Source organism: Cottoperca gobio, chromosome 6 (assembly GCF_900634415.1).
Source record: "Cottoperca gobio chromosome 6, fCotGob3.1, whole genome shotgun sequence".
Lineage (NCBI taxonomy): Eukaryota > Metazoa > Chordata > Actinopteri > Perciformes > Bovichtidae > Cottoperca > Cottoperca gobio.
In genome coordinates, this window is record NC_041360.1 from 688,042 (window position 1) to 749,872 (window position 61,831).

The window sequence follows — 61,831 nt, forward strand, 5'->3', positions numbered from 1 at the left end:
TGAATATTCTGTATAGTTTCAGTCACCAATATCTACTACACCCTGTAGGTGAATGTACAGTCTTCCTTGCTTTAAATCCTTCCCTTTAATGGATGGGCGCAACACTGAACATTAACACTAAGTTTATTTTAGAAAGTATTATAATAAGTCCTACATTGACTCATGCATGTTCTCTATTTCTCAATCTGTTGTGCTGAGTATGTGAAAGAACAGTGACTCTCCAGAAATGATTTTTTCTCTCCTGCCTCTTCATAACCTACACAGTGAACAACTCGAGCATGAACTGTATTTACAGCTCCTGTTATTTATTACTTTTTCATTGTTGAAAAGAATGACATAAAGCTTAATATGTGAAGGTGATATGACAAATTAATATTCTCAATCACATTGAATAATAAAGATATAACTGTGAAGCACGATTTATGTTTGTCACTGATATTTTATTGGTGTTAAATGGGGTCTTTGAGTGACTTAATATTGCACTTCCATAAAGTTGGGAGACACACAAGAGAGTTAAAAAACGTATGCTTACAATGGATGCAAAGATATCCTGACCTTTAGTCCCTAGTAAGGTTTAAACTCCAAACACTCTGAGTTTTACATTCCAACCAAGTATCCAAGAATATTTTTCAAACTCTACACCTCAAGTTTGTAACACAGTCATTCTGTTTTGATGTATAGTGCTGTGCAGACTACCTTGATGCCATCACTGTGACATCATCAGTTTTCAGTTCTCCTCTAGAAGCACAGAACACAGAACGTCATACAACTATTTTTACAGGCAGAGTAGTACCAACCATGACAAGTTATCTGACCTCTATATGTAAAATCATTGCAGTGTCCCTTTTAGTCAAACACATGAAAGGTGTCTGTTGGGACAACTACAACACAGCTTTTATTGTGAATAGTAGTTTTCCCATGTCTCTACGATACTGCATGGATGCTTTCTGGCTATCATTGTATTTTTGTTAATAACTAACAAGTGGGTTTAGTTGGTTGATAGACTGAGGAGAATCTTTTACCTCTACCAGATAATGATAAGAAGTCCAATCAGGCTGAATGATGAACATTTTCCATAGTATGTCTCAGAGTGCACAATGTTTTTTTATTATATAGTCTGTCAATATAAATATGAAAATATGCACTTCAACATGTTAATATGTATTATATGTGTTTATAGTTTATTGTTGAAATGTTATAATTTATGTTATTTTTTAAAACTCTTTTTTAACTTTATTCTAATTGTCTCTAGACACTATCCTCCATCACACCCTAGACTATGCCACCCACGCATTTCACTGCAACACATTGAAAATATGAGTGAGCAATAACTCAAGTTTAGCCTTCCAATATATTCTTAGATGCCAGGTCTGAAAGCTCAAATCCAGTTAAAAATCATAAATGAAAATGTGGTTAACATACGTATATTCTATAAAAACAAGGTCCTTTGGTTCCTACTAAAGAAACTGTATTCTAAGTGCAGTTGTTAATGTGATTTATTGACAAGAATAACCACCATCATTATTACCAGTCATCTGTGCATCTTCTGTGTCTCTTCATTTTACAACATCGATATCATGCGGTGTTACACCCAGGTTTTGGTCAAACCAACAGCATACAATGATAACTCCTATACAAACATACATACATACATATCTATACAGGATATATCTATATTGATGAGTCATGTACAGTAGATCGCCATGGTGATAGAATCACAACAGTGGAATACATAGAAAGGACACTTTCTGGTGGATCAGAACAACTTCCTACGGTGCACCTTGGATGGCTGGCATGGAAATGAATATGTCGTGGTTCGTATACTACATGAGGACTTTGAAATGGATGTTTCCTTTCTTCCAGGTTGCCATTGATTTTCATTCACTTTAGTTTGCTCCTGTATGAAAATCAAACAACTGGGACTTGAAAATGTTTGTTATCAATCATAGTGAACTTCTCGTCTACTTGTATTTTGACAACGTACATTTATTGCTGCATAATTGAAATATTTTCATGCAGTTCTGAAATAAGTTGTAATTAGGACAATGGCTGTCAGAAAGGCAAGCAATGACACAGGTTTTTTTTTTTTTTTAAACCAATACCAATATATTCAGACATAAGCTGCCTTCCTTGAACTGGCCAGTTCTACAGAAAATATGTAATCAATCAGACAGCATTGAACCACAGTGACAGATGACTGAAGGACAACAAGAGCTCCATGTACAGTTCAACCCTTGTTTGTCTAATATCAGCTCTCTTGAGTCCCAGTAACATTATTTAATGTTCCATGGCAGCCATCTTAGGTGTACCAAGTCACATCCAGCTACAAGACTACACTCATCTCAATGAGACTGTTTGTTGTATACATTTAGATTCTGTGATTGGAGATATCTGAAGTCAACAGTTAATACAGAGGACAGTCATTATCACTACACCAGAACAAAATAGGCACTGTTTTTCAAACATAAAACATTTCAGGCTACATTTCCATTGACTTTAAGTGCTCAAATCTGTATCTACCATATAGTTCAATGGATGTATGTGTATCGGATTGACTGGTCCAAATGTTCACATCCTGGATCTTAAAGCTGCATTCATTTATTTTTAGGTCACTAGGGGGCAGCAGGACAAGCTGAAAACACAACTTTGCTATAAAAGCTGTCATGGCAAGCAAATGTTAACATTATTTTGAGTCATGTTCAGATGGCCTGATAAATGTAAATCCAATATTCACTTTTTTCTATTTTGGACTCCACCAACTCTTGAGAAGCTGTTTAGCTGCTGAATGCTGTCCTATGTTCACCTGCTAGTTATCAACTTTGTCTGCCTGTTGTTCGGTACTCGGCCAGTAGTGTACAGCGAGTTATCAAAGCCTTCTAGCTGAAAATAGCTACCTGCTGCTTCTAGAAACAAAGTTGATGGGAGCATAGTTTGCCTGCTAGAAAAGCAAAACAAAGAGGCTAAAAATCCTCATAGAGCTGAGAGTAACTACATTGTTATAATAATTGTCAGTGGGTTCATCACTTTTAATGACCCTTTTACATTGCACATTGTCATTTGATCCAATGCTGTAAAAACAAATGTTGATTGGTGCAGCTTTAAGCCTAGAGCTACTATTCTATTGGCTGCAAAAACAAGGAGGCACAGCTTGGAAATGAATCCTCCTGTTTTAGATAACTAAGTCAGATTGTGAGTCAGTAAGGTAAATGTTCAAAAGCCAAGTTTAGTATTTCCTTTTAAATAGATTTGAGCAAGCAATGCAAAAGAAGTCTGAGCTGAAAGTAATGTGGAAAGACATGGACATGACTGCACAGTGATCCACCGTCCCACCAGTCTGTTCTTTGCACACATACTAAATTGCACAGCGTCATTTGGGGCCTTGTTATTACACAGAGTTAAAGGAAAAATATGTCATCGGTCAACCAGAGAAACCCTGCAAAGAGGGTTTGTGGTTGGAACCACATTTGGAAGAAAAGGAACATCAAGCAGCAAAGAGAGAAATGAGGCACCTAAACAGCATCTCCTAAGGTTTTCTGCAGTAGATTGTCAAGTCGGGGGGGGGGGGGTGGTTATAAAATACAGAATTATACTTATATATTTTTTAGAAACATCAGTCTGTCCTCATCTGTGCAAAGAAACAAGCAGGTCCCTGTGTCTATTGTATGTTCCTCCAAAGCACTGCCTTTTAAACTGTTGGGGAGAAGTGTTGCTAATAAGAAGCACTTCTTTACTCTAGAGTCAGAATGAAGCTAATTTAACGACAGAAGACCCTCTTTCATAAACATGCAGTCTTGCTTTCTTCTAAGATTCTCAAATATTAAGTGATTGTTTGTGGTTAGCATAGCTGACTTCAGGCAGTTGACCTGGGTTTGATTCCAGGCCAATGTATGCAGCATCATCTGTTAAATTGAAATGCTTGTCTCACCTGAAACTGGTTTGACATAAATTGACACTGAAGTTCAAACTCAAGCTCACATGAATTCATATGAAAATATCTGTAACTGGAATTCTAGGTTGTTGACTCCAACACTCAGCTACTTTTGTACCCAAGTACTCAACATAGAATTTCATTTTAGCCAACAAACTTGTTTAACATTTAACATAGAAATGTAGAAGTTTTCAAACTGGAATGAAAGAATGAAAGATTTAGAGTGCATTTAGTCTTAACGTTTAACCACATGTGACCATTAATATGAGTACAAACCAGTCGCTAGAAGTAAAAATAGGCTATGATGATGTTTGTCGTATATATACAAACTACAACTCAAACTACAGATACAGATACTTTTCATTCATCATGCTGTGCCATAAAATGTAAGAACACATTAAGTAAGTATTGTTGTAACCTTTTTTGAATTGATTTGGGTTTTTCATTTTACTTAATAATCAGTTAGTTTATGAAAAGCCTAAAATAATGACAAAGGCTAATAATAAATTCCGAGAGCCCGAGATGATGTCTTCAAAAAAAGATTCTTGTCCGACTAACAGTCCAAAAATGCAAACATATATTTATGTTAATTTCCAATTACATGAAAGAGGAAAACACAAAATCCTCTCACTTTAGAAGCTGCAACCATCAAATGTCAGTTCCAACATTTTTTTTCCAGACTAAAATATCTTGACAAATATTGGATAGACTGTCGTGAAAACAGACATTCAGGTTCCCCACAAGATAAACTGCAGCAGCTTTGGTGATCCCCTCATTCCTGTGGCTTTCATTAAAGTTTGGTTTATGGCCAAATACCTGCAGAACTAATGACATCCCCATCAGCCTTAGCTGTACTTTGTGTTTGGTGCTCATTTACAAATGTTAGATGCTGACATGGTAAACATTACCTGCTAAACATTGTCATTGTGCACATGTTAGCATGCAGAAATGAGCATTTATAGGAGCTGCTGTGTATAAATACAGCCGCACAGCGCTGCTAACATGACTGATAACTGATACATGACTCAAAGGGTTAATCAAAATGACCAAAACCGTCACTTATAAATGATTATTCAATTTAGCAAGTTCACAAATTGATATAAACATTCTGTCATTAAATTAACTCCAAAGTCCTGAAGGCTCTCTGTATAGTTTTACATCCAATATCTACCTGTAGTTACACATAAGTCATTTTAACCCATAAAATATATCAATTTGAGATATTTGTATTCGAATTTGGGTAGGTTTTTGGATACATTTGTTCTCAGAGTATGGAACATCTCATGTGATCCTATCAATCCATAGAGGTATTTATATTGTGACACGGCTAAAGAACGGAAAAGCTTGTTGTATCACAGGATGCAGGTATGAAAAGAAATCCACCATGCAAGTACTCTGATGAAGATAAATCAGTGGTCCAGTTTGCTGTGTAAGACCAGGCTTACATGCACATAGTAAGTATTCAGTACTTAGTGTGGATGGAGGAGAGGTGTTATTCAATGAAGATGTCTTCAGTGGGACAGGAGTAGCCAATGTGCTCCCTGTAATACTGCTGGAATGCCCTCCTGTGGGACACCAGAGTAGATATTCAGAAAATGAAATGACAATACAGTTATAACCAAGCAGAACAGATCATAGCACACATTCATTTGTTCATTTATTATAATCTACCGCTCTCTGGTTTGGATAGAGCCCACCTCTGTGTATCCACAAGAGACATGGCCAAAGGACTGAAGTGTGTCAAAGTGTGTCACTTTGGTACAGAGCAAGATATCTTGACAACCGGCCAGACAGACATGAAATTAGTTGGAGAGCTTTTTGTTTTGTTGACATAAGCAGCATCTTAATGATGCACCTAGTCAAGGTTGATTGAACTCCTTTCTGGAAAATAGAGATACCCAAATAAAGGGTGTCAAAAGTATAAATTGTACTTAAGGTACCCTTAGCAGTACTTGAGTAATTGTAATTAGTTACTTTCCACCACAGATATCCAATAGTAAAAGTCAGAACATATGTATGAAATATACAACAGAATAGAATACAATACATATGTCTTACCCTACAGACTCGGCCAGAGGATGTAATGTTGTCTCTGACACCATCACATGACAGGCAAAGCGCTGTTGGTCAGGGTGTTTGGTGATTAGACCAAAATACCTGCAGTGCAAGAGGTTTAGAGCTTTATTTACACAGATCTGTTGAGGCTAACCTGCTGTAGTAGACAAAGCACTAAGCTTACACTGCACTTGAGCTTTACATTGTGGTCATCTAAATGTAATGGCACTCAACAGACTGTGAGATTAGGTACACTTAATATAGTTGAATACATTTCTCATGCAAGTGTGGGAATTGGTTAGATTAAATAATCCCTTAAATAGTCAGACTCACTTGCTGTGTTTTGGATGACAGCCACAGAATGAGATGTTCTTCAACTGGAAGAAATTGAAACACTGGTCTCCCTGACAGGGATGGACATACACAGAGAAAGGTTTCAATGATATAAGTCTAAATTGTCATCATCACCATCACCTTCTTTGAGTAGCTTGTAGTGACTGCTGATTGTCACTACAGAGCGCTATACACCTAACTACAGCAAGAGATCATTCCAACATCATTATTACCTGCTGCAGGTTTTACATGATCTGGATTTAAAAAGGTTAGGGTAGGTAGACATGTAGATAGAGTAGTGGACGTACCCTATGAGCAGAGTGACACTGGTCTTGGACACTGATCTTCACACCCGTCACACTGACCTCCAGCACACAGGCTGAAGGAGGCTGCCCTGCTAACCGCCTGCTACACGCCACCTGTTAACACAAATAACCGGTCAATAAGCACACCTGGGAGCTTTGAGTGTCACCAGGGATGGTTTTTTGGATTGTCAGTTAGGTAAGAAGGATTTAACACTATTATTCCCTCTAAACTCGTCACTAAACTCACTTATCTTGGATTGGAGGCCTCCATCTGCAGCTGGATATTCAACTTCCTGATGGGTAGGCACTTGGTGGTGAGAGTCGGCAGCCACACCTCAACCTCACTGACCCTGAACACGGGTGCACCACAAGGATGTGTGCTCAGCCTCCTCCTGTACTCCCTGTTCACCTACGACTGTGCTGCTAAGCACAGTTCAAACATCATCTTTAAGTTTGCTGACGATACGACCATCATGGGCCTCATCACGAACAATGATGAGACGGCCTACAGAGAGGAGGTGAAGATACTGTACAGCTGGTGTCAGGAAAATAACCTCTCTCTTAACGTCAGCAAGACTAAATAAATTATCGTGCACTACAGGAGACAGAAGGGGGGTGATGCTGAGGTTGAAAGGGTCAGCAGCTTTAAGTTCCTCGGTGTGCACATCACTGTGGACCTCTCCTGGTCACTTCACACAAACACAGTGACCAAGAAAGCTTGTCAGCGACTCTATTTCCTGAGAAGACTGAGGAAGTTTGGCATGAACACCAGCATCCTCACAAACTTCTACAGAGGAACCATCCAGAGCTTCAGAGAGTGGTGGAGGCGGCACAGCACATCATTGGCAACAGTCTTCCGGCCATTCAGGACATTTTCCAACAGCGGTGCCTAAGGACCACAGCCACCCAGCAGACTGTTTTCCCTGTTACCATCAGGTAGACGATACAGGAGCCTAGCTGCACGCACTACCAGACTCAGGGACAGTTTTTACCATCAAGCCATCAGGCTTCTCAACCACAGACACACTCACTCACTTGCTGTCTGCACTAAATAAATATATATATATTTAAATTAGGGCTGTCGAATTAACGCGTTAATTTTGATTAATTAATCACAGAAAAAAGAATGCGTAAAAAATATTAAAGGAGATTAATCGCGCTCCTAGAAGCCCCTGACTTTTGCTCTGACAGCACAGAGCTCTGAATAATCGAAGTAGATAATGGAACAACATGAGTGGTGTTCCTGTAGATATCATGGTTGCCTGTTTGATCCACGTACATAACACACTGGATTCTAGTCAGTTAAAGGGTCAGTTCAAACAAACAAATATATATATATATATACACACAGTGGATATAAAAAGTCTACACACCTTTATGAAATTGTAGGTTTTTGAAACGTAAAGACAGAAATAACAACAACGTAAATTTCAGACTTGTTCCATCTTTAATGTGATCTTCCAACAAACATAAATCCAGAAAAAAAAAAAAAAAATGAGGACATTTTTAAATAAACAAAACCCACAACATCCTGATTGCATAAGTCTGCACACCCCACCCAACTAATACTTTGTGGAAGCATCTTTTGCATTTATTATTGCAAGTCTTTGTGAATAAGTCTCTATTAACTTTGCACATGGAGACTTTGGAATTTTATCCCACTCTTCTTTGCAGAAAAGTTCAAGTTCCTTCAAATTGTGAGGGGACCTCCTGTGTACAGCTCTCTTTAGGTCAGGGGTCAGCAACCCTTTTGATACGGAGAGCTACTTCAAGGGTATTGAGTAATACGAAGGGCTACTTGTTTGACACAAACTTCCTGAATAATATTAGTTGCACGGTTCACCTTTAATGATAATATTATCATTAATAATAATCATAATACATATTCATATATGTGAAGAGACTGTCTGATGACATTTTAATGTTAATTATTCCTTACAATGATTATTAACAATGATTTACCATGGTAGGAAACAGATATATTTAAACATGCAATATTATTTATTTATGTTCTCAATCTATTTCAACATTTGAAAGTCAGAGTTATCACATCTCTGATATTTTTGTAAATATCTTTGACAGTTTTGTATGAATGAGAATATTTGTAGCATTTTGTAGCAAAATCACACCAGTTATAATTTAGTACAAAGTATCACTTCTGTAAAAACATTTAGGAAATCATTAACTGTCACATCTTCACATCATATCCTGTTTGTACAAACCACTAACTTTGTATCATCGGAGAGAGGAGATCACATCGGAGCCTTTCTTCTCGTTTTTGAACAGTGTTTTCAATAACATCATTGCACCTTTCAAGACCTGTCCGTCCGAAAAGGCTTTCTTCTACTTTATTTAAAATGTGCAGCTCTAAATGAAGCTTCCGTTGCTTTCTGTGACTTGTTCACCGGCCTCGTGAAAAGAGATGCTGCTGCTCAAAGCTGCCTTTAACTCTCGGCTTGTTCTGCCCGCAGTGTTGCAGGTGGGGAGTTAGTTAGTTAGTTAGTTAGTTAGTTAGTTAGTTAGTTAGTTAGTTAGTTAGTTAGTTAGTTAGTTAGTTAGTTAGTTAGTTAGTTAGTTAGTTAGTTAGTTTGTTAGTTAGCTAGCCTGGTAGCTTTGTGACACGTACCGAAGTGTCTCTACAATGTGTCGCTTTGCCGTCGCCACGCAAATGAGACATACACACCTTTCTTTCACTGTCCAAATCATTTTGAAAATAGTTAGTTTTCTTTGGCTTTTCTTCCATGTTTAGCGTAAAAAACGCACCTAGCGCCCCATCGTAGCTGCTTCCGCTAGCTTGTCTCAGCGAAAAGGGAAATGGAGATTTAGCTTACAAGGTCAGAGTTCATATAGCCTATACATAAAACATTTTTGTTTTTTAAATTCTATATTCAATATTGTCATTTTAAAATAAAGAATAATTCAAGTGTTATTGATAAAATAAAATAAAACAGTAAAACAATTAAATACAAATTTTAGCTTCATGGTGTCTAGTGCTATTTTTAGAACATGCTCTGTGGACGACCAGTCGCCCGCAGGCACCACGTTGGCTACCCCTGCTTTAGGTCATTCCACATGTTTTCGATGGGATTGAGGTCCGGGCTCTGACTGGGCCATTCCAAGACTTTGACTTTCCTCTTCTGAAGCCATCTTGGTCGACTTGGACGTGTTGGAACGTGAAATTCCTCTTCATCTTCAGCTTACTGACGGAAGCCAGCAGGTTTTGTGGCAGAATATCTTGATATTTGGAGCTATTCATTATCCCGTCTATCTTGACAAGAGCCCCTGACGCTGTTGTTATTTCTGTCTTTACGTTTCAAAAACCTGCAATTTCATAATTTCATATATAGATATATATATATCTATATATATATAGATATATATAGATATATACACATATATCTATAGATATATATAGATATATACATATATAGATATAGATATATATAGATATATCTATATATGTTTACACATTGAGCTGAGACTCAAGCTGAGCTGAGATTTTCTATTAATTTGGCATTCCCTGTTCTTATGTTCATTCTATGTCTATCTTGACTTATTTTAAAGCACTTTGTGCTGCATTTCTTTTATGAAAGGTGCTATACAAATATGGTTTGTTATTATTGTTTTTTGTTTCATTATTAATAAAAAAAAACTTAAATAATTACCAATATTATACTTACAAAATATTAAAATGTAAAAGGACAGAATCAAAAGCATTAATACTTTCCCGAAATTAGCTTCATTTGGTTGTTATGCCATGTGATGATCACCAGCTGGAGGTCGTTTGCTTTATTTACCACTACATCAGTGGAAATGCTTTCATGGTGTGGTTCTGTTACACTGTCTGTACGCACCTTCTGCATGGCAGCACAAAGCATGTCGTTGCCTTTGTGAATGGGGACCTGAACTGAACCCAGGAATCGCACCAGGAACTTCTCTATCCAGCCATCTTTGGCGACTCCGAGAACAAAGGAGAGCAAAAAAACATCTTACATTATGACATGTGGTTGATGATGGTTTACGGAAGTATTGAGAGGAAAGCGAGAAAAACAAATCCTTGGGATATATTTTTCAAGGCTGATTGAAATAGTTTTCTCCCCTGTGTTTATGACTTAAGAACAGGTGAAAAAAAAAGTATGCCAGGATCATTTTAGTCCCTTTTCATTTGTGAAAACAGGTGAATTGATTGAATTGAAAAAAAGTGTTTGTTGTACTAATTTCTGCCACAAGAGGCTGAAGTGCACCACTGGTCTAAATAGGACTAAACGCGTTCATGTTGTCTTCCTGGTGAGTTTTTACATTCCAGTTTTTTGCAATGTACCTTGGTTAATATCTGTGGCCAGCCTGACAGCATAGAAGGCAGGGAAGATGCCGGTAGCTCCAGTCCTCATGTTGTAACCCTGACACCACAGGTCCTCAGACTGGTTCAGCATCAACACTGGATCATCTGTCTCTAGGTACAACTCATCTGCATGACGAGGGACAAACCTAAAAACAGGCGTTACAAATGTACAGAGTTCAGACTGTGTTGATTTGGACATGTCACAATTAGTTTGTGCATGTTCATATGTTTTAACCTGTAAGCAGCTCTGTGGCTCTGCTGTCTCTCCACTCCATCCAAAACACAGGAGAAGACGCCAAATGACCCAGCACCTGAACGACACAGCATTGATGTTATACTCATAATCTACAGCTTTTTGAAACTTATACTTACTGAGGAATGAAGAGCCCAAATGGCCACCACCATGAAAAGGTTAGAGTGTAGGATTTAGAAGCTGTTGACTTTGGTGAATCCTGGTAGCAGTATAAAAAAAGATATTGATGCTGACATATGGTTGGTTATGATTGTGATTGTGAATGTGACAAATAAATGTAATTTGATTTAATTTTAATTTGTGAAAAACAGCAAAATACAAATTGAAAAGCATGAATGAGATGGCTGTACAGCAGGGGTGCCCAAAAGGTCGATCGTGTAGTGCGAGTAGATCGCGCACCGTTAAAAGAAATATACATATATATTCCCCCAACGGAACCCCGCACCTCAGAAATTCAAGTTTTTTGTTTTTGTCTGGCCTTGAGCATACATTCACCACTGTTTCGCTCCCGCACACACACCTAAAGTGTCAGAGACAGAGCGGAGGAAAGGAGTGGGGTGAACTACGCACCAGCAACCCCCCCCCGTCGCACAAACCGCCGACAGCACCCGTCCAAGATCACTTGGACCTGGTCATTTCAAAAGTAGCTCATAAGCCCAAAAAGTGTGGGTACCCCTGCTGTACAGGTTGTTTTAGTCTACTTACAGAAACAAGTACACTTAAATCAACATATTTATTTGATCAATGTGGAGAATGTCTCTCTGGGAACCATCACCTTATCGTGGTGGAGAGGTTTGTGTGTCCCTATGAACCTGAGAGCTGTGTTGTCTGGAGCCTAGTGCTCCTGGTAGGGTCTCCCAAGGCAAATTGGTCTCAGGCGAGGGGCCAGACTAAGAATGGTTCAAAAACGACTTCATGAAAAAAAGGGAAAGGAAAGGAGAGACCCTGCCCGGAGGAAGCCCGGGGAGGTGTGAGGCGTCGGGCCGGGGTGGGGATACTCACTAGCCCCCGGCTGAGCGCCGCTACGTTGAAGTTTACCCCGGTGGACGAGAGGGTCGCCTCCCTACGCCTTCGGGTTATGGGGGGGGGAACTCTGACTGTTGTTTGTGCCTATGCCCCAAACCGCAGTTCTGTATTCAGTATTCGGCCTTCTTGGAGACCCTGGAGCCCTGCAGGGTGCTCCAGTAGGGGACTCCGTAGTCTTGCTGGGAGACTTCAAACGAACGCATGGGGAAACGATGGAGACAGGGAAGGGCCTCCCTGATCTAAACCCGAACGGTCGTTTGTTGTTGGACTTCTGTGCTAGTCATGGAATGGCCATAACAAACACCATGTTCGAACATAAGGATGCTCATAAGTGCACGTGGTACCAGAGCACCCGAGGCCAAAGGTCAATGATCGATTTTGTAATAGTATCATCTGATCTGAGGCCGCATGTTTTGGACACTCGGGTGAAGAGAGGGGCGGAGCTGTCGACTGATCACCATCTGATGGTGAGTTGGATCAAGGGGTGGGGGAAGACTCTGGACAGACCTGGTAAACCCAAACGGGTAGTGCGGGTGAACTGGGAACGTCTGGAGGAAGCCCCTGTCCTGGGGATCTTTAACTCACACCTCCGACAGAGCTTTTCAGACATCCCTGTGGAGGTTGGGGGCATTGAACCTGAGTGGGCGATGTTCAAAACCTCTATTGCTGAAGCTGCGGTGATGAGCTGTGATCTCAAGGTCTTAGGTGCCTCAAGGGGCGGTAACCCTCGAACACCGCTTCTGCCGTGTCAGAGGCAAAGCAGCAGGTGTGGGAGAAGTTCGGAGAAGCTATGGAGAAGGACTTTCGGTCGGCACCAAGGTGCTTCTGGAAAACCATCCGGCACCTCAGGAGGGGGAAGCGAGGAACCATCCTTGCTTGAAGCGAGAGGAACCATCCTTGCTGTGTACAGCAAGGGTGGGACCCTGCTGACTTCGATTGAGAAGGTTATCGGCCGGTGGAAGGAGTGCTTTGAGGAATTCCTGAATCCGACTAACACGCCCTCTATGGTAGAGGCAGAGCTGGAAGCTGATGGGGGATCATCGTCAATTTCCCTGATGGAAGTCACTGAGGTAGTCAAACAACTCCACAGTGGCAAAGCCGCAGGGGTTTATGAGATCCGTCCAGAAATGTTGAAGGCTTTGGGTGTTGAGGGGCTGTCTTGGTTGACATGCCTCGTCAACATTGCGTAGAAGTCTGGGATAGTGCCTAGGGGTTGGCAGACCGGGGTGGTGGTTCCCCTATTTAAAAAGGGGGACCAGAGAGTTTGTGCCAACTACAGGGGTATCACATTTCTCAGCCTCCCTGGTAAAGTCTACTCCAAGGTACTGGAAAGGAGGGTTCGGCCGGTAGTCGAACCTCTGATTGAAGAGAAACAATGCGGATTCCGTCCTGGTCGTGGAACAACGGACCAACTCTTTACTCTCGCAAGGATCCTGGAGGGGGCCTGGGAGTACGCCCATCCAGTCTACATGTGTTTTGTGGATCTGGAAAAGGCGTATGACCGGGTCCCCCCGGTGATACTGTGGGAGGTGCTGCGGGAGTATGGGGTGAGGGGGTCACTTTTGAGGGCCATCCAATCCCTGTACGCCCAAAGCGAGAGTTGTGTCCGGATACTCGGCAGTAAGTCGGACTCGTTTCCAGTGAATGTTGGCCTCCGCCAGGGCTAAGCTTTATCACCAATCCTGTTCGTGATTTTCATGGATAGGATATCGAGGCGTAGTCGTGGAGGAGAGGGGTTGCAGTTCGGTGACCTGAGGATCTCATCGCTGCTCTTTGCAGATGATGTGGTCCTTATGGCATCATCGGTCTGTGACCTTCAACAGTCACTGGATCGGTTCGCAGCCGAGTGTGAAGCGGTTGGGATGAGGATCAGCACCTCAAAATCTGAGGCCATGGCTCTCAGCAGGAAACCGGTGGATTGCCTACTCCGGGTAGGGAATGAGCCATTACCCCAAGTGAAGGAGTTCAAGTACCTTGGGGTCTTGTTCGCGAGTGAGGGGACGATGGAGCGAGAGATTGGCCGGAGAATCGGAGCAGCGGGGGTGGTATTACAGTCACTTTACCGCACCATTGTGACGAAAAGAGAGCTGAGCCAGAAGGCAAAGCTCTCAATATACCGGTCGATCTTCGTTCCTACCCTCACCTATGGTCATGAAGGCTGGGTCATGACCGAAAGAACGAGATCACGGGTACAAGCGGCTGAAATGGGTTTTCTCAGACAGGTGGCTGGCTTCTCCCTTAGAGATAGGTGAGAAGCTCAGCCATCCGTGAGAGACTCGGAGTAGAGCTGCTGCTCCTTTACGTTGAAAGGAGCCAGTTGAGGTGGTTCGGGCATCTAGTAAGGATGCCACCTGGGCACCTCCCTAGGGAGGTGTTCCAGGCACGTCCAGCTGGGAGGAGACCCCGGGGAAGACCCAGGACTCGGTGGAGAGATTATATCTCCTCACTGGCCTGGGAACGCCTCAGGATCCCCCAGTCGGAGCTGGAGGATGTGGCCCGGAGAAGGGAAGATTGGGGTTCCTTACTGGAGCTGCTGCCCCCGCGACCTGATCCCAGATAAGCGGTAGACGATGGATGGATGGATGGATGGAGAATGTGAACTGTTTCCATCAACTGCTTCTGCAGCTTCCATATCAACTGAAAATGACGTAGCTGGGATGGATATATTACATCACTTGTTAAGAATGGGTTAGGGCAAAGCAAACATGAAGACCAGTTAATGAACTGTCAATGCCTCTAAACGCAGATCTTTTTCCCACACTTTATTTTCAGGTCACAAACATCTCTTCCAATGTGTTTTCTATAGGTATTTAAAAACATTTGAAACAATAAATCGAATCAATTTGAAAATTCTGCTTAATTGAAATATATTTAAGACTAACTAGTGCTACATTTCTTTGCATTTAAGCTTCAACATAATCAATTAGCAAAGATACACAGAGGGGATGAAGAAAGTGAAGTGACACATCAACCCAGTCAAGACTACTGTAAATCATGTGTTTCTTGAACCGCCTCTGTACATCAATGCATGTATTGATAACCAAGATACTAATACCTCTCTACCGTTTGTACAACATAAATGGTAGAGGAGAAGTGTGATGCTGAAAGACAGACAGGAAGCGGCTTTTAGCTTCACTGTTCACAGAAGCCTGAATATACATTTCAAAATCATTTCTTATTCAAACTAAATACTTGGACAGTATACATACCAGTGGCGCTGTAATGACTGTTGTTGTTGGAAAACAGGTTGAGGAACTTCTTACTTCTGGAAGCGCCGGCCCTTCCTCCGTTACACTCCTCTTCCTCTGAAGTTGTGGTTGACGTTACCTTGGACTGCTTGCAGGTCCGTGCCACAACTTCCCTCCTCCTCTTCACCTCATCCTCCCTCCTTCTCTTCACATCCTCTTCCCTCCTTTTCTTCGTGTCATCCTCCTCCTTTCTTCTCTTTTCCTCCTCTTTCCTCCTCTCTTGGAGCAGAAAACAAGGGAAAGTAAACTACTAGCATGAAGAAACAAGAACCAAGGAGCCGTGCAAACAGATGGTGTAGGTTTGATTTCAATTTCAGACATTCTGTCCTCAAGTTAAACCTTGTCAGTCCGGCCTCGCTGCTTGTGTTTATATAATTATTAGAATGGTGATTAATACATTACATAATGATTATAGTGATAATATTATTATTTTATTATATTATTATTATATTGAGACTGCTGTTACATCATATATTAATTCACTCACTACACCATTAAATCTCTCTTTGCACCTTTATCCACCTACTCACACACATCATCATCGTAACTGCTCCATGTAATGTTATTGTCTGTATGTGAACTGAAGTGAGCTCAACCATGTTAAAAATGAATCTGTATCATTACCTTGCTTCGTTGCTTCCTCTCTCCTCTTTCTCTCATCCTCATACTCTGGGTCTTCCTCCTCATTGGCTGATTGATAGACCGTCTCTGTATCACTGTCTTCATTGTGCTCATTATAACTGTGCAAGCAGTCCTTGAGGCTGACCAGCTGCAATTTAGCGTGCTCATCGACGACCAGAGTGTATTTAACAGAGTCATAATCTAACCCTGCTGCAGATTCACTCTTTGGTACAGTCTGAGTGACAGAGTTGATGCCTTCCACCTCAATGTTATTGTCACCTTTTCTTCCCCGTGAGTCCACCTCCGACTTGGTAAAGTCCATCTCTGATTTTTCATTACATTGGGTTGGACCATTCTGGACGTTCACGCAGGGAGTTGGATCTCCCTCTCCCTCTTCTTCACTGATGACAGGGTTGGTTCGGTGGGATAGAGAGGGATGCAGGGGCCCTGGTGGGGGGCCCTCTGTGTCTGAGCTGAGGGACATTCTGTTTGAACCCCCCTCACTGCTGGACCTGGAGAGGACAGGCGGGTTGTCTTGGGTCCTGTCATGGTTTTGGCCTAAAAACACAAAATAAGGACAGTAGTTAGATTATTTATGAACCACTTCACATATGTTACAAAACTTAAAGGAATACTTCACCGACAAAATGACCATTTGTATATCGACGACTCACCGTGTTACCTTGAATTCTTGAAGAACACAAGAAAACTATATCAAAACATCTTTTTACAAACTCTCACACAACTCGTGCAGTATAATCCAAGTGTCATTTATCCAGTTGTATGCTCACTAGTTCACAAACACAGGCATTTCCACTAAAACCTCATGGTTTAAAACCCTTCCGCATAAGCAGTACTCGCACGGACGAGTTTGTGTTTTAAATAGTGAGGTTTTATTTGTTAGTAATGAGCATACGACTGGAGAATGAGACTTGGATTATACTGAGTGAGCTTTGTGAGAGTTTGTAAATGGATACTTGGATATAGTTTTGCTGTTATTAAACACGGCCCCCATTTATTTCATTTCATCAAGAATATTCTTGATGAATATATTCAATATTCAATGTGGAGGCATGTGAGAAAAAGGTTTTCTTCAAGAATTAAAGGTAACAGAGGATATTTCTTTTGTTAAAGTATTCATTTAAATGTCTTAACATAATTAAATTAGATGTACCTTGGAAAAGTCATGTTGGAGATATTCAAAAGAGCTATTTAATAGAATACAACCAGAGACTCCACATCCCTTCTCAGGGTCTTCATTTGGCACTTAAGAGAGGCACTGACCCTCAGGTGCAAGTGCAGGTGCAGGTGCAGAATGTAATCACAGTATGTGCCAATATTTTTGTAAATAGTCCTTCCAATGAGGAAATTCATTTTAATGAGCCCATTATCAGGCACAACTTTCAAATTTCAGATGACTGAATTTCCTGACCCACAAGTCATATACATTTGTATTTACTGCGCACATGCATAGTCCAGGAAGACGACCAGTGAGTTTGGTGCCCCCTGACCCTTTCATCAACACCACAGTTTGGGAATCCTTACATAACTATTCTGTCTATTTTGTGCTTCTATTCCATATCCCCACAGTTGCCCTTTATCAAAACTATTCAATGCTATAATCAGAATGTTGTCCTTGTGAAGGTGTAAATGTCTCTAAAGAGGAAGAGCGAAGTTGTGGCACGGACCTGCAAGCAGTCCAAGGTAACGTCAACCACAACTTCAGAGGAAGGGCCATGTTTTAGAACATACAAACACTATATCATGAACATTACGTTTTGTTTTCTTAATTTTACGGGTTGCATGGTTTCTTTTACTCATATGTAACTATAATTTCAGAAGGCTCCTGCAAAGGACTGTGAAACTTGGTGTTTCCGTGTAGCTAGCATATAATTCAACAAATAAGAATAAAGTTTCCAATTCTAATTTCATATTAACTTGGGTTTACAGGGAACACTGCTAATTGTTCCTGTTATTATGTATTATGTATTATGTTATTATGCAATTGTTACTTAGGGACTGTGGCAAAAGTGATTGAGGGGGATGGGGACTCAAACTCATGATTCATTTGACACATTTTGCTTTACTGTACTTCTCATGATGCAGAATAAAGGTGCAAGTGCATGGCAGAAAATATAAAGTGATCTTTGTTGAAGATAATGTTAAAACACCAATAAGATTATACATTTACCTGAAACTTGACATATTGGCTACATGTTTGATTGTTATGGGGAAATAAAGCCCTAAAACAAAGAGGACTGCTGTCATCTGCATTTAGCAAAACACACCTTTATAACACATGGTGCACGTGAATGCTATCTTTTGATTGAACTTTTTTGACCCCTCCTTTTCAAATAATAAATCTCACAATGGAAAATAAGCATAGGGTGAGAGGAAATAAATGCAAGACTTACCCCTACTCTAAGTCAGACTACCGTCCCTTTGGCAAAAATGTAAGTTACAGCTCAGTACCTTGGTCTTGGGTCTTGTCCTGGTTTCTTGGTGCTACAGGCGTGCGTGGGACCACCATGGCTGTCAGATAAACTTCCTGGTTAGACAGTATGTCATTTGGCTTGACTCCTCCTCTGTTGACCCCTTTAGCACCTACTTTTCCTTTCCCATCAGCCCCCCGGCTTTTCAGTCCATTTGGCCTCTGATGGCCATTTCTCTCTTTCTCCTTCCCCTTGGACTCCTCACACAGTCTTCCTCCTCTTCTTTCTTCCTTCCCTGCTGTCACTCCATCCTTTCCTCTGATGTCCCCCAGGCTCCTCTCTCTCATCACTGTTGCTCCTCTTCCTCCTCTCCTCTGACTCCTCTGTGTGCTGGAGGACTGCATGTGTGTGGCCACTGATGCCTGTCTCTCGCGCAGTCGAGCGCGTGTGTCTACGGTGGGGGCAGCAGCCTTAGTGTTGGCTCTGCTGTTCGCTCCATTGGCTGTGGGGGGTTTTGGGGCTGGGCGGCGCGTGCTGTTCCGAACTTTGTCCTCCGCTTTTGGTTGGATATCCGGGGGTGTTAGATCCCCTTAACAAACACAAGAACAAACATAAGCATCAGATTATTTATTAGGCAACCAGATGTATACGGACTGGAGGGATTATGAAAGTGGCCTACAGTAAGTACTTTATCCTGGAGAAATAAGAGTTACAGGGAGTGAAGAAAAATCACACGAGTCATTTTAAATATTTGAAGAACATTTTCACTTTATTTGAGGATCTGTTCTCACTCTTATACTGTCATGCATGGACATCACTTCAAATATTTTGTGGAGTAGAAGTAGAAAAGTGCAAGTACTTCAAAATGTAACTTAAGTAAAGTACTTAAGTTAATGTCCACCACTGAGCAATTCAAACCCCCGTTTCCTCAAAAGCATTAACGAAACATTTCCCATTTTTGTTTTTCAGGCTAATTTATTCCATACCTGTAATATGTGGGGAGGAGGAGCGGGAGTTCTTCCAGCTGTCCTTTTTGCCCAAAGAGTTGTTGTTGATGGAGTCCTTGATAGAGTTAATGAAACATAGCAGCTGTGTAAGAGCAGAGACCAGAAACCAACACACACACGCACACTCACACACTCACACACACACACACACACACACACACACACGCAAGCGGAGGTTTTGTTCACAGTTAAGCCTGAGGTGTTAAACCTGTAATCTAGCTGAAAGTATTATAGATAATACATCTGATACACATGGAGGAGCAGGGATCTGCTTTTAATCGTTCCTGCAGCGTAACAAAGAGGGTATTAATATAAATCTGTCCGTCTGTCTGTCTATTATCTATCTATTTAACACTCTCTCGCTCTCTTTCTCTTTGCAAGGAAGAGGAATGAGGATCGACCAGGATTTACTGTAAGTGACGGTTCAGTCATGACGTCACAGGAACCATACAGAACGCTGACTCACTTACTGACATGCGCAACCCATTCAGAGAGACAGAGAGAGAGAGAGATATTTTTTGGGGGGATTTTTCAAAAACACTTAATTTACATATTTTTCATTTCTACAATTACTTTAATAAAATGCTTTAAAAAAAGAAAGAAATCTATATAATAATAATATTTAACCCTTGATCATCACAAATTCCTATATTAAATTTTGCTTTCCTACTTTTTGAATAAAAATCATTTTTGTATCACTACCACTCTAAAAAGCACAAACATGGGTAAAAAATGACCCGCATCGACCCACAATGCCACCCCACGCACGGCTGAGTGCCTCACCGCCACACCCCTGGATATCAACCCATTCAATCATTCAATACTTCAATCATTCATCAAATATCCCGCTCTCGATCACCACCCCCTTTCCCCCCTTCTCAAACCACAAACCAAAACAGTTCCTGCACCACCACATTAGGTCCACACACATGGGCTAAAAACGACCCATGTATGCTAGTGTGACAAAAATGAAAAAAAAGACACACCACAACAACAACAACACCGTCAAAAACGATCATCCCAGCAGCGATCCAGACCAAACAATACATCCAACATCTGAAATGTCCACTCGCCACTCCACCATACCCACACACATCACACACCACACAACCGACAACACCGCAAGACACCGAACCGCAAGCATCTGCAGTGCAACTGTACCGAACTGCAGCGTCACAGCTCAAGACAGCCACACCACAGATACCCACAGCTCAACATCCCAAAGTGCCATCAGCCGTATGATGCATGCCATGTGTGAAGTGTGGCAAACAAAGACCCCAAACATCAAATGCACCATTTGGTCTAAATTACTGCCAAAGTAACCATCCCCAACAATATCATCACCATAGCATGTCCTCTCATCACCTCCACACACGATCCACCCCCGACCCATGCGTGCAAACCTGATGCAGCAACACAAAACCCATTCCAGTTCACAAGTCAAGAAAGGGAGAAATAAAACAATGACCTGCGGCAACCCAAAACGAATGACGAATGAACAACCGGAACACCAAATGACCGAACAAATCCATTCCCAAAAACATAGCAAGGAAACACCCAGCCATGCACGAAACAACACCATAGGGTCACCCTCGACTCATGCCCCAGAAGGGGTTTGCATAGCTTGTGTATCAAAGGGTTAAAAGAAATTATTAAAAACTATCCAATAAAAACTTGTGCAAAGTGTAATTCATCATCACTGATAATATTTTCAAAACACCAACGTTGTTTAAAAGTGTCTAATAGGGAGTCCTGGGTTTGGTTTGCTAATTTTTGCCAAAATCGGAATAATTTTTTACTGACAGTGAAAAATCCCCAGGACTCAACTTATTGGGTAGGCGTAGATAGGGAAGGAAAAGATCCACTAACCCGAATACAAGTAAAAATACTAAACCCACTTCCTGCCAACAAACCCTCCTCCAGACCAACCCCACAGGACAGCCAAAATCCAGCCCAACAAACGGTGCAGTTTAAGACATTACAATTTGATGATTTTTCTGACCAGGGACTGTATTAACCTCTAACCGCTGGCTGCAGTTGGCAAAATTTACCGCTAAACAACATTCTAAGGAAGACTGTTATATCTGCGCCACAGGTAGACCGAATCTAATAACCATGCCATTTTCACTCAATTCCACCAATTCTGTTAATGCTACTAAATGCATGTTGAAATTACGAGTATTTTTTATTTAATCGTACCGGCCCAAAAATAGTCCCTAAAGGACACTTTCCTTATTATACCGTAACATGGTATGACTGCACGTGTCCCAGAAGACACTTCCCATGTCACCTATATTCCCTTCACTACATCCTTTGCACCCTCTGCCAGATCAGTGGGCTTCGTAGACAATTGGCGGACTTTCTGGGGAAAACCTGGTCTGATTAGGAGTGACGGCATCCATCCTAATTTGGCTGGAGCAGATCTCATATCCAATAATATTACAAAGTTTATTAGTGGACCTACTCAAATCCCTGCCCCACGACCACTGAAATTAATCAAATCTGTGGTTAACAGAAGAGGAGTTATACATGAAAACCTAATTAAAATAAACACCACCGCTGCAAAAGTACAACTAAATCGAAAAATTAAATGTGGGCTCTTAAACATCAGATCTTTATCAACGAAAGCTGGATTGGTAAATGATTTAATATCAGATAATAAGATTGATTTATTTTGTCTCACTGAAACCTGGCTGAGACATTTAGAATATGTCAGTCTAAATGAATCTACTCCACCTGGTCATATTAATACTCACATTCCTCGAGGTACTGGCCGAGGAGGTGGAGGCCATATTTGACTCAAACCTCTTGATCAATCCTAAGCCTAAACTAAACTATAACTCTTTTGAAAGCCTTGTTCTTACGCTCTCAAACCCAACATGGAAAACAATAAAGCCAGTTTTATTTGTTACTGTGTACCGCCCTCCTGGTCCGTATTCTGAATTTCTATCTGAATTCTCAGAATTTTTATCAAGTTTAGTCCTTAAAACAGATAATAATTAGTGCAGGTGACTTTAATATTCATGTGGATGTTGATAGTGACAGCCTTAATAATGCATTTATCTCAATATTAGATTCAATTGGGTTCAGTCAAAATGTACATGAACCAACTCACTGTTTAAACCACACTCTGGACCTTGTTCTGGGATATGGTGTTGAAATTGAAAGTTTATCATTGTGTCCACATAATCCTCTTTTATCAGACCATTTTTTAATAACTTTTGAAGTCCTGTTACTGGACTACAAGCCATTAAGCAAAATATCCTACGCTCGATGTTTATCTAAAAGTGCTGTGACTAAATTTAAGAAAGTGATTCCATCAGCACTTAATTCAATACCAGGACTCAATATCAATATAATGGAGGACTCCAATGCTAACTTTAGTCCCTCCCAAATTAATCATCTTGTTGATAGCACTGCAGCCTCACTGCCTCTGTCGCTCCTCTAAAGAAGAGGATCATAAAACAGAAAAAGAAAGCTCCATGGCTTAATTCACAAATCCGCAAACTAAAACAAAAGTCGAGAAATCTTGAAAGTAAATGGCATTCCACTAAATTGGAAGAATCTCGTTTAGTCAGGTTAGATCATCTTAAAATGTATAAGAAGGCTCTCCGTAATGCCAGAGCAGCTTATTACTCTTCCTTAATAGAAGAAAATAAGAACAACCCCAGGTTTCTTTTCAGCACTGTAGCCAGGCTGACAGAGAGTCACAGCTCTACAGAGCCTTCTATTCCTATATCTCTCAGTAGTGACAACTACATGAGCTTCTTTAACGATAAAATTATAATTATTAGAGACAAAATTAATCTCCTCCTGACCTCAATTGGTAATGACTTAACTTCAAACTCCGGAATTTCAAAAACATCTGTAACTCCTGAAATATATCTAGACTGTTTTACTCCAATCAACCTTAACCAACTAACTTCAACAATCTCATCGTCTAAGCATCAACCTGTCTTTTAGACCCGATTCCAACTAAACTGTTTAAATAGGTTTTACCCTTAATTAACACCTCGTTATTAAATATGATCAACCTGTCTCTATTATCTGGCTACGTACCACAATCCTTTAAAGTAGCTGCAATAAAACCACTTCTTAAAAAGCCCAGTCTTGATCCAGAGGTTTTAGCCAACTATAGGCCGATATCTAACCTACCCTTTCTCGCTAAAATCCTTGAGAAAGCAGTTGCAAAACAGTTATGTGATTTTTTACATAATAATAGTTTATTTGAGGTTTTTCAATCTGGATTTAGAGTTAATCATAGCACAGAGACGGCACTGGTGAAAGTTACCAATGATCTTCTAATGGCATCAGACAAAGGACTTGTCTCTGTTCTTGTCTTGTTAGACCTCAGTGCTGCTTTCGACACTGTTGATCATGACATTCTACTACAGAAACTGGAACATTGTGTTGGCATAAAAGGAACCGCATTAAGCTGGTTCAAGTCCTATTTATCTGAGCGATCTCAATTTGTACTTGTTAACGATAAATCCTCCATGACAGCCAAAGTCAGTCTTGGAGTTCCGCAGGGTTCTGTACTTAGACCGATTCTATTCACCTTATATATGCTTCCTTTGGGCAATATTATAAGGAACCACTCTATAAACTTTCATTGCTATGCGGATGATACCCAATTATATCTATCAATTAAACCAGATGAAACCAATCAATTGGCTAAACTTCAAGCATGCCTTAAGAATATAAAAACTTGGATGTCTAGCAACTTTTTGATGTTAAACACAGACAAAACTGAAGTTATTATACTTGGCCCTAAACGCCTCCGAAACGCATTTTCTAATGACATAGAAGCTCTGGATGGCATTAATTTGGCCACCAGCACCACTGTAAGGAATCTTGGCGTCATCTTTGATCAAGATCTGTCGTTTAACTCCCACATAAAACAAATCTGAAGGACGGCCTTCTTTCATCTACGTAACATTGCAAAAATAAGACACATCCTGTCTCAAAATGATGCAGAAAAACTAGTCCATGCATTTGTTACTTCAAGATTGGATTACTGCAACTCATTGTTATCAGGTTGTCCCAAAAAGTCGCTTAAGACTCTTCAGTTGATCCAAAATGCAGTGGCACGTGTATTGACAAGAACAAGGAAACGGGATCATATTACTCCTGTATTGGCTGCTCTGCACTGGCTCCCGGTAAAATACAGAATATAATTCAAAATCCTTCTCCTGACTTACAAAGCAATTAATGGTCAGGCTCCAGCATATCTTAAAGATCTCATAGTACCTTATAAAACAACTAGAGCATTGCGTTCCCAGACTGTCGGGTTACTTGTGGTTCCTAGAGTCTACAAGAGTTCAATGGGAGCCAGAGCCTTCAGCTATCAAACTCCTCTCCAGTGGAACCAGCTTCCAGTTTGTGTTAGGGAGGCAGACACACTCTCCACATTTAAGAGTAGGCTAAAGACTTTCCTTTTTGATAAAGCTTATAGCTCGGGCTGGCTCAGGTTTGCCCTGGATCAGCCCCTAGTTATGCTGCTATAGGCTTAGACTGCCGGGGGACACCTCCCTGCTCTCTTCCTTCTCTTCCTCTCTCCTCCCCTCCCTCTCTTCTTCTCCCTCTCTATCTGTATGCATTTATGTAAATGTAGGTTACTAACTCATCATCCGGGGTATCATTCCCGGAGTTTCTGTGTCTCATGTGGCAGGTTGCCTCTGATAAAGTTTATGTCAGGATCAGGAATCGTGGCTGCGCCTGCTGCCCTGGTCCTGCTCAACACCGGGAAGCCTTTTTGACATTTTCCTGGATTCATCCAAACTTTCTCTTTTTCAACACAAGATAATTTTCTGTCAAATGTTGTATTTGTACTATGTTGTTTATCCTGTACATACAACATCTATTGCACGTCTGTCCGTTCTGGGAGAGGGATCCCTCCTCAGTTGCTCTCCCTGAGGTTTCTTCCATTTTTTCCCCCTTTAATTGTGGGGTTTCTTTTAGGAAGTTTTTCCTTGTGCGATGCGAGGGTCTAAGGACAGAGGGTGTCGTAAACTGTACAGTCTGTAAAGCACACTGAGACAAATGTATAATTTGTGATATTGGGCTATACAAATACATTTGATTTGATTTGATTTGATCAGACATCTGGTGGGCATGTGGCGCGGGAGTAAGAATGACACAAGCATTGCCCACTCACTGGTCAGGAACCTGTACACCAATAATGCTAATTTTGCCTGTTACCATAGGACAACTTTCAAGTGCATCCAAGAAATTACATTCTCGTAGCAAAAGAGCCGTCCCCTTTAGTACCTTTGATGACAAGGTAAATTTAGACGCCATAGGAGTACCCAGGGGCCCAAAATCAAATTGCAGCCGGCTTCAAATCTATTTCTCTGGATCTCGACGAATAAGAACGTGGATTGAATAAATTATAGTTCTTGTCAATACACGTGCCGCAGCATTTTGGATTAACTGAAGAGTCCTAAGCGACTTTTTGGGACAACCTGATAATAATGAGTCCAGCCTTGAAGTAACAAATGCATGGACTAGTTTTTCTGCATAATTTTGAGATGTGTCTTATTTTTGCAATGTTTGCCAAGTATAATAACTTCAGTTTTGTCTGTGTTTAACATCAAAAGGTTTTTTTGGCTTTTGTAGATAAGAATATTTTCGAGCCCTGTCACAAACTTGTCCATGTTATGGTAGCAGGGCTTAAGCCCCCCCTGCAATAGCTCTGGCCCCCTACTTTGGGAACCACTGCCTTAAGGCATGCCTGAAGTTTAGCTAATTGATTGGTTTCATCTGGTTTAATTGATAGATATAATTGGGCATCATCCACATAACAATGAAAGTTTACAGAGTGGTTCCTTATAATATTGCCCAAAGGAAGCATATATAAGGTGAGTAGAATAGGCCCAAGTACAGAACCTTGCGGGACTCCAAGACTGACTTTGGCTGTGATGGAGGATTTATCGTTAACACGTACAAACTGGGATCGCTCAGATAAATAGGACTTGAACCAGTTTAGTGCGGTTCCTTTTATGCCAATATAATGTTCCAGTCTCAGTAGTAGAATGTCATGATCAACAGTGTCGAAAGCAGCACTGAGGTCTAACAAGACAAGAACAGAGACAAGTCCTTTGTCTGATGCCAATAGAAGGTCATTGGTAACTTTCACCAGTGCCGTCTCTGTGCTATGATGATCTCTAAATCCAGATTGAAAAACCTCAAATAAATTATTATATGGTAAAATATGTTTTGCAACTGCTTTCTCAAGGATCTTAGCGAGAAAGTGAAGGTTAGATATCGGCCTATAGTTGACTAAAACCTCTGGATCAAGACTGGGCTTTTTAAGAAGTGGTTTTATTACAGCTAGTTTAAAGGATTGTAGTACGTAGCCAGATAATAGAGACAGGTTGATCATATTTAATAACGAGGTGTTAATTAATTAAGGGTAACACTTCTTTAAACTTCTTAGTTAGAATCGGATCTAAAAGACAGGTTGATGGCTTAGACCAGTGGTTTTCAAACTTTCTATGGCCAAGGTACACCAAGCCAAGCCAAAATCTCAAGGCACACCTGTGTTCATATCCGGACAAAATACCCTCTATGACACATAGTGTCTGTGAACATTTATTTAGCCTAGTCCTTGTAAGAAGCTATTCTCCTTCACACTAACAGAGAGCCTTTGATGTGTCACACTCTAATATTTCCCACACAATATTTAATGATTGTTTTATTTATATTTAGGATAAAGCATATAAGGCCCTTTGTTTCTATATTGTGAAATAAAGTACCAATAAAGTACAGTGTTTCCCTGCGCTGCAAAGTGCACAATGTACAGCTGCTTTACCACTGGACAACTTTGGACAACTTTGGACAACAATAAAGCAGGATGAATGACCTTACTAATTAACATGCTATATCATCAGCCTGTCTTTACAGTAGAGTTTAGGTGGATCACAAGAACCCATTTCGACCAGTTCAGCATCCAGGCAATTCCAATGATGCTGTCGTTAAATAAAATTAATTTATAATCTATTTGATGAAAAATGTATCACTTGCAGACCTGTGGATTTTAACACTAATATCCTGCTTATTCATTCTAGTAGGACTGTTTGTGTACACCTGTAAATCTTAATAACACTTTATACAACATCAAAACAGAAGCACAGCACGCAAGCACACACGTAGTTTCAGTGAGCTCACAGTCTTTGATGTTAAGTGATAGTGAATGTTGTAAATCTAATCCAGCTCCTGTTGTGAGTCCAGATGGCAGGCAGGACAGATTGGTGAGGACACAGATTACAGCAGCCAATCACACTGCAGTGTTCATCACTATCGGTTCAAGTATCGGTTCTTGTGACATCCCTCCTCGGACTACAAACGGAATCCAGAACACTTCTGATACCAAAATCTTGTCATGTTGCCTACAGATTCTGCATTCATATGCAGAACTGTTTATAGAGATTTCACATGATTTAGCTGTACTGTACATTTTCACATGACATTACAGTGAGTTTGAAGCATACGCAATTCTGTTCTCCTGAAATATGTATGCCTCTTTAAGAATCAATAAATGTTGATGCGTTTGGCCATTAGCCATAATATCCCGTATTTAGTAAGAAGAATAGCAGCAAAATCTTGTCCCATCAATAGGCCTACAATGTTAAAACATTAGCATGACACATGTTGTCTTAAGGGATAAGACTATATTTCAAATGTGCATAGAACTTTTCTCAACAGTATATTGTGTGTTTTATTCTATATCTCAACATGTCTAAAATGTAATATTATTGTTATTATTGTTTATTTTGTTTTTGTCTTTAAGCAGCCCTTAAAGAACAATATTTCCCACAAGACTAAGAGCTTTGTGGGTTAACTTAACCAATGCAGAACAGGCCAGCCGAGTAAGATACACACAGCAAGTTCAGACATGATTGTAAAACATGCAAATTTTTTATAGCTAAAATGTTGGCAGGATTACATTACAAGAGATTTACGTTGACTTATGGCACACTAGTAGGCTACACAGCTGTATGTTTTTGAATGCTAACAAATGAATTGTTGTTTTACTTTGTTAAAATCCCAAAAGGTTCAAATTTGAAAGGTGAGTGCTATTGTAGATTATAGCTGGTGGCTAGCTTGAAGATTACGTCACAATTGTGGCTCTTGATAAAGTTTTTAGTTGACTCATGGGTTTGAAATCAATCACCAACAAGTAACCTCAACAGGGTTAGATGAAATAGGCATAGCATTAGGTTTCCGATAGCCACTTTTCTATTTAGATATAAAGCTAGCAAATCTCTTATGTGACCACTGCTTTAGTGAAAATGACAAGCATCACAATTTGCTATGACAGATTATATTAGCCATAGCTAATTAACATAATTTCTGTAACAGCAAAAATTATAGTTATATTATAGTTAGTAGGTTGTGAAACCCTAACCCTAGCCTACCATCTTTTTTGTGAACTAATATCTGACCAATTAACCACCTATACCGTATTTTATAGCGTTGTATCTATTGTATCAATATCTAGACTGGTCACAACAACAGTGATTTCATTTGATGTTCCAGTGGAAATAAAGAACTTCCTCCCTATATTTTTGAGTGAGTGATTTGTATGTCGATGCTGAAGGGAAACCCAGTTTAGGATGAAACGACTCTGATCTGCCCTGACACAGTAAACAGGATGCAGCTCATTTAAAGGAATACACAAGCATACTACTGCAGAGTGCCACTCACTGCTGTTGGCTCCCTCCAGAGACTCATCACTGAACACTGCATAAGGAGCTAAGGCTAGCTACTTTACATTGCTCTAGACTTATTTGTATAGCAACACTTCCTCTTTTGACTTGGTTTTGTATTATCCTCTTATTCTGATCTCTCACTAGAAGATACTGTTACAGTTGAGCCATCTTAAATACACTTGTATATTTTACAAGATGGCAGAACAGCGTGGAGGCGCTTGTTTTAACAGCACAGTCAGGCTCAATCTCCACAACAGCCATAATGTCCTGTCAACGTGTCCTTGAGCAAGTCACTGAACCCCTAGCTGCTCATCTACTGTGGTATACACATACAGTATATGTATTTGCTGAGAATATTGCCTCCAATACACAAAACAGGAGCCTATTTACTGAAGCACAGCAGCAAACAGCTACAGCTGAACCATTTGCAGAACTGACCCACTGCCAGAACAGACACACACACACACACACACACACACACACACACACACACACACACAGATACACACACACAAACACAGATACAGTTAGCCAATGCTGTCTCATTCTGAAGACTGGATCCTCCCAAGAAATACACACACACACACACACACGCAAACACACACACACACGCACACACACACACACACACACACACACACACACACACACACACACACACACAGTAACCCATTTATTCAGCTTGATGCCACTGCTGCCTCATTGTATACACAGGATAACCCATGATCACAGACACACTCACACACACTGTAACCAATCTTAAAAACAGGGGCTCCTCCCAGCCTCTCTACCTGGGTGCCGGCTTGTGGCAGCTGTGGGAACAGAGCCAGGGTGGTTGGTCTCTTTGGTCGATATTTATCCATGACAGCACAGGTTGATCCCCGTCTAACAGGCGACAGCTTTCTCCCTCCCTCCTCCTCTTCCTCCTCCTCTTCTCCTCTTCTATTAAGCCAGTGTTGGCGCTCCTCAGCTCGGACAAGGCCTCCCCCACCCTCCTCTACCTCCCTCTCTTTTCCTTCTTCCTCCGCGGTCTCCTCAGCAGCATCGATCAGATCCTAGCTCAGCCTCTGAACACACCCCTCCCACTCCCTCCTTGCATGATCATTGGCTGGCCACAGTGTCACATCATCATCACCATCCTCTTCCTGGCACGAGCAGAGTGGAATGGAGAGGAGAGGTAGAGAGACAGAATGAGGAAGGAAGAAAGAGAGAGCGAGCAGAAGAGGTGGGTGGTACTGAATAGAGGTGGAATGAGCAAGGATTGACAGAGAGAAGATGGCATTGTGGAGAGAGAGGCAGAGATGCAGAGAGGGAGAGTGAGGGGGAGGAGGAAGTCAGGGCTAACCAATCAGAGCAAAGTATGACATCATCAGCTGATCTGCCTGTGGTGTTGTCTGTGAGTTAAGACTAATAAACACTGTGAGTGTGTTTGTGTGTGTTTGTTTACCCAGTCAAATAATATTATACATTAACAGTGATCCCATGGAGAGCCAATGGCGACAGACCAGCCATCCAATCAAACAAACAGTCCTTCAATCAGCCAACAAAGGTGCCAGCAAACCAGTCATCTAACCATTTAGCCAACCAATCAAGCAATTACTCAGACAGTAAATCCTCTCTCAGTCTATCAGCCAGCCAGCAAACCAGCTGTTTGGCCATTTATCCAACAATGAAACAAATAAAAAGTCAGTCATTCAGCCAGTTAACAAACAGCCAGCCAGATAGTCAGGTAAAAGATCACAAGTGAACCAATAACTATTCTGCCAGCTAGCTATATTAGCTATTACAGCCAGTCACTCAGTCTACCAGCCATTAAAAAAAACAAAACAGTAAATCCTTCACCCAGTGAATCATCAAACGGTTTATCAGTTTATGAGCCATCTTGCAATCCAATCAGTATAAATTAAAACAAATCCAGCTATTCATTCAGCCAATAAACCATATAGTTAGTCAGTCAGGCTGCCAACCAGTCTATAGATCAGTCAACAGTTGAATCACTTCAGTTATTCAGCATGCACAGCCTTGCAGTAGGCTACCTATAAACTGTCTCCTTTGAAGATGCATAATAATATGTGATAGATACCATAACAAAATCTGACATGAATGACGAAAATCTTCTGATGCTGCTGGACACATCATCATTGATGTTCCTGGGATCATCGGGAATTTCGGGTTCTAACATCACATTCCTGACTCCTGACTTACAAAGCAATTAATGGTCAGACTCCAGTTTATCTTAAAGATCTCATAGTACCTTATAAACCAACTAGAGCATTGCACTCCCAGACTGTAGGGTTACTTGTAGTTCCTAGAGTCTCTAAGAGCACAATGGGAGCCAGAGCCTTCAGCTATCAAACTCCTCTCCAGTGGAACCAGCTTCCAGTTTGTGTTAGGGAGGCAGACACACTCTCCACATTTAAGAGTAGGCTAAAGACTTTCCTTTTTGATAAAGCTTATAGCTCGGGCTGGCTCAGGTTTGCCCTGGATCAGCCCCTAGTTATGCTGCTATAGGCTTAGACTGCCGGGTGACACCTCCCTGCTCTCCTTCTCTTCCTCTCTCCTCCCCTCCCTCTCTTCTTCTCCCGCTCTATCTGTATGCATTTATGTAAATGTATGTTACTAATTCAGCATCCGGGGCATCATCCCGGAGTTTCTGTGTCTCATGTGACAGGTTGCCACTGATAAAGTTTACGCCTGGTTCATGAATCGTGGCTGTGCCTGCTGCCCTGGTCCTGCCGGACACCAGGAAGCCTTTTTGACATTATCCTGGATTCATCCATACTTTCTCTTTTTTGATCACAACATAATTTCTGTCAAATATTGTATTTTTACTATGTTGTTATCCTGTACACACGACATGCCCATTGTGCTCTGGCCAGTGAAGAGGCAGTAAATCCTTGGCATCAAACCTCTATCAGAAGACACAATCCCTTCCGATTATCGGCATTGATAAGATTTTCATGTTTGTCCAGTTTTCTTTATAGGCTTCATTAAGGTTTTCCTTCCACCTTACCATCAGCTCCAATAGGATGACATGCCTTGTGGAGTCTGAGCAAAGAACCACATCAGGACGAAGGGTGGTGGTAGTAATGTGCTTGGGGAACTTTAGCTGCGACTCCAGGTCCACAGACATCTTTCAGTCTTTTGCAGATTCCTGCAGATTTACTCTATGGGGCTACTACGCTCGAGTCGAGCTTCAGCCTGCTGGACCTCTTCTGCTGCCCGCCATTTTCTTACAGTGCTCACCTCAATTCTTGTTGGGTCACCTTTGGGTTCTTCAAATGAGATAAGAAATTATAAGATTAACCTCTATTTAATAGAGGGAAATTCATGTTTCATAGCAGCAACAGCCATGGGAATGAAACACAGGAGAAGTACAAGTAAACAAACAAAGATAATAAAAAGTAAAAATATCTAAATAAATAAAAATAAAGATAAACTGAGTAGCTGACCCAAAATATCCATACTGTATCTCTGAAGGAGAGAATGAGTGAACATTATGTACAGTCTATCAATAAATCAACTCTAAAGTCTATTCATATATTATATGTCCATTATATCCATAGATATAAATGTACTATATGAATATGTATTAATAGATGAATAATAAGATGTATCCATGTGCAGGGGCTCCAAAGTCCAAAGTAAGTATCAGACAGAGCAGATCATAGAGTTCTGGTGTGGAGCCTGATGGTTACTGGCACAAAGGACTGGCCAAGGTGTTTTGTGGTGTGCTGAGGAGGGATGAGTCTGAGGAACATGAACATGCTCCTCATCTTCACTAGCTCATCATAGAGGAGATGGAAGGGGTTCTCCAGGATAGCGTCCAGCTTCCTCCTCCTGGTATTCAGTGTAGTACAGCGTTCCCCAAACTTTCTGCACCACGGACTGGTTTCATGCAATTTTTCTGTAATTATTCCATTTTATATTATGCATTTTATTTATATTATTATTACATTGTAATATATTTAATATATTTCTGTGTGGACCGGTAACCAAATGATCCATGGCCCAGTACTGGTCCGCGGCCCGGTGGTTGGGGACCCCTAGTGTAGTAACAATAAGGTAGACTCAGAAAACCTAATTTCCACCGTTTTCTCTGTGGTAAAAGAGTGCTAATATGTAGCTTGCTGGAATATGGTTTGATTGTGGGACATTGTATATGGTAAAACTAACCTAACTATCAGGACTCTTGCCAGTTCACCCTAGATATAATGATAATGATAACAGATATTTAGATTGGTCAAGGTCACCACAATTACTATGTAAAAGTGAAATTCTTTGCTTAGAGTGGTTTCAGCACACTATTCTTAAAGCTGCATCAATCAACTTGTGGCCACATGGGGGCATTACCATCAAAACATGCTGACAGATAGAGATGCACTACCATATCACTGGCCTACAAGAAATGTTACAGTTGTTACAGCAAAATATTATCAAAGAGTTGCCCACTTACATATCCAGCATACATAACTACATGAGCAGTTATTTTCTGTCATGTTTCCAAACATTTAATGAATGTAGCTGAACATTCACTCTCCTATGTAATGTATCTCCACAATGATGTAAGTTATTAAGTTATTAACATTACTGGACTGTTATTACATCATATTATAATAAATATGTAATATGCACAAATACTAACACATTGTGACCAGTCACCATGACTAGCTGATGCAGACGCTGTGTGAGAGAACTGATCTAATGTAGTGTTGCTATGTAAATAATGGCCGATGGTTTTCAGAGAGCTGTGGCTCCCTGAGTGTTCTTTGTGATGTACATTCAATTATAAAACTTGTCAGATATTTGATCAATTGTGGACATTTCCTTTTAATATGTACATTTGGCTGGGATCAGAGACTATGACCAGACCTCTTTATTTCTGAGCATTCAGCTAACTCCAGATTTATCATTCTTGATCATTAATGAAGTTTCAGCTGTAGTGAAGAAATAGAACAGCATGCTTTATGGTTAAAACTATAAACCAGGGCCTCATTTTTATTGGAATATGAGAATCATAGAACAAAATCAGAACCAATTTTGGATTTTTTAAAAGATTTTCCTTTAAACTTCGGGTGATTCTAATTTCCGCTCCGTCCAGACTGTAATACCTCTTGTTCCTCTAGAGGTGACAGTGAGTCACTGTAGCTGAAGTACAGCTTCCTGACTCAGCAGACTCAGGGTCAACATCACATCCATGATCCCTGCGCACGTTCATAGTTTGCTTTGATTAAATCCAAAGTGGCAGAAACAAGAAAACGACTCACACCCCCGCCTCGTTCTCACCATCGGCGGGAGGCTGCTCGACCGGGAGAAGAGTGTGTAGAGGCTGGGAGACAGACAGATCTTCTGTTAGCAGTCAGCAGACAGCACTGATTCAGCCGACTCCCCACTGCATCGTTAAACTTTCTGTTGCTGCTGTTACACAGGTTAGACCCAGAACTCCATCAGCCCACTGTCACTCCCAGTGCTGGGATATTCACCACAGCAAAATCCCCTCCTGGGAAGCAGCACTAAGTCAGCGCAGAGGACGAAACAAGTGTCTTCCCTCGTCTCTGTTGCCCGGACACAAGAAAGATAGAAACTATCAAAACATAACGTGACACAGACTGTGAAGCCCCCGGTGCCACAGGAAACATACATATCTGAGCTGCACATGAAGATTATAAGAGAGCAGAGATATGTAGACTCTCAGAGTCTCAGGCTGCTCTAATGAACTGACAGACAGACAGACAGAGAGACAGACAGACAGAGAGAGACAGGCAGACAGATAGACAGACAGACAGACAGACAGACAGAGACAGGCAGACAGACAGACAGACAGAGAGGCAGACAGAGAGAGACAGAGACAGACAAACAGACAGAGAGGCAGACAGACAGAGAGAGACAGGCAGACAGACAGACAGACAGAGAGGCAGACAGAGAGAGACAGAGACAGACAAACAGACAGAGAGGCAGACAGACAGAGAAGACAGACAGACAGACAGAGAGAGAGGCAAACAGACAGAGAGACAGACAGACAGAGAGAGGCAGACAGACAGATAGACAGACAGACAGACAGACAGAGAGAGAAGCAGACAGACAGAGAGACAGAGAGACAGACAGACAGAGGCAGACAGACAGAGAGACAAACAGACAGACAGACAGACAGACAGACAGACAGACAGACAGAGTGAAACTACACACTGAACCTTTAACTGTTACATGTCAATGATGGTTTAATAATATACTGTATATAAATGCCACTCCTACATACTCAACCCCAGAAGAATACTACAGAGCAGAGTTCTTCAATGGGCTGGATACTTTGGACATTCAGCTGAAAGAGGATTGATCAGGGTGGCCTGAAAACGTTTGCAAAGCAAGAGGTAGTCCTAGTATATGGGGAGGTGGACACTGCAGTGGTGGAACAGCATCCCGAGTTAAACCAGAGGAGGTCACTGTAGGTGCAGTTGAAAAAGTTCAAACTGCAATACCAAACACTAGTTTGTCTTGTACATGAGTCAGGTGGTCCTTTGCTCTCATTTCTTGTCTTTTCCCTTTGGGAAACCACTTTTTCCAATTTTGTAATGGCTATTTGGAGTTATAAATGGAAGGTTACCTTTACATTGAACAAACTATTTTCTTATCAATAACATACAGCTTAAAAGCTAATCAAAAAGCAGAGTTTTTAACTGCCGTTTTTACATTTTTTATTGCACTCCTCAAATATGAGGTATGCTGGCTCAGGGACTGTGTTCTTTTACATAGTGTTTTTTCGTAATCACAACGCTGTATCGTTCTGCCTTACACAGAGATGTACGGTAAAATGATAATTAACTTGAGCATAACCCTTTCCAAATTTGCCCACCTTGTTAGAGTCGGTGCCGCAGTCTCTGATGTTTTTGGTTTAGTAATGCAAACCCCTGATATCTCGATAGTAAATATATAAGGGACAGCTTGTACAGCCTTCCAATAATAAATATTTCAAACAGAAGAACATACAATACTTCCTAAACATCATGAACAGGAATTCATGATTGAAACCCTCTGAACAGGGATGCAAGTACAACTTTATCAAATCAAAGTCACATTTTGGAAAATAAGTAGTGTTTTTGATTTCCCCACATACATTAATTAATTTTACTATATGATTGTGTTATTAGAGAACTTATACTGTAGCACAAACAGAAAGCACACCATCAACCCCCATTTAAATCACACATGCTTAAGCAATTTTAATGAAAATAAACTCTTTTTGTACAATACAAAACAAATAAATATCCAGGTAGTCCACACGTTTGAGACAAACCCCCGGGCCTGCAGAGGATCATGCTGTTTTTTGTTGGAATGTACAGCAGAACACAAGCATCTGATCAGGGTGTGTGTTCAGAAACAGTGGGAACTGGGAGCTTTTCTGACCTGTGGTTGGGCCACTGACCAATTTGTCTTTTTACCTTGTAGGATTCCAACTTCATACAGTTCCCACATGTCTTTTACACCGACAGAACAACACGTACATGGTCTGTGAGCTTAGTGTCTAACCAATCTATGATCCCTCTATGGGGAAACAACCCATCCAGCCAACACTGATGGGGGGTTTCACAAATCAAACTGCAGCTATGGTTGCTTATTCTGCACTAAAGTTTGAAGCTGACAAATGCAGCTGAAACATTGAGGTTGAAAGAAAGTAATGAGAATGGAATGGCCACACAGATCGTCACTTTAAAATAAAATTCAGATGGGGAGATTAACATTCATTCCTCACAAGCAGCATATTCTATTACCAGCTATTAAAAGCTGTTCCTACAGAGGGTCTTGACTTGGCCTATGAATTTACATTTTGTTTCATAAACCTTCATATATGTGTGACCCTCCAAAACAGACAGGGAATTTATGATTTAAAAAGGTGGACTATAACAATCTTATGTTCTTGTCACTAATTAACATCGTCACTGCTGCTAGCAAACATATCAGATATGTATCCAAAACATTATTATTGTTACATTAAATGTTCTTTAGTGTTTTGTTTTGTTTTGTTTTAATGTTGTATAATCAGGAGAATGTCCTGAACAAAATCAACAGGACCAACTGAACAGAAAAACCCTTCCATCTCCCCGGGGCCAGCAGTTGCTTTAAAAACATTAGCCACTGTTTTCCCACCTGCATTTATGAATACATATGAATATCAGGGCCTCCTAAGCAAGCACAAAATGTACATTGAAGGAAGCTACAACCTTAAGTGAAGTTTAATACATTTTACTGAATGTTAGTAAATCTGTCTGAAGCTCGAGCAGGGTTCCTGAATGCCTCTAAAGAAGAAGAATAGACAGTTTTTGGCCCGGTAGAGACACAGAATGAAGTTCTGAGCACCACTCTGTCGTCACCCACAACTTAATATATCTTTCAGACTTTGAGTTACTTTTATTTCCCAGAAAGGAGAGCGAATCGGGTGCAGAGACAGGACAGTATGTTTATGAAGGGGACATTCAGGCTCCAGCACTACCTTGTTTTGAAAGACAATGACCTTCATAGGAGCAAGAGGACAAGCAGAGAGGGGCTGTGCTGACGGACATATTCTATGGATTCCATGTGGACATGGTGTGTTAAGAGGTGCTATGTTGCTCCTTATGAACTGTGTGTGTCTCAGAGATGGAACTGTACACGAGAAGATTACTCATTAATCATCTTAAATACTTTGAAAGATTGTGACCTCATCCATTTCCTCAAATAAAAAAATATTTATGACTCATTTACAGTTCTGGACTGGTTCTGCTCTAAAATGTTAAAATGGGTCATTTATTTTCCTGGAGCTACTAATATTGTCTGGACTGTATTACCACTTTCTTTTGTACTGCTTCCACTTGTGTTGTGTTTATATATATATATATATATATATATATATATATTTAGTGTTGTCCACATATCCAGAACACTTTTCCTTGAATGTCTTTATCCAGTTGTCTGGGATGGATCGTTGATCTCTACCTAAAAGAGAAACCAGAAAGAAAGTTCTGTAACTCTGATGAACCAATGCACTGCACCACAACTCATCTATCACAGTGAGCTGCTCGGTGACCGAGCTTTATTGAGATACTTCAGAGTTGAAGACCTTTAGCCCTTTTATTAGCTGGAAGAGTGATCAGTGACTTGCGAAACAGTTTTGAAAATGCAAAACAGTTAAATTCCTTTGCACGTTTATTCAAAAAAGATGGTGCTGCAAAGTCTAGCCTATCTGGTAACAGGCTAAGTCTAGCCTATCTGGTAACAGGCTAAGTCTAGCCTATCTGGTAACAGGCTAAGTCTAGCCTATCTGGTAACAGGCTAAGTCTAGCCACAACAGTAGCCTGCCAAACTGGCTTGTAAACTGCCAGTAAGCAAGACAGCTTTTTGAAGCTTTTTTGGTTATATATGGTAAAAATCAGTTAGCAAGCAAGCTGGCTCAGCTTCTCACGGGTCATTTTTTTTCTGCTCCTCCTACTCCTGTCCAACAGCTGATTAGAAACCTTGTCAGCTTTGGACCCTCCAGTTTTCTTAAAGGTCAGCACTTCAACAAGATCTTCTTAATGTGCATGTAGTAAGTTGTAATGCAGAGCAGCAGACCATACCTGTGTTGCTTTCAGAATCAGAATCTTTTTTATTGCCAAGGAATTTGTTGTGGTACGTAGGTGCTAATCGTCAAATATATAAAGAATTAACAATATATACATAAGGGACAAAATATAGACTGTAGACAATATACAATATACAATATAAGCATAGTCTGTTCTCAAGTTCTTTTGTTGTCAAAAATTGCTAAATGCAAATTGTTAACCTTTTCTGTGCATCTTAACCAAATGAGATACTAAGTGTTAATTAGTGAACCTTACAGGTGATATGAGAGCCTGGCTCCAGTCTGTATGCTAGACTAGGCTAATCACGTCCTGTTCCAGCGCTGTACTTAACAACTAACTATTAAAAAAAACTGATTATAAGCTAATTTCCTAAAATGTAATGCATTTTGTTGACTTCTGGGGTTATGCAATTTGTATTAGCAGTTCTACGCAAACACCAAGGCATTGTTGCCATGTGTAACAACCTGTTACATGTTTCTAGATGCTCATGGTTACTAAATCTAATATATATTGTACCTTATATCACAGCTGATGTCCTGCTGCTGTCTCTTCCTCCATTCTCTCCTCACCCTGCTCAATGTCCTCCTCCATCATCTCCTCCCCTCCTGCTTCCTCCTCTTCCTCCTCCGCTCTGCTCTCTCCCTCCCTGGCTGCTAAAGTGAAGCTCTGTCGCCCTTGCTGCCTCTGGCTGCGCCGCACCTCGCAGGCAAGGCCTTTCCTCCTCTGCCCCTGAGAGATGGGCTGAGTCTTGGTCATGGCTGAACTGGGGGACGGGGACATGGGGGGACATAAAGGGGGGGAGGGTTTGGACCTTGACAGATTGCTCTGGGTTGGTGTGGACAGAGGATGGCTGCTAGATGTTATGGCCACAGCGGGCTGTGTGTGTGAGCCTGAAGAGGCCCAGACTGTCTGGGATGGTTGACTGTCCACTGCCCCCTCCAGGTCTGGATATGGGCAGACTGTGGACGAATCAGGAGCTGTAGAGCAGACAGCTGCTTCACTGTCAGCAGGACTTTTGGGAGGAGAGTCTAGGAAAACATGAGATAATAAAAAGCACATATTTTGTACAGTTGGACTCCGGCAGATGTACCCCGAGTAATAATTCTGATACCATTTTCTATATCTTCTAAAGGAAAATAAGAATCTGGCTTTTGTGTTTCCTCCTACCAGGGCCACTGCTGCTCTGGGACTCATCGGTCATTGGTGGCTCTGCCTCCTCTTGGATCGTTGGTACTGATGCTAGTAGACCTGACACACACACAAACAGCAAAATATTTCTTCTATCCACTGTTAACTGTTAACTCTTATCTCCGCTAAATGGACTTCAAGTCCAAAGACGAAAAATCTGTATCTATCTATCCATCTATGGTGTAATAGTTAGGTATAGGTTAGTCTTGTTAGTTGACTTACTGAGTCCTCTGTAATGGGAGAGTTGCTGGTAAACTTGTTTCATTCTCTCAATGTTGAGCCTGCTGCCCTCTGCGTGGTTGATCATGGGTTTGGGGTAATCCACTCCCACGACACAGTTGGCTGCCCTCTGGACCGACTCTGGGGCGTTCCACGGCTCATAGATGTACCGGTTAGGGTAGTCTTTCAAGATGGGGATGTAACGCCTGCAGGAAATTTCAAAAGAATAGTTCAAATCATTTGAACTTTAAGTCTATTCAGGACTCCAGACTAACTTTTCCACTGGTAACACTGGTGCTACCAACTTTCTGCGCACAGAACAGTAACTGCGGGCGGAAAAGCCTCCTCAGGAGGGAGCATTCCAGCTCCGTGTTTACAAATGCAGTCCCGAGAGTAGCTGTATTACGCACTGGCAACTGCTAAACACCTGCTTGTCAAGATGAATTTTGAGTCTTTGGAGGCGGGGATGGAATAGACGGCAGCTGAGGCAGCAATGATAACTAGAATGGCACTCTGAGAGCACAGAACTCCGCCAAGGCCAATGTTGCTGGTGCTCCTCAGACTGTCCCATTACCCGAGTTGGGAAGTCGTTTTACCGACTTCAGTGTGTTCATAAACAAAGAAAATGGTCTGTATTTATTTTTTGGGCCATTTACCTTTATTAGAGATCCAGGGCCACTGCGGTGAGGACTCGCCGCCCACTTTACCAGTGGAGCTAAATGAAGTGTTGCATTTTATTGTTCAAAGCATGTAAGAAAACACATTGATTGCTGTTTCCTTGAATTCAGTTCAAGGAAACTCCTTTTCCATTTATTCCGACACAACATGAATGCAGCACAAATACCCTATCTCACGATGTTAACAAAAGTGTAACATGATTTATGTATCCGCCCACGTGATTTGGATTAGTTTCAAAATGTAATGGTTCTTCCTTGGTCAATGCTTCACCCTTCCACCAAAATTCATGAAAACCGGACCAGTAGTTCTCCCGTAATCCTGCTGACAGAAAAAGAAAACAAACAAAACGGCATAACGTCTACCTGATGAAGTCTCCTGATGGGTCAGTTCTCCTTCCAAAGCCAACAGGACAGTAGCAGTGGAAGAACTGCTGGAAGAAGGCGCTGCAGGACAGCCACATCCAGCTACCAGCATTTACACTCCAGTCTGCATCGAGCAGCAGCTCCTCAAACACCTGCAGAAACACAGATTTATACTTTCAACTGGTCCCACAGTGAACTCAAACTAGACAGTGTAAAAGCAAACTAAGTTGACATATTGTCCACCTGGCAGACACCAGGTTTGTGTTTGAAGCTACATATTGAGCAACTTTCCTGTCATACCTTCATGCCGCTCTCCCAGCTGATCCACAGGTCTCCCCTGGTGAGGAAACAGGCCACAGCATGTCGGGCCAGGTGATGGATCCAGCCCTCTATTCTCAGCTGGGTCATGATGGCGTCGATCCAGGGAAAACCAGTCCGACCCTCAGCCCACTTGGCCAGTGCCTCTGGGTTCTGGTCCCATGGGATCTGGAAACAAACGTATGACATAGGAGAGAGATGTTACCTACACACTCTAAACCTTTTCATCTTTACTTAGTAACTCTAGTCTGTTTATTTTGCTCCTGAAACCATCAATATATACATGTTTATGTTTAGGGTGCTAGAGCTGGAGGGTGAACTACACTGCTTTTATTTCAGCTGTTAACTGAACTTCTGTAATTAGTATTGGAATACCACACGTCTGCATGGCTTTTCTTTAATCGAAGCATCAGTACTATTATTATCATATCACCATTGCACTTTAATAGGTTTGAGAAAAGCGTTTTAATGACCTGTGTTATAAACTAGTGTTAAAGGAATACTTCTAAATGAAAATTGGTGACGCAAGTTTGTATCGTGTTTTTTCATCAATGCTTGTTTTTAAATATCAGCATGGTCTTAATACTCTTGTGTTATTTTAACAGCATGGGATTGCTGGCTTTATGGTCATATTATAGAGTTGACAGTACATATGTGTGTCTCGAACCGTGTTTAAAGTTCAAACCCCCTGTGAAATCTGAATGCAATACATCCATTACAGTACTCTGTATGTACACAGCCTACTAGTAATGACACACATACCGTGAGTGTGTGAATAGTTCACAGTTCGACCAGTGCTTGACAAGTTGCTGCCCTTTATATAAAATGTCTACTTTAACATTTAATTGACAAACACCCTTATTTAAGGCAGCTGTTGGTCGAATGTTGCCAACTTTATGACCAAAAATGATGGTTGTTGTAACTTGTCCTCCCTGATAAGAGTGAGCCTCTTCTTTTGAATAGTGGTGTAAAGGCCCACCTGGACACAGATGGGGTTTCCCTCCATGCGGTCAAAGTTTGGGTTGTTGGTGGCAGCTGTGTAGAAGAACTCCCTCCATAAGAGCTGGCTGAACAGGGACAGAGGAGGACTGCAGCGCTTACGGAGCTGAAGGAGAGCACAAACAGAAAGAACAACAGAGGAGAGAGAAGACAATTGCAATTTAAAAAGTTGCAATTTCAAATGGATAGTCAGAGGGAAACCATGTTATCATAATTGACAGAGAACGCAAACAGACTAAAGTGATGTGTCTGTGATGTGATGTGAAGAGGTTGAGTGACAGGTATCCCAGTACCTTCATGTAGAGCTCTCTGAGGTTGTAGTACAAAACCTTACAGGACAAACATCCAAAGCGTAGGTAGGGGCTGAGGCCGGTGGGACTGGCATACAGAGAGCACGTGTTGACACGAGGGTGTTCGAAGTTGGCCACCCACACCTACTCAGACAGGATGAGGGCAAACAAGTGATCATCTGAGGAATTGTTTTTTTCACATATAATGTAGCTGTCTCAGACTTAGTGCTGTGGAAACGTACATTATGCTTAATTTGTTTCTGTTGTGCTATTTTTAGAGAATTGGTCAGTATTGTAGTTGAATACAGGATTTTATTTAAGAATTAAGGGCAAATCCTCCTATCCCTAAGAGAGAACAATCAAGAAACCATTACATGTTTGATAGATACGTGATAGGTTGATTAGAATTAAAGAACAAAAACAAAACTTAAGGTTTACCTTTTTGTCTAGATGTTTGTTGAGTCTGTCCAAGGATTCTGACTCTCCTCCCTTCCACACAGCTGGAGATAATCCTGCAGTCCTGAAACCTGGACACGTATTCACATGGAGACAAGGTCCAATAAAAAGCAGGTATAACCTAATAAACCACACCCTGCCCAAATGCAAACTGTTCTCTCCCGCATGGAGGACATATTACTCTAAACTCCATTTAATAATGTGTTATTTTAACCATATATCAAATTAGATACAGTAATTACTAAATGTAATCACATCCTGTCTTCTAGTTGGCTCTCTGTATACCCAGAGAACAACAACATGTTGAGACCATGTTGTTGTGCTCATCAGTCATATTCAATTCTAATAATGTAATAAAACCATCATGTATACCTAGTTCTTCCAGTGAAGGTATACTGTATAGCTGATCATGGTTGTCAGATATTTTAGTGCAACATTTGTCCATCTGCTGCTGGGTGATGGGAGGCAGAGGTCTTCTGGGCAACTCCAGTCTGCTCACAATGGTCTGAAACCGCTTAAAGGTGAGAGGAGGACTGTTGTTGTTCGCCTCTATTATCCTGTGATCAATACAGAGAAGATAGAAGTAAAGTGATATCCAGCGTTTTACTAATTGACGCACTTGTTGTCGTGTCTGCTGAATAAAGATTCCGATACAAAACGTTTGTAATTGAACATTCAGTCCGTTTATTTCTCTTCTTAAATCAGCTTTCAAAACACGACATTCAGACACACAATAACTTAGCCTGTGGAGCCAACGCTACCTCAGTCAACTTGTGTGTGTGAGTCCGATCATGTATGTGTGCTCAAAAACTGTTTACCTTCCGCCGGAACACCACCGTCAACAAACATTGGTTCCTACTTATCTGCTATAGCGCTAATTGGCTCCTAATATTTTAGTATATAAAAAGGTATACATTGGACTTTGATATAATGTATGTGATGCAATTTCATTAAAATAATATTTAATTTACAATTTAAAGAATTATGAGTAGCTTTAAATGTTCAGTGTAAAATATGCCAGAACAATAAAACAATGATCTACTATTATCAACAGAATGTGAAGAGGTAACAGTGTCATTGAGCAAAAGGTATCAGGTCCCCGACAAATCCACAGCAATTTTTTGTTTTCAAATCTCATTTCAAATCTGGCCATAAGGCACATACAGTATATAAACAATTATGAGGCTATGAAATATGATAAAATATGAAACTGCTGTAATGCATCCAAGAGTGAGAGGATTACCATTATTACCAAGGACCAGATTGTGTTGCCAGCACTGTAAACCTGCAGTACAATGAGATAACCACTGGAGGGCTCTGCTGCATGTGATGCTGTCAGATTATTAAAAATGTTCAGATTTTGTTCAGCATTTTATTAGATGCTGTGGAATATTGTGGATTTTCTAAAAAGACCAAACACTCTCAAACAAACAGCTGACTGTGTACAACTGTTAAACTTTAAATATGACACCCCATCGTCTCCCTTACTAAGGGTCTGTTGTTGATGTTGGTATGGAGAAAGATTTGTCTCAATATGATTTGTGTGAACAGATCTACAGTCCGTGTGTAATCTGTAAATGTAACTCACCTTCCACAAATGCAAAAATGTCCAGCTTCTACCACTGCTTCAGGACTGCTTTGTGGGTACAAACTGGGATGTGTTTAAAACTGCTCCTCTGAGGGATGACTCTACTGTAGATGTAGAGGAATATGCTTCCGGGGTAACTGGCTACATCAGCACTTGTGTGGAAAACATTGTGTCCACAAAACGCCGCAGGACATACCCTAATCAGAAACCTCGTATTAACTGTGAGGTTCGGTCCATGCTATGTGCTCACCCCACTGCATTTGCCTGAGACAACTCTGATACGACCTGCGTAGATCGATCAAAGAGGCCAAAAGGCAATACAGACTGAAGATGGAGAGATTCTACTCCACCGCAGATTCCCGACGCATGTGGCAAGGCCTGCAACACATCACAGACTACCAGCAGAGAAGCAGGGGGGTCACAACCACCAACCCACACTGCCAGATGAGCTAAATGAGTTCTATGCACGCTTTGAGGCCCTCAACACCAACCAACAGAGAGGGATTTTGACCACAGAGTGCACACAGGACTCACCACTCACTGTGACATCAGCAGAGATGCGTAAGGTTCTGAGGAGAATAAACCCATGGAAGGCAGCCGGCCCAGACAACATCTCTGGGCGTGCCCTCAGTGTCTGCTCATCAGAGCTGGCTGAAGTGCTTGCTGACATTTTTAACCTGTCACTAGCACAACCTTTTTGTGCCCACCTGCTTCAAGACAACCACCATTGTGCCCCTCCCAAAGAAAAACACCTGCCTGAATGACTATCGTCCTGTAGCACTCACCCCAATAGTGATGATGTGTTTTGAGAGGATAGTCATGACCTACATCAAGAAGAACATTCCAGACACCTTGGACCCTCTGCAGTTTGCGTACCGTCAGAACCGGTCCACTGACGACGCAATCAACCCCGTCATCCACACCACCCTCACACACTTAGAGGGCAGGGACACATATGTTAAACTACGCTTTATTGACTATAGTTCTGCCTTTAACACGGTCATCCCACACAAAGTCTAGGACTAACACTTGCTCTCTGTAACTGGGTGCTGAACTTTCTCTCAGACAGACCCCAGTCATTCAGCCAGCAATCGCACATCAGGCACTAGATCTGTAAGCACAGGGACTCCCCAGGGCTGCGTGCTGAGTCCCCTGCTGTACACCCTCTTCACATACGACTGTGCGGCCTCCCAGAGCAACACCTGTATCATCAAGTTTGCGGATGATACAGCAGTCATTGGACTGATCACTGGTGGGGCTGAGGCAGCGTATAGAAGAGAGGTGGTGGACCTGGTGACCTGGTGTCAGGACAATAATCTCTCCCTGAACGCAGAAAAGACCAAGGAGATGATTATTGATCCATGGAGGAAGAGTGTGCAGCACACACCACTGTACACAGGTGAGACTGAGGTGGACAGGGAACCCTCATCAGCGAGGATCTCACCTGGTCTCACAACACACAACAGAACATCAAGAAATGCCAGCAGCGACTGTACTTCCTAAGAAGGCTAAGAAAATTTGGCATGTCATCCAAAATTCTCAGCAACTTCTACAGATGTACAGTTGAGAGCGTCCTTACCAGTGCCATCAGAGTCTGGTATGGAAACTGCACTGCCAGGGACAGGAAGGCACAGTACATCACAGGAGCAGCCTTCCCCTCTACAGGACATTTACACCACCAGGGTCACCAGGAGAGCCCACAACATCATCACAGGCCACAGTACACACCCCCAGCACAGACTCTTCACTCTCCTCCATCAGGCAGGCGCTACAGGAGTCTGAAAAAAGTTTCTACCCACAGGCCATCAGGCTTGTGAACATGCTCCCCCCCAACTAATTGAACTGTGAGCACTATACAGATACTCGGACTGATGCCGTGACTTCACTGTCACAGCAAACTATCATTTGCACTGAACAATACCATCACCATACCTGAACAATACATGAACGATGCATGGTGCACTTTGTTGTCTGCCTTAATGTTGTACACTAATCATGTATCTTTTGGCTATTGGTGGACTAGCAAAGTAAGATTTTAATTGTATGGTATAACTGTCTGTTTAACTGTGCATATGACAATAAAATATTTTGAATCTCTTGAATCTTGAATTTAAGTGGAAGCAGCACAAATGCAAACATTGGGAAACTTGAGTTAACCTGACATGTTGCAGCAATTAGTCAACTAATCCAACGACAGAAAACAAATAGCCAACTGTTTTGATAACCGATTAATCTTTTAAGGAATTCTTTAAGCAAAAATGTCAGAAAATGCTTTATTAGCCTCTAAAATATGGAGAGGTCCTGGTTTTCTCTGTTTTATATCATATCAAATGATATGGTTCTGGACTGACAAAACAAAACATTTAAAGACATCACCTTGGACTTTCAGAAACTGGGATGGACATTTTTCATATTTTTCTGACATTTTATAGACTAGGATTAATTGATTAATTGAGACAATAATAGTCAGATTTATGGATAACATAAATATGAAAACAATTATTAGTTGCAGTCCTAGATATGTCTGACAACAAAGGTTATGGAGTGGTGTAATTCATTATTAGAAACATCTAATCTCAGGGTTTTAAATTGAGGTAAAGGATCTCACTAAGGCAACAACTTTGTGTAAATGCAGGTGTGGCTCATGGCAATGTTGACAAACCCAGGGTGAACACAATAAAACATGTAGAATTAGTATGTTCTACGAACCTATCCAGGTTGTAGAGGGTGTGGGAGTTTCTGACAATGGCCTCCACTCCAAACTCTTGGGCCATCTTGATGATGGCTCCATCCCTCTCCTTCCCATAAGGCTCTGGGTCATATTCAAACGTCAACCTGGTCACTTTCCATTCCTTCAGCGAGACAGAGCAAAAAACGAGAAATAATGAGCAACAGACAGAAAGGACTTATTAGCAAGGCAGCGAGGCGAACAGACGGTGCAGCAGCACGGCTGAGTGGTACAACTGTGGTAAAACCAAACATAAGCAACATTGATCACAGCATCATTTCAGTTTGTATTCCACATGGTCCCCAGCAGGAGCTTTCTGTAATGCAGCTCATCGTGGTGCAATGCAACCTAACCAGGTTGCAGTTTGTACAATACAGCCAAGATTGTTTGACACCAGGGTTGAAAGCTGACTCCCTGCCGGACCTAAGCAGCTTTTAAATATATTTTAAGATGTTTATTAAACTAAAGTAATAACTTGATGTAACTGCAACGCTAGATGCTGCCGAATTATGTCCAGTGTCAGTAGAAGGGTCTACCGACAACGTACTTTACAGAGGAGCACAAGCTCAAGCTACAAGACTCAAGATAGTATTTAACACACGTAACTTGACCAGAAAGTTGACCTGGCTAAATATAAGAAAGAATGTTATTTCTCTTCTGGCTATGGTAGTTAGAAAGACACACAGGCTAACTTAAGCTGAGGTTAGACTGCTTATTTTTCATGCATTCATTCATGTGATTACACGGTCTCTGTGGTTGGGAGCGTTTGATCGACTGCGTACTTCGCTTCAGCTTGGTGTGTTTCAGTTAATATGCTGTATATTTCCTCAGCCTCCCTGGTAAAGTCTACTCCAAGGTACTGGAAAGGAGGGTTCGGCTGATAGTTGAACCTCTGATTGAAGAGGAACAATGCGGATTCCGTCCTGGTCGTGGAACAACGGACCAACTCTTCACTCTCACAAGGATCCTGGAGGGGGCCTGGGAGTACACTCATCCGGTCTACATGATGGAGCGAGAGATTGGCCGGAGAATCATAGCAGCGGGGTCGGTATTGCATTCGCTTTACCGCTCTGCCAGAAGGCAAAGCTCTCGATCCACCGGTCGATCTTTGTTCCTATCCTCACCTATGATCACGAAGGCTGGGTCATGACCGAAAGAACGAGATTGTAGGTACAAGCGGCCAAAATGGGTTTTCTCAGACGGGTGGCTGGCGTCTCCCTTAGAGATAGGGTGAGAAGCTCAGCCATCCGTGAGAGACTCGGAGTAGAGCCGCTGCTCCTTTGTGGTCGGTCAGTAAGCTGCTGGCAGTGTGGTAGAGGCAGCATAGTTCTAAACATCACATTAAAAGAGAAAGAGATAGTGTGCCAGAGTAACGAGAAGTACACCATTGAAATACTTTATTCTAATCAATGCATCATTTTCAGATGACAAGCATCGCAAGTCAGGATGCAACCCTGACTCAACATCCCAAAATTCAAGAATTGACTATACCTCACACAGCATGGTATGAATGGCACTTGTAATGAAACATATTTTTGTAAGACTTAACATGTTTTTTTTAGAAATGTGCAAGCAAAACAAGCCCCCTGTAAAAAATGTCCCTTAAAACTTCCATAGAAATTGGGGCTCTTGTATTCCGGAAGGATTATGTGGAGCTCCCCATCACCACATCAGTCTCATCAATATAGTATAAAGAGTCAGGTATATTTTAGTATAATCATTTGTGCAACCTATTAACCATGTGTGGCAGTGGGGTGTGGTTAGGGCGCCGGCTGTTGGGGAGAGACGGGAATGCGACTGCTCCCCCTGCTCTCCGGGGAAGCCCAGCGAGCCTCCCACAGCCTGCCAGCGTGCTCCAGACACGGCTACGACCAGCTCCGGAGCCTGCCCTTCGAGGACACTGGCCGGCAGTTCGCCTTTGCCCAGCAGCTCCTCGACTCTGCCAGGCGCTGGCTCCAGCTGGGAATCAACTGTGATTGTGGCACCGCCAGACTCCTCCCCCTGGTCCGGAAGGGATGTACCGTGTATGTATACAGAGGGGTATTCACCCAGCTCTGTGGGACTCGGGATGTACGCAGACCATGATCCACCAGCGCTTGGTTCAGCCCGGGGCGTTGCTGGAGGCGTCGTGGGTGAAGGTGAGGTGTGTGCATGGGGATATTCACGAGTACCCTGTGAGCTGAGCTGAGAACTTTACCTGTATTGCTTGCAGTAGACTAAGCTTAACAGTTTAATTATTTCAAAGCTCTGTCAGATTCGGATCGCTTATTGCCAAATAACAAAGTATCAAATGACAATGGAAAAACAATGTGACAACGTGACAGTCCCCCCTCATTGTGATGATGTCAGACAGTGGTGCATTAGCAGCTAAAAAGGGACAGATACTTTTCTCAGGGGTTAATAGATTCCAAAAATAAAGCTAAAAGAAGAGTGAATATTAAACTTATATTTACCAGGTGCACAGAAACACTGCAAATATATAATTATGTTGCTCTGAAACTGCTGCACTGGTTAACTAGTTCACCTTAAAAAGCTTATATTATGTTAATGTTGTGTTCACAACCGGTCTCTGTGGCAGTGGGTGTGGTTACTGCGCTGGCTGCTGGGGGAGAGATGGGAGGGTCTCAGCTGGAGATCAGACAGCTGGACACAATCAGCTAATCTCAAATAATGTGGTGTTTTTGTTTTTGCCTGAAAAGGCTACCGGGAACAGCATTAAACTGTTTTTTGTTCACCGAACATCCATCATTTTATCTGAGTGAGAGCAGGTTTGTCTCACAGTCTCCGAAGCCCCCAAGTGGCACTTTAAAAAAAACAAAACATATTTGGCCAAGACTTCTGCTGGGTTAAATTTAAGACTTTTTATCACATTTTCCATGTCACATAGAATGCAGTTTATTACCCATTTTTATGTCATACCTGCCCAAGCACAAAAGTATGATGGAAAACAATTAGGGACTATATGGCCTAGAATTATTTATTATTAGTATATCACATTTTTTCAGTACTTCCCAGGAGTATATAACAATCATTTCTATCGATTGAATTAATACGACCTGGACCTAGATAAGCAGCAGAAAAAACAGTGCCTGTAACAGGTCTGATGGTGCTTACTGAAAAAAAGAATTAGTTGAAACAATATCCCTTTTACTTTATAAGTGAATAAAGTCTCCTGACAGACAAAATGGGTACAAAAACATTTTATAACAAACATTTTATTGTCTACGGCAGGCAAGAAAAGATCCTTAAGCTTTTTGAGATACTGAATACAAAGTTGTTTAAGGCTTAAGAAACCCTGGCCTATGGAAAATTGGATCTTTTTCCTTTGTTTCTTCTGTCTACACGGCAACACTGAAAATGGAGTTTCTCAAAAACTTCACCCTGGCAGGAGTTTTACAAAAGCTCTATTTTCAGTGAGCTAAAACACTGTTTGGGTGTGGCCAAAAGAAAAACGCACTGAAAAAGTTACGTTTTTTAAAATCCCTGTGTACGTGTGGACTAGGCCTTAGTTAATGTAAGCAAAAAGGTTGGACTTTCAAAGATATTTATTGAGTGAGACAACAGAAAACTAAACAAGACTTAAGTTCTCAGCTTGTATTGTGTGGTTCTTTTGGTCATGACAACCCTTTAGTGTTGGGTCCCTGACAGACACAGATACGTGGTGGGCAGGAATACAGACCTTAAAAAGCCTTGGAAAAACATTTGTAGGCTGCCCTCTGACTACAAACAATCTGGAATTGAGCTTCTTCAGACTGTCGTCCAGGTCCTCCAGAGTCTCCAGCAGAAACCTTCACACAGACACATTAGTTAGTAAGAAATACCCCCCCCCCCCCCCCCCTGCAGGGTGTACAGCTGTGATGGCATTGATTGTTTCTTGGCATAGTAACAAACTATTGTCCCAGCCACACAGTGTTGCCAACTGCATGACTTTTTTGCTAAATTAAGCAACCTTCCAGACTCTGTTAGCGACTTTATTTCTAAGAAATGAATGGCAATGAAGCAACTTATTCAGACCATCATGGAAAAAGCGAAAAATATTTTCAAATATATTATATTGTGATTCATTCACATGCATGCTGTTCAGAGGTCAGAGGTCAGTAGGTGTGGGGCAGTCAGGAGGACACCGCCTGCCGCAGGAATGGAGTTAAAATAATAATTTTATTTTAAAAATGGCCTCGTCACAATTCTTTATCAGTCACTTCATCCTGGCGCCCTGGCATGCCTCCCTGTAAATTTAAAACGTATCTGCTGAAGAAAAAGAAAACGCCTAAATGTTCAGTTCTTCACATAGATCTTTTTTTATGCATCAAGGAGCAGTTTGTAACATTAGATGTCAAAACATCTTCAAAAATTAATTAATTTTTACTTTTCAAACCAAATTTTGACTAACCAGCCTTTAAACAATACCTTTAGAATTTAACCGACCACCACAAAATTTCTGTAATTTCAACATTCAACATTATTTATCAACAACACTGAATTCATCAAAACTAATTGTCAATATGTAGATGTGGGGCTGTGTTCCTAGAGTTATTGTATCAGTGTATGTATGAGTAACACGAAATTGCAGAACATAAATGACCATCACAAACTGGTAGAGGTGTAAAAATACATGCATTAGTTGCTAACCATTCCGTATAAAGATGTTTGTTTTGGTATGAACGTTTTTATTTTATTTGTTATGTCCTATATATAAAATAATAAGCCCCGTCTCATCACAATAAGAGAGGTCAATTATGATGAATCAAATGAAGGGGATGAAGAATTAAATAAGTATAATGTGATTAGTAGTCTCATAAAGTCTAATTACAGTCTACTTGGTATGTGTTGAAAAAAAGTTCCAGTTCCAACTGAAGTGTGGATCGTGTCCATGTACTAGATAACATGTATGGTGATGAGAGATAGACCCTCTCCGACAACCTCCTGTTTAGGAGCATCATGGTTCCACAGTAAGTTATAGCAACAGTGGACAAGGAGCAGTGGCTCAGACAAAAACTCACTTCTCTGAACATAAACTAGCTCCGTTACGTATTGACGTTCCCTTCAGTTTTTACCGGAAAGGCACATAGTTTACCATGACACTAATATTACACACATATTACTAGTATGGAATATGAAGACTTTAAGAGTGATTAACATTTAATATAAAAGCAATATACTGTTATCTATGAGCATTAGGTATATCTTATACACCAGCTTTTACATTTGCATACGACTCATTTGCATATAACCCAACATTGACCAAGTCTGATCCGTGTCACTGTGCTTGTCGGCGGCAAACGCAACGTAAACACAGCAACACACAGGACTACTTTATCCGTCCAAACCCACATAACTACTATGCCATTTGGCGTGTAACGTTACAAAGTGTTACAAATCCTAATTGAAAACCAAGGATTTGCTGAAGTAGAATTTCGTTAGTAAGTCGTGATTTGCGTGTTATTACAACGACCTTCTTTCAGTTTCTTCCACCGAACTTCAGTGGAAGAATGTGGGCGTATGTAGCGAGAGATTTATTTTAACCAGATGTAAGTTTCTTAGCAGTGTAGATACTTTGCCGATGTACAAGGATAACATGTAATTGTTGAATTATTCTATGGTGCCTGGATGGCATTCTCTTAATGTTAGTGTTAGCTTACTGACGTGGAGTGGAGGCCCAAGCCTATACTCCAATCGTTGCACATTTATAAGGCAATGAATCACACATTTATACAACCTAACGTTTAATGGAACGTGTCACAGATAAAGTTAAATTACTAACCTCCATCGGTTGATTCCCACGTTGGCGGCGCCAGCAAACCACGGGTCGAGGATATAAATACAACGCACAGTGTCCGCTCCATTGAGTGCCTCCTGCAGCACCGGATTATCGTGCAACCGCAGACCTTTGCGAAACCAGTGCACTGAATTCACCACCATGGTTACTTCTTATTGCATCATTACAGGAAAAGCCAGAGGAATCGATCGAAATTTAAAACAAAAAAATGCACTGATTTAAAGGCTAAACCAGTCACCGTTTAGAAAACTCACGAGAAAATGCACTTGCTGTCAAACGAAAGCAACACTGAGGGGGCGTGTATAGTAGCCGCCACTGTGCGAGAGGTTAGGCGTTATTATCGCTGTATCTGTTCGCTGATTGGGCAGATGGTACAACGTCAGCATGAATTGCCAAACAGGAGAACTTTGATTGGTTGATTGGCATATGGGAGAGCGCTGCTGTGTGGAGCTGTGTCACGTTTCCGATGTGCGCAGTGTTATGGAGCATCTGATAGGCGTCAAACTAGAATGTGATCATTTCAGTTTTCACATGGTGCATATTTAAACAAAGCAGCCTGCAGATTTTGGATTCACATTGAAAATGGTCTCAGAGCTTCTGGGTGATGGACAATGATATTGTTTTAGCTCAATTCTTGCACCACCATGAGCAAAAACCTGCAGTGTAGAAAAGTACATCATTTATAGAAACAAGTTCAGTATAGAAATTGAATAAGTTACTTGGCAAATTAGTTTAATGATTATTATAAAGTGTCTATATTAATTTGTAGGTCAACACTGCAATTTTTGTTCACTGAAAAAGAGATCTCCTGTACAAGGGCTTTGCAACTAAGACCACATAAATAACTTGCAGCTTCAAACAAACTGCAATTTAACTGAGCACATCCCCTGTGTCTTGTTGTTTGTTATTTTAATTTAACTGATTTAACTAACACATAAAAAAACTATAAAAAGATCAAACAACTAATCCTACTTCTTGAGAGTCCTATAGTATTTTTATTCAAAGACTTTAAAAGACTTTTCTGGTAAGAGTCTACTCTCTCACTACCTGATCATTATCTGCAACTAATTGATCGTTCACTAATGCCTTTGCAAGTCTCATGTTCCAGATTACTGACTGCTGGTTCTGTTAATGACAACATGCCAATAAATTGAGCTTTGACAATGGCTTCTCTATTTATTTATTATTATTTTTGGAATGCTGGCACAGCAAATTACTTTGGTTAAATTACAAATGGTAATGCAGCTTAAAAGTTAAACATTAGCAACAAACTTGTGGGTTACCCGGGAGGTACCTGAACCAGTGCAGCTTTTGAATTCAGGTCAACATGCACATTAAACTATATATTTACCAGTTACAGGCATTTGCTGTTGCATTGTTGTTCGATCTAAAAGGTGCTTTTAAAAAAAAATTGTATTCCTGTTGAGGGCACGTGCTCTCCCACTGGGACAGCCTTTTGTGTTGTCCCTGTAGAAACCGCAGGCTCCAAACTTTATGTAGGCCAAGTCACGGAGCAGGACTGGTGTAGAAATTGTTTTTATACAGTCCAGAGATATAATGGCTTAATGAGGTGCATGACAGTATCATACGACAGTCCATGCACACTGGCTGTAAGAGATTTTCCATTTGCATGTTGAAATTGATGGTGTCCAAACTTTTTTCACTGAGGGCCACATACAGAAAAATATACGAAGGGCTGGGCCACTCATACTTTTGAGGTATATTCCCTAAAAAACAAAACAATCAAATGTAGGTAAATTAAGCTTGAAAATTAACAATAAGGGTTTGCAGCTCATTCTCAAAACAGAAGCCTCTAACATTAGTTAGAAAAAGTTATCAACTTTAATTGACTGAATGTATTGAACAATTGAGCTTATTAACATGAATACTGTGTAATATATGTTTTAACTCTCCTATAATGGGAACAGCGTTGCACTCAGTGGGAGCAGTGATGCTGCACTTTGGACTGAAGGATGCTGCAGGTCAGGAGTAAGTTTGGTGGTTGAGATACGAAGGACATCACAGAGATGCTGTCGCTCATTTTGGTTCTCAATCTGCTTTTGTTCAGAGAAAATGTTTGCGCACACATATGAGCCGAACAGACTCATCATTCTTTGTGCGTGGCGTCTCATCAGAGGAAACTTTCCCAAGCTCCGGTAGAAGTCGGGGAGGGAGAGAAGCTGATGTTGATTCTTCAGGGAATTATCCTATATAATTATTATATATACGTTTATATAGTTGCAGACTCTCTTAAACTTCTTCTGCATTAATCAGCTCGATTTCTTTCTCAACGATAGAAAAATCTTGGAAGTGCTGACTGAATTCTGTCATGAGACGCGACATGAGATGAGAGACGTGATCACAGAAGTTGGGTAGTTGTGTCTCAAAGAGACGGAGCTTCACACAGAAGGCTTTCATGTGCGCAGTAGGCTCTTGTTCAGTGTTGAGATGACCAGTAAGATCAACTAAAAATACCAGGTCTGCCAAACATGGAGGGTCTCTCAGCTCATGAAGAGGTCGCTCCTTTTCTTTCAAAAACAGATCGATTTCTGATCTCAGGGAATAAAACCGCTGCAGCACGGAGCCGCGACTCAGCCAGCTCACATCAGAACTGTGGAGTACGTCCCCGTATTCAGCATCGACATCAGACAGGAAAGCTTGAAATTCTCTGTGGTAAAGTCCTCGTGCTCGAATTATGTTGTGCCCTTTAGACTCCTAAGATCAAGCAGCTCTTCCGTAACGCAAAAGTTATCGTCAACTCTCCGCAAAAACAATGAACAGCTGTGCGGTGTCTGTCGCATCTGTGCTCTCATCACATGCAATCGAGTAAAAATCTAAAGCACAAGTTTTATCTGACACTTGATGTTTTAAGTTAGCTGACAAGTCAAAACTGTGTTTCTGTGTTAGAACTATGAAGTGCAATACATTCAAGCGCAAGTTTCTATCTGGGCCTTATTCCATTATACTTTTAGAATTTGCTGCGGCCAATTAAAAATGGGCTGCGGGCAACATTTTTTGCAGTTTGGACACCCCTGGTGCATTGCTTTACTCAGCCAACACAAAAGGCTTGATGCTGCCTTTTCATCCTTCATTGGGTGACGCTAGTGTTCACCTTAGTTGCCACCGTTCTCTCAGGATTGCCAATTTCTTCCTGGGGTGGTAATGGGCCTGGCAGGCATTGCAGATGTCACCAATGAGAGGCTTGATTCTGATCATCTTATCATAGTGTGCTGCAGTGGCGTAGCTAGGCATATTTTAGGTGGGCTTCTATGTTTGTTGGTGTACTGTGTCACAACCTGGCTCGAAAAGAGGTGACAAGGAGGGAGACCACACAATCCATAACTTTGCTCTAAGGTTTAATTAAGTAAATGACAGAAACACAAAGTAAGAAAATAATAGTATCAGTCAGCAGGCCAAGGGGAAGAGACAAGAAGATCTTGTAGGTCTGCTTTTTTTAAAGTGCTTGGCCGAAACAACCCCTCTACCAAACACAACTTTACCCAACTTGACACTCTTTCCTCTCCAGACTCGGCAACTCCAACCTCAGCAACCTTGGCGCCTAGGAGCAATTTAAGAGGAAGGGAAACAAAAGCTGCAGAGGACAATGTAGAACACATGTTAGTTAAGTAAAGGTACAGTTGTGAAGGGTTACAATGGTGCACGGGACAAGGCACCTGCTATACCATTATTCTTGCCCTTAATATGGCAGATGTCCAGGTTGTATGAGCCTCTGATTCAGGTTCTTCAAACGCCCCCGCCGTAAAGGCGCTGCCACTTCTTCCCCCCCACTAAATGCTGACTGTGCCAACAGTCAAAACGGGACACGCTTCTGATGAAGAGGAATCTGAGAACTCAGATTTACAGATCAACAGATACTCAGACTTTGGCAAAGGCCCAACACAGTCTATGATCAAGTGTTCAAATGGGTGGTCCACTGCAGGGATTGGATAAAGTGGGGCAGGCTTACACTGATTTGATTTACCCGTTACTTGACATGTATGGCAAGTCTTAATGTAAGCTGCCACATCCTGCTTAAGACAAGGCCAAAAGAAGTAACGCAAAATGTGACAGTACGTTTTCTTAACTCCCAAATGCCCTGTCTGATCATGAGAACATTTCAACACTTTTTTTCTATACTTAGTTCTCTCATCTGCCATGGTAGCAGCGTTAGAGGCAGTCTCTACTCCACGCTCAGCAATACGAGTGGCAACCTCAGGTGGAATACACTCTTTAAACTGCTCTAGCACCATCAGATAACACAGATCTTTAAAAGTAGTAACTTCCAACGCCAAACACCATATTGGGCCACCTCTGAGGCCGTAACAACTGTCAGTAGTCAATAGTAACTGACTAGCTACAGAACAGCTAACGTTTGTTCACTATGGAAAACAATTGTAAGCATGAAAGGGTGAATAGTTATTCTAACTATCATAATCTGCCAATGTTCATTGATCAGATGGATATAAGAAGAGTCCAGGGAAGCAGCAGCAAAGAACAAGTGATTTTGGAGCCAACAGTGTGATGGAGGTTAGTTCAGATCTAGGAGTAAATGAGCAGTTTTTGGATTAAATTCCTGTAATAGGCCACAGTACTAGCTAAATAAATCATTAATGAAAACACATAGGCCGAAGTTCCAGAGAATAATGCATTTGTTTAACACACATGACAGTGAACACACTTACACCATACATGTCACCAGTTTGCATTTTGAACATGATGTTTGGATGTCATGAAATTTACTTTAGTGTCTCAATCAGTTAATAAACCATTGTTTAAACTTATTTTAAAGGGTCATGCAGAAGGAGAGGCAGATATATTTTTCATATTAGTGTTGAGAGTTGTGCCCCCTCCCCTTACCAAGACCACAAAGTTCTATTAGATCTAGCATCTTAATTTTGCTCTCAAAGTGCCCCAGATGCTTATAATTCAATTTAAAATGTGAAATAAATTCTGCCTGGGGGAGCATGCCCCTGGACTCCTCTAGGAGTAGATGTGAAGACCACCCTACTCCAAAGACATGTCAACATGACTAAGGCCAGGTGACATGGACCTGGTTAACATGACTGATACATTGACGACGCAATACTGGCTTTGCTCAGTGCAAAACTCCCAGACTGAAGGCCCTGTCACACATGACCGTATGGCGGAAACGTATACGAAAAACAGCCCACAATTTGTCAGAGTCCAAATACGTCCAACTTTTGATCGGATTGGATTGGATCCGGAACGTGCACAGAGTCGTATGTCTAACAGATTGATACGCATACATAACATATCCCATACATGCACAAAACGTATTCGACTAATATATAACGTAATGGTTCTGCCACACAGGTCCGTATGGCGGAAACGAATGCCGGCGCATACGAAATACACGGCATTACGCTGGTGTGCGTCGATATAAATTCAAATCAAATCAAATCAAATGTATTTGTATAGCCCAATATCACAAATGATACATTTGTCTCAGTGTGCTTTACAGACTGTACAGGTTACGACATCCTCTGTCCTTAGACCTTCGCATCGCACAAGGAAAAACTTCCTAAAAGAAACCCCAAAATTAAAGATGGAAAAATGGAAGAAACCTCAGGGAGAGCAACTGAGGAGGGATCCCTCTCCCAGGATGGACAGACGTGCAATACATGTCGTAATTAAATTACGAAATAATTATTAAGAAATTAGGAGTATGTTATACATAAGTAGTATTCGTGAGAAACACGGCGTTTTTACGCTAGGGTACTGTGTTGAACGCTGAAGCCGTAAACATATTTTGAGCATGTTCAAAATATTCTGACGTACCTAACGTGTGGGTCATAGTTTCATGCATACGGAAAGTTACGTAAGACATACGTGATGACGTCAGAGGTACGGCAGTCGTAACCATGGTCCAGGGTCCATGTACTACAACTACAAAGGATTCTACTCCATTGTTCTGATGGCGCTTGTAGATGCGGACTACAAGTTCATCTGGGCAGATGTCGGTGGTGGGTATTTGCAATATGATTGATGAATATGTGGTGTGAGCCTATAGTTATCTACTGTTTGAGGTAACACTTTTGTTATTCTGTATTTGCAGGTATGGGGTTAGGGTCAGACGCTCAGTTCTACAACCACTGTGAGCTGAAGGAAGGCGCCGAAAATGGTACCATAGGTTTCCCTGACCCGGATCCTATGCCCAACGGCACCCAGGATGTGCCCTACTTCTGGATCGGTGACAATGCCTTCGCCCTACGCCACTACATGATGAAGCCGTACGGGCAGCGGGGTTTGACAAAGGAGGAAAGGATCTTTGACTACAGGCTTTCCCGTGCCAGGAGAGTAGTAGAGAATGCATTCGGCATCCTGTCAAACCGCTTCCAGGTCCTGCTGAGTACCATGCAGCATCACCCGTCCACTGTGAAGTTCATCGTCACCACATGCGTCATCCTGCACAACATGATGAGGATGCGGCACCCACGGCTCCAGAACCAGCAGCTTGACCGTGCAGAGAACACTAACCACTATTATGTCCCAGGTGCATGGAGACTAGGCCAGAACCTAGAGGACACACAGACAGTGTCTGGACCACCCAACACCGCCTCCATGGACGGAAAGACACAGATGGAGCTCATCAAACACTGGGTGAACTCACCAGGCGGTGCAGTTCCGTGGCAATACAGGATGATCTAGGACATGAACATTTTGACATGTTGACCACACACGTTTGTATGACATTATTATGTATGAATAAAATATGAATATATCTATCTAACCCCATGTTATTACGGTTATTATTATTGTTTGGACAATTTCATTATATGTCTATATATTAACAGGAAAGAGATACTTATGCAATTTGGATTAACTGTAAAGGACACCACATTGAAGTCTGAACTACAAGCTACGTTTAATGTATGTATATGTTATGACCAACATATCAATGTAGAAGAGATTGGAATAGGTATTGGTGATACATTGACACTTTTAAATAGTGAAAAAAAAGGATTACAGCCATTCAACAACTTTTATTACAATGAACATATTATAATGGCATATATACAATAATGGAATCCCTGGCAACACCTGTACACACACAGTCACTCATCCTCCCTGTTGTTGGGTGGTGGTGTGTTCAGGTCACCTGAACACAGGTCCTGAAGCACATTCCCACCTTTCAAACCCAGGGAAATGTGCGTTACGCCTGATATTGCACAGGTTGAGACGGCTGATTAAAGTGCTGCTGCTGCTGCTGCTGCATATGCTGCAGAGCATACTCCGGTGTCTGGGAGGTCCATGCTGACGCTGGTTGGGGCTGGTGTCTCCACATGCATGGAGGTGGCTGGTAGGCATCACATGGTGAATGGGAAGAGGTGTGTGACGCATACGAGGAGGATGAATGTGCCGAACCGCAACGCACATCTGGCACGACGGGTCCTCCTAGGCAGGGGCCAGCACAGGGCCAGACAGGATGCGGTTCATGGCCAGTTTCACAGTTTTGTACCTCCGCTTGGACATGGTCACCAGGCTGTCACGCACATAGTTTGCAAAGGCAGTACGCTGGGTGAGCGGCTGCTGGTGCTCCTGTCTCCTGCAGGTCTCTGAGGGCTGCAACAGCTTTTGGAGGGATGATAGAAGGGCCTCTTCGACATCATGCGCCCACTTGCTCATGGGCCCTCCAAGCCGCAGTTCCGCGCACGCAGCTTCAGCAGTGTCTAGGTCACCAGGATGTCCATCGATGGCAGCTCTGTCAGCTCAGCTGCCCCATCCCCACTATTTTTCTTATGGAGACGGGTGTTCGTATCCCTCAGGGATTTGAACCAGCCTAAAAGATGGAAATCTGATGGGAATACAAATGATTGATATTAGTGTAATGCAGTGGTGTGCCGTGGGACTGTGAAACAATTAGGCCTATAGCATTTAACTATACACAAGGTTATGAATGATTTGTAATGTACTTCAGTGTTGTCCCTAGGTTTACTGCTGGGGGGGTGTTCAAGCCTTCAATACTATTAGTTAGGTTCAAATAATAGTGCACAACACAAGTAATACCATGATTGCTTCTTTTTCGGTTTTTGATCAGTTCATCACTTCCTCCCGACTCCTCCATCGCTCTGGGTGTACCTGGCCTGTACCATTACACCCGCCGTCTGCCCCCCTTCCTTCTTTCACGTAATGGTATGATCCTAGTCTGTCCCCGGCCGCATGGTGTGCCCATCAAAATAAAATCCCCTGCCCCTGCATGGACCGTCACATAACAGTACTTTTTTATTATTGTACACTCTTCGTTCGGGGGGGGGGGCACAGGTTGGTCCAGGCTCTGTGTTACAGGGGCACAGGCCCCTGTTGGCCCCTATCCAGAACCGGATTCTTTACGTTCTCTCCTCTACTTTCCTC

At 41.6% G+C, this 61,831-nt stretch overlaps 3 protein-coding genes across 7 annotated transcripts; 1 reads left to right on the forward strand and 2 right to left on the reverse strand.

Annotated features, from left to right (window-relative positions):
- Positions 1-1,478: 1,478 nt before the first annotated feature.
- LOC115009114 (C-Jun-amino-terminal kinase-interacting protein 1-like) lies at positions 1,479-30,450 on the reverse strand. The gene is made up of 12 exons (XM_029432882.1): positions 30,055-30,450; positions 19,530-19,605; positions 18,584-19,132; positions 16,115-16,669; positions 15,452-15,709; positions 11,199-11,274; positions 10,943-11,109; positions 10,476-10,579; positions 6,625-6,735; positions 6,317-6,387; positions 5,987-6,085; positions 1,479-5,493 (listed from the first exon to the last, which is right to left on the reverse strand). Exons 1-12 carry the CDS (start codon positions 30,124-30,126, stop codon positions 5,421-5,423), a joined length of 2,211 nt encoding a protein of 736 aa, XP_029288742.1. The 5' UTR covers positions 30,127-30,450; the 3' UTR covers positions 1,479-5,420.
- Positions 30,451-36,454: 6,004 nt separating this feature from the next.
- On the reverse strand, positions 36,455-53,753 carry cry2 (cryptochrome circadian regulator 2). Of its 5 annotated transcripts, none has more exons than XM_029432883.1 (13): positions 53,444-53,753; positions 51,362-51,470; positions 47,664-47,806; positions 43,739-43,923; positions 43,349-43,437; positions 42,914-43,054; positions 42,601-42,726; positions 41,604-41,789; positions 41,304-41,455; positions 40,267-40,469; positions 40,024-40,104; positions 39,373-39,884; positions 36,455-38,230 (listed from the first exon to the last, which is right to left on the reverse strand). In XM_029432883.1, the coding sequence occupies exons 1-12, from the start codon at positions 53,599-53,601 to the stop codon at positions 39,379-39,381; spliced, it is 2,079 nt and encodes a 692-aa protein (XP_029288743.1). In that variant the 5' UTR covers positions 53,602-53,753; the 3' UTR covers positions 36,455-38,230; positions 39,373-39,378. The 5 variants fall into 5 exon arrangements, with proteins under 5 accessions (XP_029288743.1, XP_029288744.1, XP_029288745.1 ...); XM_029432884.1 differs by lacking the exon at positions 53,444-53,753 and adding an exon at positions 51,752-53,202; XM_029432885.1 differs by lacking the exon at positions 51,362-51,470 and having other exon boundaries at positions 53,444-53,576.
- A 5,455-nt stretch (positions 53,754-59,208) lies between these two features.
- Positions 59,209-60,203, forward strand: LOC115009119 (protein ALP1-like). The gene is made up of 2 exons (XM_029432890.1): positions 59,209-59,442; positions 59,535-60,203. Exons 1-2 carry the CDS (start codon positions 59,355-59,357, stop codon positions 60,125-60,127), a joined length of 681 nt encoding a protein of 226 aa, XP_029288750.1. The 5' UTR covers positions 59,209-59,354; the 3' UTR covers positions 60,128-60,203.
- The last annotated feature ends 1,628 nt before the right edge of the window (positions 60,204-61,831 follow it).

Excerpts from the sequence above, each read along its gene's own strand:
- LOC115009114 (XM_029432882.1), bottom strand. The coding sequence starts at position 30,126 with ATGGATAAATATCGACCAAAGAGACCAACCACCCTGGCTCTGTTCCCA. Across the intron at positions 15,710-16,114 it reads AGAGGAAGCAACGAAGCAAG|AGAGGAGGAAAGAGGAGGAA; the intron begins GTAATGATACAG and ends TTCTGCTCCAAG. Across the intron at positions 11,110-11,198 it reads AGCCACAGAGCTGCTTACAG|GTTTGTCCCTCGTCATGCAG; the intron begins GTTAAAACATAT and ends GCCTGTTTTTAG.
- cry2 (XM_029432883.1), bottom strand. The coding sequence starts at position 53,601 with ATGGTGGTGAATTCAGTGCACTGGTTTCGCAAAGGTCTGCGGTTGCAC. Across the intron at positions 41,456-41,603 it reads GCTGGGAGAGCGGCATGAAG|GTGTTTGAGGAGCTGCTGCT; the intron begins GTATGACAGGAA and ends GTGTTTCTGCAG. Across the intron at positions 40,470-41,303 it reads CCATCAGGAGACTTCATCAG|GCGTTACATCCCCATCTTGA; the intron begins GTAGACGTTATG and ends AATTTCCTGCAG.
- LOC115009119 (XM_029432890.1), top strand. The coding sequence starts at position 59,355 with ATGTACTACAACTACAAAGGATTCTACTCCATTGTTCTGATGGCGCTT. Across the intron at positions 59,443-59,534 it reads CATCTGGGCAGATGTCGGTG|GTATGGGGTTAGGGTCAGAC; the intron begins GTGGGTATTTGC and ends CTGTATTTGCAG.